The sequence below is a fragment of the Melanerpes formicivorus genome, unplaced genomic scaffold (assembly GCF_026170545.1).
Source record: "Melanerpes formicivorus ecotype bairdi unplaced genomic scaffold, bMelFor1.0.p_v2 SCAF_22, whole genome shotgun sequence".
Taxonomy (NCBI): Eukaryota; Metazoa; Chordata; class Aves; order Piciformes; family Picidae; genus Melanerpes; species Melanerpes formicivorus.
This window is the reverse complement of record NW_027142374.1, coordinates 4861349-4922296: the sequence shown is the minus strand read 5'-3', so window position 1 is coordinate 4922296 and position 60948 is coordinate 4861349. Positions and strand designations below refer to the sequence as shown.

Below are 60948 nucleotides of genomic sequence, written 5' to 3'. Positions count from 1 at the left end.
ATCTAAGGGAACACATTATTCCTGAGAAGCCAGCCTCAGCACCTCCTTGAAGACACCTATGCTAACTCTTCCTGGGGGCAAATGAAAATGATGTATACAAGGTTAAAAGCCTACATCTGTGTTTGTCTCTGAAAGCAAGAGGGTCATGGTGCTCTTGTACTGAAGTGAGTCAAGAGAAGGGCAATGAAGCTGCTAAAGGATCTGGAGAACAAGTCTGGTGAGGAGCAGCTGAGGGAACTGGGGTTGTTCAGCCTGGAGAGAAAAGCTGAGGCAAGACCTTCTGGCTCTCTACAACTCCTTGAAAGGACATTGGAACCAGGTAGGGGTTGGTCCCTTCTCCCAGGAAAGAAGTGATAGGACAAGAGGAAACTGCCTCAAATTGCACCAGGGGAGGTTTAGGTTAGCTTTTGGAAGAAACCACTTCACTGAAAGGGTTCTCAAACACTGTAACAGGCTCCCCAGGGAGGTGGTTGAATCTCTATCCCTGGAAGTGTTTAAAAGATGCAGAGATGTGATGCTGAGGGACATGGTTTGGCACCAGACTTGAGTTAGAGAATGGCTGGATTGGATGATCCTGAAGATCTTTTCCAACCAGAGTGATGATTCTATGTATTGGCACTTTCTTACACTAAGTTGCTGCTGTGAGCAGCGAACCTATTCAGACACAAAAGACCAAGAGTAATGCAAAAGACTTGATTTGGAACTTCAGTCTGTATGATCTAGGGTTTTAGGTTCCAGTGAGGTACTTTGGGAAGTACAGCATGGATCTAACTCTAACTCTTCTCCACTCCAAGTATTACTTCCTCTGTAAGAGACTCCTGTCAAACATCTGGTCAGTCTCCTCTCTGCTCTTCCCACAGATGCATCACTTCTCCTTCAACAGGCCTTTCAGTCTCTCCTGAGCTGTTTGGATGCTCTAATGGAAATACACATGTTTGGACATACATGAGTAGATATTTTAATCTAATATCAGTGGAACCTTGTTGCCTGTTCAGATGTTTTCCCATAAGGTTAGAGCAATTTCTCACTGTTGTAAGGAGAAAGGACTCACAAGGAAATCTGCAACATCTGTGTGCAGTCTGCATACAAAAGATACTTGTCCTGCTCTTCCCAACCAGGCTCTTTACTGGATGTTTCTCCCCAAGATGAAATATGTTTCTCTTCAAGATGAAATTACACCTGCCCTGCAGAGATGCTGCTCTGAGCAAGGACAAGACAGGAAGAAGCAGTTCATCATTTTTTCACCAGAGTTTTTTAGTCCTTTTTTTCCTCCACCTTGAAGCCTAAATGTGGTTTCCTGCTACCAACCAAAGCACAATGGACAGCAGCTGACTACAAATACAAGCCTGTGCTTTTTATCTGTCTGAAACCCAGTGGCCACTTCTACCATGTCATTTGTATGCACACTTCTGCTCTGCCATGGACGCCAGCCAGTCACTTTAAGCAAAGATCAATCCATTTCCTAATTAGAGATGGGAATTAATGGACACTGAAATGACCATTTAAAATGGGGCAGGCCCAGAACAATGACTTCCTGCATGCCCTAGAGCATTTCCTTTGTCATGTTTTGAAGCTCTCCACTCTCATCAATGATTTATGGTGTCTAGGTGCTGCTTGGCAGGACTTTCAACGTCTGTGGTGATAAAGGAAACCTTTATTGTACCTTGAGCTGTCAACAAATGCTTAGAAATTTCATAAGAGTTCTTGCATTTGTCCTTCATATTTCCAGAGCTTATAAAAACCACTTCAGACTACCTGTCTCTTCATACAGAATAATGATGATGAGCATCTGATTAATCAGAGAATCAGAGAAGCGTCTGGGTTGGAAGAGACCTCTCAGATCATGGAGTCCAACCATTAACCCAGCACTGACAGATCACCACAAGACCACATTTCCCAGCACCACATCTCCATGGCTTTGAAACTCCTTCAGGGGTGAGGGCTCCACCACTGCTGTGGGTAGCCCAGACCAGGCTTTGACAACCCTCAAGGGGAAGAAAACATTCCTCATGTCCTTATGTCCAATCTAAACCTCCCCTGGAACCTCCTCTTGTCCTATCACTTGTTATTTGGGAGAAGAGACCAACTCCAACCTCCTTTCAGGGAGTTGTAAAGAGATAGAAGGTCTCTCCTCAGCCTCCTTTTCTCCAGGGTGACCAACCCCAGTTCCTTCAGCCTCTCCTCACCAGAGCTGTTCTCCAGACCCTTTACCAGCTTCATTGCCCTACTTTGGACACACTCCAACCCCTCAATGTCCTTCTTGGAGTCATGGGTCTGAAACTGAACCCAGGATTTGAGGTGTGGCCTCACCAGTGCTGACCAAAGGGGGACAGTCACCAAACAAGTCATATTAACTTTCCCCACCTCCAGAACAAGCTTAATTCCACTGGCCTCACACCCTAATTCTCTGACCTAGTACCCAACCTTGTTGTGACAGCCCAATTAGTTCTGCTGGCAACATTAATGAGATGATCATTATTGGAGAAACACAGTGAGCAAGCCTGAATTCTTATGCAGCCCTCTGGTTAGAAGGGGATATTACAACATTAATAGAAGGAGACATCAAAAAGCATTTAGCCACACAAAGGAATTCAACAACTGTGTTTAAATTTAATCTAACATATGATAAAGAGACAAGCTGCAGCACAGGCCTGTCACTGCTGCTCACACATTATTATTTATGGCTCTACACAGGACCACCTCCACGGCCCTTAGTGGACAGAAATCTTAATGCCTTCTGACACAATTGGGTTGAACCATCTATTATCACCCACAAATGCTTCAAAACCAAATAATGCCTCACATAATGATGCCCTTCAACATATTAACTTCCCAGAAACCAACAAGGAGAACCACAGTGATCAAATGACCTGGCTTGAGGAAGACCAGTGAATCACAGAATGGTAGGGGTTGGAAGGGACCTCTAGAGGTTGAGTCCAACCCCCCAGGCAAGGCAGGTTCACCTAAAGAAGGTCACATAGGAACATGTGCAACTGGGTTTTGAATGTCTCCAGAGATGGAGACTCCACCACCTCCCTGGGCAGCCTGCCCAGGGCTCCATCATCCTTAAACTAAAGAAGTTCCTTCTCATGTTTAAATGGAACATCTTACGTTCAAGTTTGTGTCCCTTACACCTTGTCCTGTCACTGGCCACCACTGCATAAAGCCTGGTCCTATCTTCCTGACACCTACCCTTGAAGTATTGCTCAGATCTCCCCTCAGTCTTCTCATTTCCAGACTAAAAAGCCCCAATTCTCACAGTCTTTCCTCATCAGAGAGATGTTCCAGTCCCCTCACCATCTTTGTAGCCCTTTGCTGTACCTTTTCCAGCAAGTCCCTGTCCTTCTTGAACTGGGAAGCCCAGAACTGGACCCAGTACTCCAGATGTGGCCTCACCAGGACAGAGCAGAGGGGCAGGAGAACTGCCCTCGACCTGCTGGCCAGTCTTTTGATGCACCACAGAATACCATCAGCCTTCTTGGCCACAAGGGCTCATGGTCATCCTGCTCTCCACTAGGAGTCCCAGGTCCTTTTCCCCAGAGCTGCTCTCCAACAGATCAGCCCCCAACCTGTACTGATCCACAGGGCTGTTCTTCCCCAGAAGCAGGACTTCACACTTGCCCTTGTTGAATTTCACTGGATTTCTCCCTGCTCAGCTCTCCAGCCTATCCAGGGCATGCTGGAAGGCAGTTGCATGCGTCCCTATGTGACCTTCTTTAGGTGAACCTGCCTTGGCTGGGGGGTTGGACTCAACCTCTAGAGGTCCCTTCCAACCCCTACCATTCTGTGATTCACTGGTCTTCCTCCCAGAATATCTCTATCCTGGGCTTCAGATCAAAAGCCTTTAATATTAGGATCACACTCTTCACTGAATAAATGTCAGAGGAGTAAACTTGATAGAACAATATATTTTCCATGCTCTAAAATGATGAATATTAAAAAGGACTGAGAACATGAAACTACAAAGTTTTTAACCTCTAGGCAATAAATTCAAATACCAACCAGGTCAGTAACAGTCCAGTGTCAATTGCTAGCATGAAAAAATGGACCATGATAAATAATGAAGTATCAAGCTGCCAGAGAGGTATTTAGTGGGAACTGTGAGGATCTGTTTTATTCTTAGTTATTCTCTGTGCATCTGGATGAGAAATGTTAGAGCTAATGTTTCTCCCAACCCTATTCCACTATTGTTTATAACCCAGAGCAGGAAAACTGTCAGCTTACCTCTTTAGATTCTTCCAGACACTGATCTTACTCAGCTTGGGTGCTTGCCAGCTTGTTTGCAACATTGCTTTCCTGAGAAGGGAAATACAACATGGAGCAATCAATGAAAGGTGAATCTTTGGGCTGGAGAGGCTTAGTGCACAACGCAGATTTTGCTGATCTAAATGGTATCTGCTCTCTTAATTACATTTGCCTCCCTCCTAGTGCTAACAGATTGAGTCTCATTGGTATTCAGCTGACTCCTGCTTCCTGCCATACAGGTAATTGCCCCTTCCACTGGAAATTGCACACCTTTCTGATCACTACCATCATTTGTAAGCATGGGGAATGTAAAAGCAATGCTTTTTCAGGTGTAAACTGTTTTAATTTCTTGTAGCAAGCTAGATGAAAATGAAAAGGGCCAGCACCACTTGCAGAAAGCAGTAAACATCTATATCTCAAAACACTTGAACAATAATATGTAGGGAGACCTGTTCATTCCACTTTGCTTCACACTCTACTGCATCAATGCATTTATTCACTCCCCTGCAACACTGGATCTATCTCATTATCCTGCCCAAACACTCTTTATATTATAGCTGTAGTTGCAGCACACAGAGCTCTCTCTTCCAAAGGAAACAAGATCACTTGAGCTGCTAACATCATGAGCTGCACTTAATCAAACACGAGAGAAGACAAGATCTCTGTCCTAAAGATCTCAACCAAGACAAGACCTTGGCAGGCCAGTCCAAATACAGAACAAAGTGCTTACGAGAATGAAATACTTCAGTGTGACAGACAACACACTATGCATCCCAGAACAGAAGAATAAGCTTTTCAGGACAAATACAATGGCTTTCCTGAATGAAAAAGTGGCATTAGCTAACCTGAAGGAGTAATATTAACCTAAGAACCCAGTGCACAGACAAGCTGTTTCTATCAAGATGCACCTATTGAAATTGGACCCCAGGTTCCTGGTTGATTTCATCTCCTGAAATACAAACTTCTTGCACCTTATTGCCATGACAGCGTGCCATCAAAGGCTGTAGCTACATTAGAATCAGCAGGAATGGGTAAGAACCAGGCTGCCCACAAAGTCCCTGGTACCCCAAGCCAATAGCCTGGCCTTGCCATTACCCATGCCATTACCTGGGGGAGGCTCCAGGGGCACCTGGTAGCCCTTCAGGACTCAGAAAGGGGGGGACAGACTTTTGAGCAGGGCTTGTTGTGACAGGACAAGGGGTGACGGTTTAAACTAAAAGAGGACGATTTAGACCAGAGAGAAGGAAGAAGTGGTTGATTCTGGGGGTGGTGAGAGCCTGCCCTAGGCTGCCCAGAGTGGCAGGAGATGTCCCATCCCTGGCACCACTGCAGGTCAGGTTGTCTGGGGCTCTGAGCAACCTGCTGTAGGTGCAGATGTCTCTGCTGACCGCAGGGGGTTGGACTGGAAGAGCTTTAAAAGTCTCTCTCCCACTCACTCTGCGGCAGCCTTCCTCGGCCGGCAGCTGGAGGCCGCGCTTCCAGTACAAAGGGCACAGCTCTCTGAAAGCAAGAGCTCATGAAAGCAAAGGTTTGCTTCCCCGCCGGCTGCTTCGCAGCCATGGAGCCCAGCCCAGGGACACGGGGCAGGTGGCGGCAAGGCCAGGCACGGGCGGGAGCGCCGTGAGAGGCAATGGCGGCGGTGCCGCTCCCGGCACAGGCCCCGGCCCCGGCCCCGGCCCCAGCCCCTCCCCCGGCCCGCACGGCCCCTCGGCAGCTGGCGCCTCCCGGGGCGGGGCCGCGCTCGGAGGGACGCGGCCTTGCCTTCTCTCCCCGCCCCGGCCCGGGACAGCGCCGGTGCCCGGCTGCGGGTTCCGCACCGGTGTCGGTACGACGGCTCCCTCTGTGCCCCCGGCTCACCTCTCCGCGCCGAAGCGGGGCCGGTGTGGCAGGCGGCCGGCTCTCGGCGTGCTGCTGGGCCCGGTAAGGAGCCCCGCGGCGGCGCTGTGAGGAGAGCTCAGCTGGGCGGGAAGGTGCCGAGCGTCAGGGGGACCTCGGGGAGCGTCCAGGCAGGGGCTTGCGGCCCTTCTCCGTGGCCATTTACCTGTGCTGGGAACAGAGCTGCGGGGCCCAGCTGAGCCAGGCCACGCGTGGGGGGCATCAGGCGTCTGAGGGGCGGGAAGCGTCTGGGCTCGCTCCTGAGTGCCTGATTCACGGCACAGTTTTCTGAAGGGACGTTTTGCCGTGAAATCGAGTTGTTAAATAGTTTGGGAAAAAAAAAACATCCTGTTTTCACCCTGGAAATGAAGGAGCAGCTGAGGGAACTGGCGTTCCTCACTCTGCAGAAGGGGAGCCTGAGGGGAGACCTCACTGTGCTGCCTGAGAGGAGGCTGGAGGGAGGTGGGGTTTGGTCTCTTCTCTCTAGTATCAGGTGATAGAATGAGAGGAAACGGCCTGAAACTGTGCCAGGGGAGGGTTAGGTTGGAGATTAGGAAGAATTTCTTCGCTGCAGGAGTGGTCAGGCACTGGAACAGGCTGCCCAGCGTGGTGGTGGAGTCACCATCCCTGGAGGTGTTGCAGAAACGTGTGGACATGGCACTCTGGGACATGGCTTAGTGGCCATGGTGGTGTTGGGTTGAAGGCTGGACTTGATGATGTTAAAGGTCTCCTCCAACCAAAACAATTCTATGATTCTGAAATTAAAAACAAACAGCCAAACAACCCCCAACAAACCACCACCCCCCCCCAGCTCTGCTGCCTTTGGGCTTTAATTAGTGTGTGGAGAAGTTTCTTGATCAGCTGTTACTGGGTGGAAATGGAGGTCTTGCCAGAGTGTGGTAACTAGCAGTATTGATATTGCCTACTTGAGAGGATGGAGCTTCTATCCCGCAGGTTTTCTTCTGATGTGGGTTTGAGAAAAGAAACATCTTGCCACTGTGTTCCAGTCCTTAAAGGGTGGATACGAAATGGACACTCCCTTTTCACATGGGGTTGCTTGGAAAGAGAAAGTGTGATGGGGAAAAGTTACTCCTGGCAGGATTCCACTTGCACACAAGAGGAAGGGTTTTGTTTTTCAGGACAGGGACAGTCAGCCATGGGAATAATTAAATAATCTTCCCAGGGAGGTGGTGGAGTCCCCAAGGGTTGGACACATCTCGACATGGTGCTGGGCCAGCTTGTATTGACCATGCTTCTGCCAAGAAAGGTTGGAGCAGATAATCCTTGAGGTCCTTTCCAACCTGGGGTTCTGTGATTCTATGAACATGCTTCCCATTTGCAGTGACATTATGTCACAGCAACCTCTTGCAAATGGTGAGTGATGGCCTTGTCACCATGTCTGTAAGACCAAATGATTCATAGAAAAGCAGCTTAGATGCTTCTGTGGCTTCCCTTTTTCAGAACCCTTAGAGAAGCACTAAGCTTGCTTTCTGCCCAGGTGAATCCTTCCTTGCCCTTGTGGGGGATAAAGGCTGTATGACAGCAGATGCAACTTTAAAGTTGTTGCTAAACATGTTATATTTGCTATTTATTGATGGGTTTTCATTTATATATCTGCTGATGTTGGAGAATTTTCTCTCGTGTTGGGAGCATGACTCCTCAGTTGAGTGTGTTGGCTGCCTGATGCTTGTTTGCTTGTTACATTTTATTCTTGATTTTCTAGACCAAATCTTAAACAGAACAAGGAGGTTTTGCATTTGTGGGTGGGTGAGAGGCTTAATCTGAAGGCAAAAACCCTTACAATTTTCTAAATTACTATGATTTTATCCAAGTGCTCCTGTAATTCACTACAGATTTGAAAGGAACACTGCTCAGAATTTGTTGCTCAGTGGTAATTGTTGCTGTCTGCTTACCCAGCAGATCTTGAGGTGTTCCACTTTGTTCAGCAGCAGTGCTTTGCAGGGTGTCAGTGCACTGCTTAAGTAATTGTGTCATAGAATTACAGAATAGAATCCCAGAATCTTTTGCTTGGAAAAGACTTCTAAGATTGTTGAGTCCAACCCTTAATGCAGCACTGCCAGGTCACCACTAAACCATGTCCCTCAGCACCACACCTCCAGGGCTTTGAAACCCCTGCAGGGCTGGGAACTTCACTACTGCCCTAGTCAGCCTGGGCCAGGCCTTGACAACCTTTTGGGGGAAAAAAATGTTTCTTATGTCCAACCTAAACCTCCCCAGGCACAACCTGAGGCCATTTCCTCTTGTCTTATCACTTGTTCCTTGGGAGAAGAAAGTAGTCCTCCATAGGTCCTTCATCATTGTAAGTAATCCAATTGTTCTTCCCATGCAGTAGAACCTGTTCTGCTCTTCTGTTTCCATTTGCAGTACTGCACCATGACACCAGCCTCAGCAGATAGCTCTGATGGCAGTGAAAGGTGGTGCACAGAGTTGAGCCAAAGTTATTGTAGCTCTGGTTTGGACTACTCAGAAGATACCTTTGAGTCCTTCAGTGAAGAGGAAGAAGGCTGCTGGCAGGAAGAGAGTAAACCATCTGAATCATGTTCCACAGAGGATTTAGAGGGGTCTGCTGTGTCAGATACATTGGAAGGACAAGATTGTGCAGGTATGTAGAGCTTGCCAGGCTTGAGACTGTCTTTCACAGCTTTGAATCATTGTGGTGCAGACTTAAATCAGCAGAAGTGGCTCAGTACTCAGACACTGAAGTGCTGGAGTGGGTCCAGAGAAAGGCAACGAAGCTGCTGAAGTCACCTCATTGTCCTTCTTGGAGTGAGGGGCAAAATTGAGCCCAGCAGTGCCAAATAGAGGGGAACAATCAATTCTTTGGTCCTGCTGGCCACACCATTGCTGATTCAAGCCAGGATGCCAGTGGCCTTCATGGCCACCTGAGCACACACTGGCTCATCTCTAGCCACTGTTTTCCAACGCCCCTAGGTTCTGGGCAGTTTTCAGCCACTCTGCCCCAAGCCTGGAACATTCATGGGCTTGTTGTGACCCAAGTGCAGGACCCAGCACAACTGACCATATTTTACTAGTCTGTTTAGCTTTCCTCTCTTTTTCTGCAGCTGTACAGGTACTAAGAGTGTGGATTTCCTCCCCCCCCTTCAAAATCAACACGACTTCAGAAGGCATTTTGTGGAAATTTGTTCCCCTGTTAATCAGTTGTGTTGATTCTTGAATTAGATGTTGGCCATGGTTTAGTTCCTTTCCCAAGCTGAGGGAGGCAGCAGGGCACCGATTTTGGCAAGAACAATGGAGCAGCTTTAACCAACACAAGGCTGTAGTGTCTGGAGGAGGAGGGAAGAGAGGCAGGAAGGATGGTGTTTGCATGTACTGGTTATGCAAGCAACTGTGTGAGCAGATGGTGGGATGCAAGTCCTGCTTAAGTCTTTGTAGAAACTGGGTCAGAGATACTATTTTTAATTGAAGAAAAGAGCAAGAAAGCTGTAGTTGAGCAAAAAATAATGGAAGCAGAGGGGAATCTTCCTCAGTCTGTATGCACATGGGAAGTGAACACACTTTTGTAGGTCACCTGTAAGATTGGTGAGCAAGGGAGATCCTCCTGCTCAGATATGTCATGGTATTGCATTTGCACAGAAGCATCCTCAGACCGTCCATGTATTGTAGGGTGGGAAGACCTGAGATCGTTCTCAGGCTGCTCTTGGTTGTGTAGCCCATTCACAGTGCTGATGAGTCAACATTAGGAGTTCTGACTCATCTTCAGCATTTATCTTTCTATGACTGGTTTTCCAAGGCTGCCATGTAGTCAAGTGAGAAGACACTTAATGTAGATTCTCTCAGCTATAGTAGAGAGGCTCCTCTGAGATGGTCCTCTTAAAATACTTCAGAATCTTATGACCATGTGATTCACAGAGAAATTGAGAAGGAGCTGAGGAGTTCAAGTTCATTGAAGGAATAAGCCACAGTTTAACACTGAGGATGCTTTTCATCTCCACAAAGCTTTCCCTTGAAGGTCACACTTGGGAAGATTCTATCCTCTTAATTTCAGGCAACATTCTACTTTGTTTGTGTTCTTTGGTGGGCAAGGAGAGCCAGTGTGGTCACTCAGCCTTGAGTAGCAAGTTCCATTTCATTAGCTCGTGTTGATGTGTATTGTGATCCATTGTCTTCTCTTGGCCTGTCCTATTGCTTGTCCTCTCAGCAGCAAAGCACTTTCCAAGGCACATGATTATGGTGCTTCTGACCACTGTCAATAAGAAGAGCACAAAATGAGGCTCATGCTTAAGTTTCTTTCATGCAAACAGGTTATCCCCAAATTCATCAGCATCATGGAATCATTAAAGCTGATCCTGGAATCATTAAATCAGATCCTGGGCTTCATCAGGAGAAGTGTGGCTAGCAGGTCAAGGGAGGTGATCCTCCCCCTCTACTCAGCCCTGGTGAGACCCCACCTAGAGTACTGTGTCCAGTTCTGGAGCTCCTATTACAAGAGGGATGTGGAGGTGCTGGAATGTGTCCAGAGAAGGGCCACAAGGATGATCAGAGGGCTGGAGCACCTCTCCTATGAGGACAGACTGAAGGAGTTGGGGCTGTTCAGTCTGCAGAAGAGAAGGCTCCGAGGTGACCTCATTGTGGCCTTCCAGTATCTGAAGGGGGCCTACGGGAAGGCTGGGGAAGGACTTCTCAGGATCTCAGGTAGTGCTAGGACTAGGGGGAATGGAATGAAGCTGGAGGTGGGGAGATTCAGGCTAGATGTGAGGAGGAGGTTCTTCACCATGAGAGTGGTGAGACCCTGGAATGGGTTGTCCAGGGAGGTGGTCGAGGCCCCGTCCCTGGGGGTGTTTAAGCCCAGGCTGGATGAGGCTCTGGGCAGCCTGATCTAGTGTGGGGTGTCCCTGCCCATGGCAGGGGGGTTGGAACTCGATGATCCTTGTGGTCCCTTCCAACCCTGAATGAAACTATGAAAAGATCATTGAGTCCAGCTTTTAACCCAGCACTGCCAGGTCACTAAACTGTGACCCTCAGCACCACATCTACATGTTTTCTGAACACTTCTGGTGGTGGGGATTCTGGCACTGGTGAGGCCACATTTCAAATCCTGGATTTAGCTGTGGGCCCCTCATTCCAAGAAGAACATTGAGGTGCTGGAGCAGGTCCAGAGAAGGGCAACAAAGCTAGGGAAGGGTCTGGAGAACAGGTCTGGTGGGGAGCAGCTGAGGGATCTGGGGTTATTGAGCCTGGAGAAAAGGAGGCTGAGGGGAGAACTCATAGCTCTACAACTCCCTGAAAGGAGGTTGGAGCCAGATGGGGGTTGGTCTCTTCTCCAGACAACAAGTGATAGGAGAAGAGGCAACAGCCTCAAGTTGCGCCAAAGGAAGTTTAGGCTGGGCATTGGAAGAAACTTGTTCTCTGAAAAAGGTTCTCAAACACTGGCTCAGGTTGCCCAGGGCAGTGGTGGAGTCCTCATCGCCGGAAGGGTTTCAAAGCCATGGTGCTGAGGGCCATGGTTAATGGTGACCTGGAAGTCCTGGGTTAAGAGTTAGACTTGATGGCCTGAAATTTCTTTTCCCACCTAAACAAATTCCTGTGAAACTGAGGGTATCCTTCACCATGCTGGAGGACCTTCACTTGCTTTGCATTCCCATCAGTAAGGAACAGGCTGACAGTTTTTCCAGACACTTTGTATCAGTCCTGTATAATCTGCACACCTCTCTCAGATGCCGTCTGCTGCCTGAGCTGTCAGCAGGTTACCCCAAACTGCTGGGCTCAATTGTACAAATGCAATTTAGATAATGAGGAAAATGTTATCTCGAGATGCAGGGTCACAGTCTTTCTGAAGAGGAGTTATCAGTTACTGCCTTTCAGAATTACCTCTCCTTTAGCCATTTGATCTCCTTAACATAGAGTGTGAGCAGAGCATAACAACAGCAAAATGCCTGCTATTTTCCTATTAAGTCAAAGTTAGACATCAAAGGAAAGGGAAACTCAGTAAAGATCATCTTTATTTTGCTCCCTGCGCTCCCAGAGATTTCAAATGTCAGGCTTTGAGATGTAGCTGCGTACAGAAAGCCAAGTCTATGTAGGTCACTTCAGTTCTAACCCACCCAGCGGGGTTTAGAATGTAGACATGGAGTTTAGCTTATCTCCTTTGCTACACACCGAGCGCCTCTGTTATCACAGCAGCTTCTCGGGCGACTTTGTTGTGCTTCACTGTCTAAATACTCCCATGTTTTGTGACCTTACTGCTGTAGGATGCATCCCTCTGACTTGATGTCCATGCTGGCGGTGTCTGGTTTTGCTCCTGTTGTCACCTGCCTCATTCCTCTGCAGGCAGGAGGATGTGGGGATGGATGGAGGACTCTGGGCAGCCAAGCGTCAGCAAAATGTACTCTGGAACAGTAATTGGGGCTGGCAGGGATCCTCTGTGGACAGACGTGCAGTGACATTTCAGTCTGCCACCACAAATGGAGACAGAGCATTGGAGCATGTCTGCTGCAAAGACAGAAAGGAGGGAATACAGGAAAGACATGAGAAACAAAGCCAAGCACCAGAGCAAATGCACAGATCCCCTTGTAGGACTCTCTTCTTTCTGCTGAAGGACAGGAGGACCTTGTGTACCTGGAAGAAAATCTGAGTGTCTAAAGAGTCATTGCATGGTTCCAAGACTCCCTTCTCAGGATTTAACTCTCTGCTGACTGTTCTCATCAGATTTGTCCCTGTTTCAGTGAAATTATAGTCCTTCATCCTTGATAATTTTGATTCTTTCTGAGTTTAGTTACAGAATCACAGGATGGCAGGGGTTGAAAAAGACCTCTGGAGGGCATTGAGTCTAACCCCCTTGCCAAGGCAGGTTCCCCTAGAGAAGGATACACAGGAACACATCCAGGTGGGTTTGGAATCTCTCCAGAGATGAGAGACTCCACCACCTCTCTGGGCTGTGCACCTGCTCCAGTGCTCTGTCATCCTTGAAGAAGTTTCCCCTTGTGTTTAGATGGAACTTTGGATGTTCAAGTTTGTGCCTGTTACCCCTTGCCCTGTCACTGGACACCACATCCCTCCTTATCCTTGCTAAACATGAATTAGTTACTGCTAAACATGAATTAGTTACTATTAAACAGGAATTAATACCAAAATTGGTATCAATATGAATAATATTAAATTGATGCTGTTGTCCACCAGCTTTCCCAGGTCTTTCCCTACAGAACTGCTTTCCAGCAGGTCAACCCCTCACCTGTACTGCTGCAGGGGGTTATTCTTCCCTAGGTGCAGGACTCTACACCTGCTATGGTTGAAAGTCTTGAGGTTCCTCTCCCCCAACTCTCCATCCTGTCACAGAATGCTAGGTTGGACAGGACCCCAAGGATCATCCAACCACATGTCTAGGTCTGTCTGAATGGTGGCATAGCCTGATGATATGTCAGCCAGTCCTAGTTTGGTACCATCAGCAAATTAGCTGAGGGTACACTGTTCCTTCATCCAGATTGGTGATGGAGGATGCTACATGGTGTCATTAGATGGTGATGCTCATGAAATACTGTATTGATTGGCTATGTTTAAGCCTGTGGAAAATCTCTCACCGAGCACTGAATCAAGTTGTAAATCCATCCATACCTGCCCATCTCCCAGCTCAAATTTATTCTTCCATGCCACTGGGAAGGATAAGAGCAGATGAAATAGATAAAGAGATTGTTTGAACAAGGTCATAGAAAGAATTAAGGAAGTGATCAGTGAAGCTTTAGGGGAAAAGATTCTCTAAGGTAATTGCATTGCCTCAAAAAATAGAGTGTCTACCTGTAGGTTGTAGAATGTCTTGAGTCTCCACCTGGAGTATGTGTCCAGCTCTGGAGTCCTCAGCACAGGAAGGACATGGAACTGTTAGAGTGGGTCCAGAGGAGGCCACAGCAATGATGGGAAGTCTGGAATCCCTCTTCTGTGAAACCATGCTGACAGAGTTGAGGTTGTTCAGCCTGGTGAAGAGAAGGCTTCAAGGAGACCTTAGAGCAGCCTTCCAGCATTTGAAGGGGGCTTCAGAAGAACTCAGGAGGGACTTGTTACAAAGCTGTGGAGTGAATGGACAAGAGATGATGGCTTCAAACTGGAAGAAGAGTGATTAGGCATTGGGAAGAAATTCTTCCCCATGAGGATGGTGAGGCACTGGAAGAGGCTGTCCAGAGGAGTTGTAGAGTCTACAAGCCTGGCAGTGTTCAAAGACAGATTGGATGAGGCCTTGAGTAACCTGGTCTAGTAGGAGATGTCCCTGGCCATTACAGATGCTTGGAACTAGATGATCTTTAAGGTGCCTTCCAACCCAAACCATTCTGTCATTCTATGATTAGTTTGGTCTTGGTGTTTTTAAAGGCACCAAGCACTGCTGCCCGGAGCAGTCTCTCCAAAACTAATGAGGTTACCAAGTTTCTCTTCTGGGTGGGAGGAGAAAAAGAAAATGAAGAAGAGAAGAGGATTGGAACTAGGTGGTCTGTAAAGTTCCTTCCAACCCAAACCAATCTGTGTTTTTGATGGTATTTGAGATGTTTTCTAGAGTTAGAAATAGCCACTGCCTCTAATTTCTCAGTGCCTTACGAGTTGTTCCTTCTTCAAGTTGCTAGATGAGCAGCTCCCTTCAAACATTAATTCATTTTATTTCATCTAGGTGGGAAGAAACTAAATCTGTCACTGAAAGTCAGTTTATTTAATTTCAGAGCATTTAAGCAGTTCCTTTTCTAATCTGTTTGTGCTCTGTTGTTGACTACTCTTAATTCTTGGTAGTTTGGAGACTGTTCATAATAGAGACCAGTGACAAGTGGTATCCTTCAGGGGTCAGTGCTGGGACCAGTGCTCTTCAATGCCTTTGTCAGCAGCATTGAGGGCACCCTCAGCAGGTCTGCTGACACCAAGTTGTGTGGCCCAGTTGACATGCTGGAGGGAAGAGATGGCATCCAGAGGGACTTGGACAGGCTTGAGAGGTGAGACCAAGCCAGCCCCATGTATGTCAGTAAGGCCAAGTGCAAGGTTCTGCCTCTGGGCAGGGGCAGTCCCAAGTACAAATCGAGGCTGGGCAAGGAGTGGCTCAGAGCAGCCTTGAGGAGCAGGACTTGGGGTGTCATTTGATGGAAAACTCCCCATGAGCCAGCAGTGGTGGCTGGCAGCCCAGAAAGCAGCTGTGTGCTGAGCTGCATTCAAAGGAGTAAGAGCAGCAGGACAAGGGAGGTGGTTCTGCCCCTCTGCTTTGGTGAGACTCCACCTGGAGCACTGCACCCAGTTACAGTGTCCTCAGCATAAGAGGGACATGGAGCTGCTGAAGCAGGTCCAGAGGAGGGCACAAAGATGATCAGAGGGCTGAAGAACAGGGCAGAGGCTGAGATAGTTTGGGCTGTTTAGCCTGGAGAAGGCTCCAGGGAGACCTTATAGCAGCCTTCCAGCACTTGAAGGGGGCCACAGGGATGTTGGGTAGAGACTTTTTACAAGGGCTTGTAGTGTCAGGGCAAGGGGCATTGGCATTGAGCTGGAAGAATTGAGATTGATACTGGAGCTTAGGAACAAATTCTTTACAGTGAGGGTGGGGAGACATTGCTCAGGGAGGTTGTGGATGTCCCCTCTCTGGAAGTGTTCAACACCAGGTTGAATGAGGCCTTGAGCAACCTGGCCTTGTGGAAAATGTCCCTGCTAATGGTAGGAGGGGTTGGAAATGGATGATCATAGAATCATAGAGTTGTTTTGGTTGGAAAAGACCTCTAAGATCATCAAGTCCAACCATTGAGCTAATGCCACTGTGTCCCAAAGTGCTACGTCCACACATTTCTTCCACACATGCAGAGATGTTGACTCCACCACTTCCTTGGGCACCCTGATCTTTAAGGTCCCTTCCAACCCAACCAATTTTATGAATGTATGAATTTACTGTGTAAGCTCCTGCAGTTGTTATTCAATGTGTATTGAAGTCCTGAGCTGCAACAGCATTCCAGTCATTGCCTCCAGGCTTGACACTGGGTTTTGTTCTTCATTAGATAATACAAGGTCACAGAGATACTTCTCCTCTCTCCATCATGCAGTAATTGATGCTTGTGTGTTGTTGATTTATGCCTGACAGAAATGACTGAGCTATTAGATGGAGAACTGGATGCTCTCAGGGCTTTTTGCACCCTTCAGATAAGCAACATGTGTCGACAACTCATCTCCGAGCAGGCAGAGGGTGGCAAGGCAAGGAGGCTGCAGCATGGATTCACAGCAAAGAAACCCCAGACAAGTGGCTCCAATCTCATCATTCCTGCTCAGCTGATGAACAGACTCCACCTGGAAAATATCCGAGAGACAGTTAAGCAGGTACTCCAGGGAAGGCAAAATGTAGCTTTGGGCTGCACTGTGGGGAGACCTACTGGGGGGAAAAAAAGGCTTCTTGTAAGGATCAGATCAGGCTGGTCTTGCTGATGCCTGAAAGGGGTTTGGGCTTGATAGCTCAAAATGTCCTTTTCCCACTTTTCTGTTAGACACCACTGCAGAACCTGCTGCCAGGAAAAAGAAGTAAATTGTGAAATATCATCTGGTGATAAAATGATGATTTGTGTGACTGAACGAGGCTGGGGTGGTCAGGATAAACCCTGCATCAAGTGAAGGAAAAAGCCTCCTCTTCCGCTTACATTTGTGCCTCTTTGCTGAGGCATTGGAACGGGCAGCCCAGGGAGGTGGTGGAGTCACCATCCCTGGAGGTGTTCAAGGAACAAGAAAAAGGGGAAAACCTTCCTGATTTGCTCTAGATAGCCCAGAGCATGGAAGCTAAATACCCTTGGCCAGGAATACACCTTGCAGTGCCCACAGGCACGTGGCATCTCTTCCTGGGGATGCTGTGGATCCTTCCCCTCTACTGGGGCACCCCAGCCAACCTTCAGGCAGGGAATCAGGATTAAAGTAATTGGTTCATGCTTGCTCAGAGCAGTTTTGAGAAGACTGAGAGGGGATCTCAGCAATGTGTATCAATATCCTGAGGGGTGGGTGTCAAATGAGAGGGCCAAGCTTTTTCAGGTGGTGCACAGTAATAAGACAAGGAACAGCAGGTTGAAGCTTGAACATAGAAGCTTTCACCTCAACATGAGGAGAAACTTCTTCACAGTGAGGGTGATGGAGCACTGGAACAGGCTGCCCAAGGAGGCTGTGGAGTCTCCTTCTCTGGAGACTTTCAAAACCCACCTGGATGCATTCCTGTGCAGACTACCTTAAGTGATCCTGCTCTGGCAGGGGGACTGGACCCAATGATCTCTTGAGGTCCCTTCCAACCTCTAATGTACTGTGATACTGTGAACATGTGGGCACGGCACTTTGGGACATGGTTTAGTGGCCATGGTGGTGTTGGGTTGATGGTTGGACTTGATGATCTGCCAACCTTAATGAGTCCATGATTCTTATTTATAGCAGTATTCTACATGCCTGTGCTTGGAGATCAGTACAGAATGTCTGCAGCTGGGAAGGGATTTCTGATAAAAAATGAGCTTTGAATGGTAATTAGAGTCATTTATTTTGCTTTATCTCCATCGCATTTGCTGGCTTTAATTTATTGCCACAGAGCATTGGAAAAGTGACAGAATATTCCTCTGCAGAGCCTGGGCTAGGTGAGCAGGGACTCAGGCTTTGAAAGTCACTCCTGGTAATTATTTCAGGCTGCCTCTTTGTGAAAATTGTTTTGAATTTGCAGCAATCTGCACTTTTTCGTTGTGTTGATACTCATATTTACTGCCCCTTTGGAGTGTGTCCAGAGAAGGGCAAAGCTGGAGAAGGGTCTGGAGAAGAGGTCTGCTGTGGAGCAGCTGAGGGAACTGGGCTCTTTAGTCTTGAGAAAAGGAGGCTGAGGGGGGACCTCATTGCTCTCTACAGCTCCTACGAGGAGAGGCTGAGTGAGCTGGGATTGTTTAGCCTGGAGAAGAGGAGACTCAGGGGAGACCTCATTGCTCTCTACAACTACCTGAAGGGAGGTTGTAGCCAGGAGGGGGTTGGTCTCTTCTCTCAGGCAGCCAGCACCAGAACAAGAGGACACAGTCTCAAGCTGTGCCAGGGGAAGTTTAGGCTGGAGGTGAGGAGAAAGCTCTTCACTGAGAGAGTTGTTGACCATTGGAATGTGCTGCCCAGGGAGGTGGTGGAGTCCCCATCCCTGGAGGTGTTCAAGAGGGGATTGAATGTGGCCCTTGGTGCCATGGTTTAGTCATGGGGTTTGTGGTGACAGGTTGGACTTGATGATCTTTGAGGTCTTTTCCAACCTTGATGATTCTGGGAAGATTGGGGCCAGGTGGAGTTGGTCTCTTCTCCCGTGGAACAAGCGATAGGGTGAGAGGAAATGGCTTCAAGTTGTCCCCGTGGACGTTTAGAAAAAACTTCTTCACTGAAAGGGTTCTCAAAGACTGGAACAGGCTGCACTGGGAGGTGGTTGAATCCCTACCCCTGGAGGTGTTTAAAAGATGCAGAGAGGGGACATGGGTTAGCACCACACTCTGTAGAGTTAAAGAATGGTTGGAACTCAGTGATCTTAAAGGTCTTCTCCAACCAAAAGGATTCTGTGATTCTTTATTTATGTGGGTAACACGAAGTCATTCCTGTGTCCATTTGTTTCTCTCTTTGCCTCCACTTAGTAACATTTTCATCCAGAGGAAGAAGACAGGTGAGGCTGGAGCTAAGAGTTTCTGGGATTCCTTCCACTGCTTTTTGTATTTCTGTAACTAGGTGGAATCCATGTAAATTGAATCAGAGAAAATTATTGATATTTCAAAACTGCACATATTTGGGGATGTGTGTAATGCTAACAAATACAGTTAAGATATGATGGTGGATGAACTAACAAGGAAGTAATAAGTAGCGCTATTTGTCTTACAAAGAAAACTGTAGAATTTTGTTTGCTTTCTGACTCAGAGCTGCATAAAGATATCTGAGCTGATTCCTTCAGAGCTTGTTTACCTCTTAGAATTTGCAAAGATAACCATAACCTCTGTGGTTGGTATTTAAGGCTAGATGTGTACTGTCAGCAGAGGAACACTGCTGTGAACACAAGCATCAGGGAAGCTTTGCCTATTATAAGAAGTTTATTCTAGATCAGTGCTGTGGTTCTGAGGTGCAAGGAGGTGATTTGAAATGAAACCAAGTTATTACAGAGTCACAGAATGCTTTAGGTTGGAAGGGACCTTTAAAGCTCATCTAGTCCAGCCATATGCAGTCAGCAACATCTGCAACTAGAGCAGGTTGCTCAGAGCTCCAAACAGCCTGACCTGGAATGGTTCCAGGGATGGAGCATCTCCCACCTCTCCAGGCAACCTGGAACAGGGTCTCACCACCCTCAGTGTCAACCATTTCTCCCTTCTCTCCAGTCTGAATCTCCCTCTTTTTGTTTAAACCATCACCTCTTGTCCTGTCACATCAGGCACTGCCCAAAATTCTGTCCCCAGCTTTCTGGTCAGCTCCTTGAAGTCCTAAAAGGGCACCAGAAGGCTTCCCTGGAGTCTTCCCTTCTCCAGGCTGAACAACCCGAGCTCTCTCAGCCTGTCCTGAGAGGGTAATAGCTGGGAAAAAGTAAATGTGTAATGTGCAAACATTCAGCCAGGCTCTTCAAGATTATGGAATCATTGACAACTGCCTACAAAAGTAAATCTTTGGTTTTAGATGGTACTTTTCTATTCTTATTGGTTGTTTCTAATGGAATGCCCATCTTGCTGGGACAGACACTGCTCACTGCATCCAAATCTCATCTTTCAGGTGACAGAAGCTGAAATCCACCGACCTTCAGTGTGCCCAGACTGTCAGAAGAAGGAAGCAGAGCTAGCCAAGGTTGCCTTTCTCAGAAGAAAGAAGGTGCTGATGGAAAGTGCTTTAATCCAGGATAAACTGGAAGAACAGATTTACTCCAGAGTAAGCAAATACTGTTCAAAAAAAAAAAAAGTAGTTTGTCTCATACTTTCTGTAGCTAAAGAATCCATAAGCCACATTTCCCACATCAGACTGACCTGAATGCAGAGCAAGTCAAAATAGAGTTTGGCTCCATATCATTAACAGAATGCCCAGGACTAAGACACTGATCAAGTCATTTGAGCTTCTCTGATTTGTGGAGGCTGAAGGTCTTTCCCAGGGTGCCCTGGAAGTGTTTTGGATCCAGCTTGATTTTTTCCCCCACAGTTTTTCTGGCCAAGACCAAATGGTAACTCCCAAAAGAATGGGATAGTAGGTAACCACCTCCATACTTGTCTTCTTTACTCATCCTTTGAGTAGGAGTTTCAGAATAGGACACTGCAAGGTAGAATCACAGAATTGTCTTGGTTGGAAGAGACCTTCCAGATCACAGAGTCCAGCCATTCACCCAGCACTGCCAGGTCACCACTAATCCATGTCCCTCAGCACCTCATCTCCATGGCTTTGAAACCCCTCCAGGTAAGGGAACACCACCATTGCTCTGGGCAGCCTGGGCCATACCTTGACAACTGTCAAGGGGAAGAAATTGTTCCTCATGTACAACTTAAAACATCCCCTGGGGCAACTTGAGGCCTTTTCCTTATGCTGTGGAGGCTAAGTCCTCTCAGATACACTGAGATTTCTTGGAAGAACTCTTCTTCTCTTTGCTGTCACAAAGATTTGAGCTTTGTTGTTAGGAACTACCTCTGGAACAGATGGTGGCCAATGTAAGCTGAAACTTGGGGAATTCCTTGGGTCTTCTGTGGCTCTTCCTCATCTTCCTGAAGGAAGAATTCTTTTCTCGCTTTTGGAAGGGAGTCCGATTGAAAGTAGGTTGTAGATACCCCATTCCTGGAAACATTCCAGGTCAGCCTGGACAGCACTCTGAGCTGAAGATGTCCCTGCTGGTTACAGTCTCTGATTGGACTAGATGATCTTTAAGAGTCCCTTCCAACCCAAACCACTCTGTGGTGCTGAGCAATTAGTAACTCATGCTGTCTGAAGCCCTGAGATCTACCCTCCTGTGTTTGTGAGCAGGGTGGGAATTTGGCTGTGCCACACACTCCCTTTTCACTTAATGCATGAATCTCCTGCTTTTTGACTCAATACCTCAGATTTGAGAACTTCAAAGTGAGACTTCACTCTCTTCGTGATGGTTATTCTCCTGGCTTCCCTGCAGAGGCTTTTTTTCCTTCTCCTCCTTAGGGAAAAAAACTACCTTGTGGGGCAGATCACTGGCCACACTCTTCAACAAGGATTTTACACAGGATGCTTTAAAAAACTGCCTAGTTGCTTTGAAGCATAGAATCAGAACTCTTTCAGTTGGAAGAGACCTTCAATAGCGTTGGGTCCAAGCTTCCACAGGGAGGGATTGGATATAGCTGCCAATGGTAGACTTGTGATAAAGGAATGAGAAATGCTGGGAATACAAACCCAAGTAATTTCTATGTTTCCTTCTTCTTTCAGGATGTGATTACACTTCTAGGAGAAGCAGTGAGAGACCTTCCCAAGCCTTCAGAGGATCCCAAGAGCTTATGGCAAAGGCTGAAATGTCCGAAGATGTAAGGCCTGAAAGTAGTAAAGATAACTCAAGGACATAAAGAACTGGGAGAGTCTGGTACTGAATGCCAATGATGGTGGTTATAACCTGCTCTGGCAGTGATGAATTGGGTGGTGGTGCAGTGCTCTTGCAGGTGGAACCAGATATGCCCAGACTGCTGGTGTCTGGGATGTGAGTCAACTTCTTCATCCTTCCCAAATGCAAATACTGCAATTGAACCACACACTTCTGTCAAATTACAGGAGCCAACACCTCCTATTATTAATCTGACAAGTAATAAGTATTGTTTTTCCTGGGATGGCTTCTGGGATTTCAGAGCAGCTCACAGCTGCTTCCATCCATAAGGAAATTATTCCATTTTTCAGGCCAGGGAGGTGCAATTACAGGCTTTTAGCTCAATTTTTGCCCACTGTCTCATGTTAAATTGAGAGTGAGAGCCCCAGGTGGAGGAGAAAAAGAAGGTTGCAAAGGAACTCTAGGAAGGAGTAAAATGAAATGGGGTATTTATAGACCTGGAATAATGAGACTATAACAGAAATTAATCAGCAAGGCTGCAGATGCCAACAGGACGTGAAATGATAATAAATTAATCATAGAACCTATGTAGGATAGGTGTCCAGGAGGAGAAAAAACAAGATTAAAAAACAGAGAATAAAATTGGAATAAGATGCTAAATAATATTTTTTGACCTGTTTTTAATCTACTTTGGAATCAGTTGTGGAGTTCTGTGATTTCTTCAAATGGTAAAGTGATTCTCTTTCAAAGAATGGATCTTCACAGCCCAGACCCAGCTGTGTCCTGGGCTGATCCCCAGCAGCCTGGGCAGCAGGTGGAGGGAGGGGATTCTGCTCCTCTCCTCTGCTCAGAGCCCACCTGCAGTGCTGGGGCCAGCTCTGGAGTCCTCAGCGCAGCAGAGACATGGAGCTGTTGGAGCAGGGCCAGAGGAGGCCACAGCAATGATGGGAGGGCTGGAAGCCCTCTGCTATAAGGTCAGGCTGAGAGGGCTGGGATTGTTCAGTGTGGAGAAGGCCCTAGAGAAACCTTCTGGTGGCCTTTCAAAACTCCAAGGGACCAATCAGAAAGCTGTGGACAGTTTTTTGAGCGGGGTCTGTGGTGGCAGGACAAGGGGTGATGGTTTGCACTCAAAAGCAACATTCACACTGGAGAGAAGGGAGAAATGTTTGACACTGAGGGTGGTGATACCCTGTCCCAGCCTGCCCAGAGAGGTGGGAGATGCCCTATGCCCGGAACCATCGCAGGTCAGGCTGTTTGGGGCTCTGAGCAACCTGCTCTAGTTGCAGATGTCCCTGCTGACTGCACAGGGTTGTGCTGGATGAGCTTTAAAGATCCCTTCCTACCCATTCTCTGATTCCCTATCTGGGTGTATGTGTCCAGCTAAAATGTCTCTAAGCTGGACATCTCAGTAGGTTAGATAATGAAATCACCTTCAGTGTAGCCTCAAAAGCTCAGCAGGGCTGTCAAGAGAGAGAAGGGATAGCTGGAATGGAATCCTTTGGAACTGTCATTTTGTTGTTGTTACCTATGAACACAGCTCTCAGCCCTTACAAGAACCACAGGAAGTAAGTCGCAGGACTTTAAATAGAATCATAGAATGCATTGAGAGGGAAGAGATCTTTAGAGATCATCTAGTCCAACCCCATGCAGTGAACCAGGACATCTGCACCTATACCAGCTTGCTCAGAGCCTCAACCAACCTGACCTGCAGTAGTGCCTGGGATGGGGTATTGGCCACCTCTCTGGGCAACCAGGCACAGGCTCTCACCACTCTCAGTGTCAAACATTTCTCCCTTCTCTCTAGTCTGAATCTCCCTCTTTCAGTTCAAGCCACCACCCCTTTTCCCTGTCACCACAGGCCCTGCTCAAAACTCTGTGCCCAGCTTTCTGAAACAGGGATTGATTCTAAGTAGAAGGCAACATTTTGATAGTTGTGCTTTCAGTACAGAGATGCTTTCTGGACACACTCAAGGATTTCTGTGCAACTCTTGTTGCAAACTCTTCTCAAGCCTTTATGTAAATCTATTGAACTCTGAGCTGTTTGGGTTTGGTATCTGACAATATTTGTCTGTAAATCACTTTTCACACTCAGTGGCTGTGCAGTTCGTGTTTGTTTGCATAAACGTTACAGAGACAGTTCCAATCGCTGCTCTGAAAAAATCAAAGCACATTTTGCTGGTGTCTGTTGCTTGTTTTCCTGCTGCTCACCACAGCTCTTTCATTTTTCCATCAAGAATGAGAAAAAGAGATCACTCTGAGATCTGAGTCTTCTGCTTTCTTGTAGCCACTCTTAGGGATACACAATGGGACAAAAGAGCTGTCTCTCTAAATAACCCATTTTATCATCCTGCAGTGTTTGAGTCTGGAGACCCAAAAGATCTGGTGTGGAGGATCATAGAATCATGGGATAGTGGAGGTTTGAGGGGACCTCCAGAGATTGTCAAGTCCACCCCCTGCTCAAGCAGGGGCACCCACAGCAGCTTGCCCAAGATCACAGTGTCCAGATGGGTTTGGAGGAGACTCCACAGCCTCTCTGGGCAGCCTGCTCCAGGGCTCCAGCACCCTCACACCAGAGAATTTTCTCCTCCTGTTCAGATAGAACCTTCTGGGTTCCAGTTTGTGCCCATTGCCCCTTGTCCTGTCACTGGGTACCACTGGGAAGAGTCTGGCCCCATCCACTTGCCCCAAACCCTTTAGCTCTTGCTGAGCATTGATCAGATCCCCTCTCAGTCTGCTCTTCTCCAGGCTCATCAGCCCCAGGTCTCTCAGCCTTCCCTCCTCAGACATCATCCTCAGAGCCTGTGTTGGACATTGTCTGGTACTTCCCTGTCTTTTGACGTGGGGAGCACAGTAGGATGTAAGGATAAAAAAGGTAGCTAATTTCATTTCCTTTTTCCCCTTACAGGAGCATTCCCCCTTTCACTTTCCTCAGCAGCAGCTTTTTCTTTTGATCCAAAGAAATGCTCTAAAACTCTGATCAAGAAATATTTATTCATCTGCTGCCTTGTTTGTGCTCGCTGGGGCATGAAAGGAGCGAGTTGGATCAAGGGTGATTCATATGGTAAGCAGCTGGAGGACTGGAACAAATCAATCTGCCTCTTCAAGTCCTTTGGAGGTTTTGCTCTTAGCTTTCATGCTATAGATGGTTGCAATATTTAATCTTCTGAATGATTGGTGCTGTAGTAGAGTTTAGTGCTCTGAACCTTGGGCAGCAACAGCGGAGGTTGTGGTAGATGCATGGTTTTATTCAGGTGTGTGTGGCTAACCTGTTCCATGATGTTGTGCTTCATAACTCACCCTGTGGAGAAAATGCTGTCTCTCAAATTGTCATTAAAATCAGGTTCCCGTGGACAGCAGCAGTTCATTTCCACCTTCCTTTGCCCTAAACTTCTCCATAAATAAAATGAACCTGGCTTCCAGGCTCAGTCATTCCATAGTCCTCTTTTCTAACCCTCTGTTGGGCCATGGGACTTTGTGTCCTAGAGGAGAAACAAACTTCCTTCTTATTCACAGTAGCCTTCTAGCACTGAAGTTGTAGTGTGATCAACTTGCCTGAATCTGACTGGGAGCAGGAGCTGGTGCGCTTCTGGCTCTGGGCTTTTGAAGCCTTTGGATTACTCTCCCATTCTTCACCTGGTAATTTAAGCACCCTTCAGGATGATTTCTCAGAGGATGGCTTTCTAGCATCTCCATGCCTAAGAGCCAGCCTAGACACTGCCTCCAAAATGTTCTTGCCTGCCATGGAGATGGGATTCTAAATGCCAGTGTGTCTGAGAAATGGGCTGTATTTTTGTGAAGACATCTACTAATGGTAGGAGTACATCTGCCTTGGGTTTGTGCAGCTAGCTGACTCCCCTTTGCCTCCACAACTGGTTCTCATGACCTTATCCACCACTGTGTGTAGCATGATCTGTATGGGGGAAGGTTGGGAGATGAGTGTACAGAATCATAGGATCCTTAAGACTGGAAAAGACTTTCCAAGATCAAGTCCAACCATTAACTGCTAGGTCACCACTAAACCATGTCCCTCATCACCACATCTCCATGGCTCTGAAACCCCTTCAGGGATGGGGAGTCTACCACTGCTCTGAGCAGCCTGGGCCACACCTTGAAAACTCTCAAGGGGAAGAAATTGTTCCTCATGGTGAATCTAAACCTCCCCTGGGGCAGCTTGAGGCTGTTTCCTCTTTTTCTATCACTTGTTCCTTGGGAGAAGAGTGCTGATCTTTGAGGTCTTTTCCAACCTTATTGATTCTATGATTCTAAGAGAGCAACCCCCACCTGGCTCCAGCCTCCTTTCAGTGAGTTGTAGAAAGCCAGAAGGTCTCCCCTCTGCCTCCTTTTCTTCAGGCTGAGCAATCCCAGTTCCCCCAGCTGCTCCTAACAAGTCTTCCAGACCCTTTTCCTTGTGCCCCAGCCGCCCCTCCTCGTTCTCTAGACCCTTCTCCAGACGTTTCTCATTTTCCAGACCCTTCCCTACCTTCATTGCCTTTCTTTGGGGACACAGACCTGTCAACAAGGTGCCAGGGTCCCCTCTTTTTCCAATCAGCTGTGGAACTGATCAGGATCCCTTAAAAAAAGAACACCCAGCAAGCATTTTCCAGTGTCTGCCCATGGCCATCCACTGCTTATTTATTCATGTCTTTATTTTGTAATAAAATAGTACTGTTTGTTCTCACATAGACAAGTGTGTATGAGCCATAAATCCCTCTGCAAAATACTAGCTGGAGCACGTTCACAGAATCCTCTAGAATGTTCTGTGCAAGTTCATCTTCCCCCCCCCCCCCCCTTTTTGTGTGTGTGTGTGTGTTTGTTTTCAAGTTGATAGCACTTTCAGAACATTTACATCCTTCATCTTGACGGTTTTAAACAGAACATCCTTGCCGTTGTTTTGCCTACAGAAGTGAAGTTTACAGCATCATCACAGTATTATAGCTTGTTTAAAAATACATCACAGCATGAATGGTTAGTTGCAGGCAAGCTCTATAGGGCAGCAGGGATTTTGGTTGGGGTTTGGGTTTTTTTTTTGCTTGTTCTCTGCTGGTTTCAAACGACGACATAGATGAAGAGCGCACCCGTCACTCTGGTAGCAACTGTTGCTGCTGGTAGGCTGCATCACAAGAGATCTGCCTGGCTTCCTGTGACATCAGATTACAGGCTATGAAAACAGAAACACACCAGGGCAGGGCTGGGTTAAAAAGTCATCACAAGCCCACTTTAAAAAGTGCAGTCGGGGCCTGCTCTTTCCCTTGGGAAGCTGCGTGTCCTTCATCCACTTGTGCTTGGAATGCTGCCAGCACCTCCCAGCACCGAGCCCTACCTGAAGGAAATACAATCATCAAATGGCTTAGGTTGGAAGGGACCTTGGAGATCATCCTCTACAACCTCTGTGCCATGGGCAGGCACACCTATAAACTAGATTTAGTTGTTTAAGGCCTCATCCAACCTGGCCAGGGGAGGTTTAGGTTGGATGTTAGGAAGAAGTTCTTCACAGAAAGAGTGATTGGCCATTGGAATGTGCTTCCCAGGGAGGTGGTGTAGTCACCATCACTGGAGGTGTTTAGGAAGAGACTGGATGGGGTGCTTGGTGCCATGGTTAAGTTGATTAGATAATGTTGGGTGATAGGTTGGACTTGATGATCTCAAAGGTCTCTTCCAACCTGGTCTGGTTCGGTTCTATTCTATTCTATTCTATTCTATTCTATTCTATTCTATTCTATTCTATTCTATTCTATTCTATTCTAACCTTCAAGAAGGGGGCATCCACAGCCCCTGGGCAACCTGTTCCATTCTTAAAAAACTTCCTAAGATCCAGTCTAAACCTACTGTCCTTCAGCTTAAAATAATTCCTTCTTGTCCTCCTGCTAAACACCCTTATGAAAAATCCCTCTCCAGCCTTCCTGGAGGATCCCTTCAGGTATTAGAAGGCAGCTATAAGGTCTCCCCAGAGTCTTCTCTAGGCTGAACAATGCCAGCTCCCTCAGCCTATCCTCATGGCAGAGGTGTTCTAGCCCTTGGATCAGCTTTGTGGCCCTCCTCTGGACTTGCTCCAACGAATACTAGCTTGCTACCTGTTCACACATTTAGGGCTCAGTCCTGTATGCTTTCTACATGGACACAAAGACTTCTCATGCTACAGGCTTCTACTGTGGGGTATCTGGGGATCTGATTTCCTGAAAACTCCACCTGGATTTCAAAAGCTTCATCCTGATTAGCTGTTCAATGCAAGACAACACAACTGCATGGGTTTTCATCACAAAATCACCCTTTCAGTCTCCAGCATGGGGTTGGAAGTGACCTCTGGAGATCAGCCAATCCAACCCCACTGCTCAAGCAGGGGCACCCACAGCAGCTTGCCCAGGGTCACAATGGCCAGGTAGGTTTGAAAGCTCTCCATAGGAGACTCCACAGCCTCGCTGGGCAGCCTGCTCCAAGGCTCCAGCACCCTCACAACAAAGAATTTTCTCCTCCTGTTCACTTGCAACCTTCCAGGTTCCAGTTTGTGCCCACTGCCCCTTGTCCTGTCCCTGGGCACCACTGAGAAGAGTCAGGCCCCATCCTCTTGCCCCCCACCCTTTAGTTCTTGCTGAGCATTGATCAGATCCCCTCTCAGGCTGCTCTCCTCCAGGCTCAACAACCCCAGGGCTCTCAGTCTACTCTCCTCACATAGATGCTCCAGGCCCCTCAGCATCTTTGGAGCCTCCACTGGACTCTCTCCAGTAGTTCTCTGACTCTCCTCATCTGTTTCTTCTTGCATTAGCCAAAATCTGACCTTTTTCCTTTCCTGGCCCAGTGGATTCTTGAATGAGCACAGCTTTGAGTGCCCTCTTTCAGTAACACAAGAGAGATTGAAAATGCAGGATTGGATCGGGTTTACTTCGCACAAATGAGGCTAAATATAGAAATATATTTATATATATATATATGTCTAATAAAGCTGTAGGAAATTCTCCAAACTGCTAACAACTCTTAGAAATGAGATAAAACAAGGAGGGGGTTGCTTGGAAATGTCATAGTTGCTGTTCTTTTAGCAGGTTCTGCAAGAGCATTTGGTGGTGGATGCCGTTGGGGTTTTCTTTATGAAACAAGTCCAGATGTGCTTTGGAAAATGCTCTTTTCGTGATCTTTCTGATACTCCTCTTGTGCTCTCTGCAGTTTTTTACTTCTCAGTTTCCACTTGTGAAAGCAGTAGGTGAGGAGGGATGTCATTATCAAAGAGAAAATGATAACCAGCACTACTACCAGGGCGATAGTGGAGGAGAGGGACCCCTCCAGCTGCTTCGTTTCAGCGTCTCTCGTTGTGTTCAGTGGGGCAAAGTTCTCATAGTCTGTTGAGGCCAGAAGTGCAGGTACAGGGAGTTCCTTAAACTTGGGCCTCATTGGGATTCAGCAGCTGTTGTCACTCAGAGCCACTGCAGAAGGAAGAGCTGTGATTCCCCCGTACCCTGTGTCATTCATGAGAGAGTGTTCTCCTCGGGTTCTCCAGGCACAGGGGATGCTCAGAGGCTTCGTTGGGTTATGAAGCTAGGGAGTGTAGGAGGAAGCCCCCGTGGCTCACCACAGCGACAGCACAGCTCGTCAATATCCAAAGGTGGGAAGTCAGAAGGTGCTGCTCAGCTGCCTGCCAGTTGGGGAATCTTTGTTTTCTTGAAGGGAGAATTGAAGAAAATCAAATCAATTGTTCCAGCAACATGTTGATGGCAGGGCTTATCCTCAGGCTTCGAAGCAAAACAAGCACTGCAATGACTTTAGTTTATAGCTTAGGAATTAGTTCATCAAGAAGTTGTTTGTGGTTTTTTCCTGCCCCCAGATATTCCCAAAAGTGAAGGAAATCAAAAGCATATTCTTGTACTGAGGGGCAGGATTGGTTTTGCTAACATCACAGGCATTGAGAAAAATCAGCCACAAACCAGAAGCTCTCCTGTTATTAGCCAGGGGGGGTTCTTTCCCCCTCTTCTTTGATATCTGCTCTCAGACTCAGCTTGTCTGGAGAGGATTTTGATTTGGGGTTTTGGTCCTCCTTATGTTGGAGTTTAGGAGATGTCCTCACTGATTGCAAGTCTGGAATCTGGCAAAATGACCTGGGTGAAAAACAGCACAGGATTATTTAAGAGGTTAGCTCCCCTCAAGGCAGCCAGCTGTAATCTAGGATTTAAAACCCTCACTCTTTCATAAGTCTGGTGGAATTTCAAATAAGTCACTTGGCTTTGATACATGGCAAATCCTGTCTCCTACAGGGACAGGCTGAGAGGGTTGGGGCTGTTCAGTCTGGAGAAGAGAAGACTCCAGGGAAACCTTAGAGCAGCCTTTCAGTACCCAAAGGTACTGAGAAGGCATGGAGTGACAGGACAAGGAACAGCAACTTTGAGCTGGAAGAGGGGAGATTTAGACTGGAGGTTAGGAAGAAATTCTTTACAGTGAAATTCTTTACCCTGTTCCAAGACTGATTTTAGAGTTAAATCTGATGAGGAACAGGGCTGTTCTGCTCTTCCTGATTGGCTTCCACTCAGGATAGACATATCTGACCCCAGGATATTTAACTCCAAGGAGCTGCAAGCCCTCTCAGAGCTATTTATTTCCAATAACAGGTTGCTCTAAACTCCCTCTACCCTGCTTGAAGGCCAGAATTAGGCTTTAGAGACCTTGCAGCGTAATTGTTTGGAGATGCTCCACTTGATGGGGTGCAATTGTAACCCACCCTCTTCCTAGGAATCTGTGGTTCATCCTTCTCAGGCTAGCAGAGAACCAAGGGTCCTTCTTGCTAATTAGCAGCAGTTCTTGGTGGTAATAAAGGCTGTTTACTATAGATCAGCATTCTGTTGATGTTCAGAGATGTAAATGAGCAGTGCTTGCCAGTTTGGAACAATATGTTCACATAGTCACAAATAAATGTGGGTTTTAAAGAAAGTTTCAAAGGGAGATTTTGGTGTGCTTTAGGACAGAACAAAGAGGGGTGTGTAAAGCTGACTGAAAATCCCAGCACTTCTTTGATGGATACCTACATGTTGCACTGCTCCCAAGTCATGGAGCAGGAGGTTATCATAGAATCACAGAACCATAGAGTGGTTTGGGTTGGAAAGGACCTTAAAGATCATCTAGTCCCAGCCCCTCTGCCATGGGCAGGGACACCTTCCACCAGACCAGGTTGCTCAAGGCCCCATCCAGCCTGGCCATGAACACCTTCAGCAAGGGGGCATCCACAACCTCTCTGGGAAACCTGTTTCAGTGTCTCACCACCCTCACTGTGAAGAATTTCTTCCTAATCTCCAGTCTCAATCCACTCTCAAATCCAGATCAAATCTTCCAGCTCAAATCCACTGTCCCTAATCCTGTCACTATAAACCCTTGTGAAAAGTATTCCCTCAATCTCTCCTGTAGCTCCCATCAGGCACTGGAAGGCTGCTCTAAGGTCTCCCCAGAGCCTTCTCTAGGATGAACAGCCCTAACCCTTGCAGCCTGTCCCCACAGGGGAGGTTCTCCAGCCCTTTGATCATCTTTATGGCATCCTCTGGACCTGCTTCAACAGTTCCATGTCCTTCTGGTGCTGGGGCCCCCGTGACTGGCTGCAGTGCTCCAGGCAGGGTCTCACTAGAGCAGAGCAGAAGGGCAGAATCCCCTCCTGACCTGCTGCTCTCACTGCTTTGGATGCAGCCCAGCACACAGCTGCTTTCTGGGCTGCCAGCCACCATTGCTGGCTCATGGGGAGCTTTTCATCAACTGACACCCCCAAGTCCTTCTCCTCAAGGCTGCTCTTGAGCCAGTAAGATGACAACAGGATATTTCTGTGCTGCTTGGCCTGCGTTCAACACCTTTCTTAAGCAGCCAAAGGAAAGAAACTGCAATAAAATACCTTAAAAACCTGTGAAATACTTTTCTGATTTATGGCACAACAATGTTTCCATCAACCACCTGAAGTCCAGGAGGGTGGAATGCCTCAGCACTAGTGAAAATCAGATCTTGTCATACTTGCCTGAACCTGTCTCTGGTCTCATCTATATCCACAGCTATCAGATTCCTGTGGGGAACAGAAAAGAAAGCAAACCATTAGCAGCTGGGACTGTGTGGTAGTGTTCCAAGAAGGTGAGTGGATGTTATTTGTGACTCCATTTCTCCATCAGTTCTGGAATGCTCTTAAAAAGCTTTAGTCTGCAAAGTACTGCTGTGCTGCAGCTGCATTTAGAGCTGCATTGGGAGCAGGAATCTGCTTTTATGGATAAATCCCTGCTGCTCAAGCCAGCATCTGAGGATGTTGTGCTGAGGGACATGGTTTAGTGCTTATCTGGCAGTGGTGGGTTAATGGTTGGCTTTGAAGATCTTAGAGAACTTTCCCAACCTTAATAATTCTATGATTCTCTTCATGGCTCTGCTGCAGGCTCTTGAGTATGACTAAACCACTCAGTGTCTGCTGCCACCACATTCTAGGCTGTCTTGCTTTTAAGCTTCTTGAGGGCAAGCCTTAGGAAGGTGATGTAGCAAATTTTGTGGAAACCATTTCCAGACATACTAAGGACAAGAAGGTAGTTGAGTGTAGTCAGCATGGATATATGAGAGAGGAAAATAACTTTGACCAACCTAGTGGCCTTCTACAATGAAATGATTAGCCCAGTGGGTGAAGGAGAGCAGTAGATGTTGTTCATCTTGATTTTGGAGAGGTTCTGGTGGACACCAAGCTCAATATGAGCTAGAATTGTCCTCTTGTAAAGTCCAATGGCATCCTTGCCTGCATTAGAGTGTTGTCTAAAGGTTGAGGGAAGTCAGTATCTAGTATCAGGTGATAGAATGAGAGGAAATGGCCTGAAATTGTGCCAGGGGAGGTTTAGGTTGGAGATTAGGAACAATTTCTTTGCTGCAAGAGTGGTCAGGCACTGGAACAGGCTGCCCAGGGAGGTGGTGGAGTCACCATCCCTGGAGGTGTCCAAGAAATGTGGGCATGGCACTTTGGGACATGGTTTAATGGCTATGGTGGTCATAGTTTGAAGGTTGGGCTTGATGATCTGGGAGGTCTTTTCCAACCAAAGCAGCTCTGTGATTCACTGATCATTCACCTCCACTCAGCACTCGGGAGACCATGTGAGTTAAATACCTTGGCACCAGCTCCTGTGGCAATGTCCTGCTGAGACTGCAGTTGATGAGAAAGAGTTGTACCTCTAGATTTGGAGAACACTACCCATGTTACCTGTAGTCACACAAAACCACCTTTGGAGTCGAGTCAGGCTTCATCTACTGCAGCTTCAATGTTGATGTGCTCTCCTGAGGGAACTTGCCATTAAAAAAACCTCCAAATGTTCTTCATTGTCCATGCTCTAATTTGACTCAACAGCAGAGAATCAAACATTCTTACCTTGTTTTGTTGTTCTTGTGTGAGTCAGGAGCCCTCAATGTGTTTTGTCTGAACATGCCAAGTGGTATCTCAGGACTAGGCACATTAAATTCCCACTAGCACTGAACAAAATGTAGGAGAGAAAGTTCAGGTAGTCACACAAACAGTCTGAGTGCCTCTTTATGGTCTGGAAATGCTGATTTGTTGGGAGGAGCTTCTCAGGGAAGGAAATGATATCTGGAAGCTGGAAATAGTGATAGTTTACTTTGATACATAGGAGAAGCTGTTGATGTGGTACATATCCTTGCCTAGGGATGGACTTTGCTTCCCTGGCTCATGTTTTCATCTCTCTTTGAACAAACCAATGTTTAGAATACAACCTGGGGAGGACAAAACCTGCTTCTTGCTTTGGAACAGGCATTTGGACAGGCATTTAGCCTTTCATTGTCTTCCCTTTTCTTCTTCAACCTTGACCTCTGTGCCTCTGAGGACTCCAACAATGTAGAGGCAGATATCATTTTGAGGCTTGGTGTACTTCGGGGGGGTGGAAAGTATGAGCAGTTTGGATGTAATTTCTGTGAGGGGAATTAAAGAAATTACAGTAACAAAAATCAATGTCTCAAATATTAATTCAGGTTATGGGCATCTCTCAAATGCTGAATTACTGAAAAGAGATAAGAATGTTGATCAACAGTTTGTTGATTCAACTGAGACTCCTCTCTTCTTATAAGGGCAAAACCTGCCTCTGTTTACAAGTGACTTAGTGACAATGATAGTCATGGAATGGTTTGGGTTGGAAAGGACCTTAAAGATCATCCAGTTTCAACCCCCCTGCCATGGGCAGGGACACCTTCCACTAGCCCAGGTTGCTCGAGGCCTCATCCAACCTGGTCTGGAACACCTCCAGGGAGGCAGCATCCACAACCTCTCTGGGCAACCTTTTCCAGAGCCTCACCACCCTTACTGTAAATGTTATACTGGACAGAGTAATGATGATTTGCATTGAATCCTTAAAAAAAAAAAAGAGTCAAAGTGCCAGGTGGAGACCAGGCTTGTATGAAGTTTTAACTGGCTGTTGTTGGAGTTGTTTTATTGCTAGGGTAATTCTGGTTTCTGATTCTGTGCTTCGGTTAACACAGCTTCATGGGAGGAATGAAGGCCAGAAATCATGGGTGAGCTGCTGCAGGCTTATTGTGTTGAAGGGAAGCTGATTGTGCAGAGCTGGCCCTTGGGCTGACTCAAACTTCCTTTGACTTCCTGATGGTATCAATCAAGTCAGAATGCCTGATAAGGACACACAAACCAGCAGCAAGAGATAGTAATGTGTGACACTGCTCTCCAAGGAGCACAAAACCATCTATCCGAAGGGCAGGTGACTGACCTGAAACTATAAGCCTGCTCCTTGTGAACTAATATCAAAACCCTCTTTGATTTCAGTAGGAGGCTCTTTTTCTCCTGTTCTTGTGTGTGTGTGTCATGCATTCATCCATCCCCAAGCTGCATTTTCAAGTGCTGAATTACTTCCAGTGTTCATATCATCTTAAATGGATATTGGCTTTTTAATACAGTTTCAGGCTTGCTTGCTTTCTGCCTTCAGCTTGCTTGAAATTTCCCTGCTGCCTTTCAAATTGTCTCTTCCATTTTTATGGCATTAGGGAGGAATGTGCCTCCTTTCCCCACATTTGCATCTTTTTGATGTAAAAACATTTGTAGGAAAGGCATTCCTGGCGTTGTAAACCTGCGATGTAAACGAGCCTTACCTCCTCCTTCTGAGCCCGTGTGGCGAGACACCTACTGATACACTCCTGCACTAAACTGCTGTGAAAGCCAGGAGGGAGAGCAAAGCAAAGCAGGGACAAGAAGGAGGGAGGGAAAGGAAGAAGGAATAGGAGGAGAGAAGGCAGGGAAGGCTTTAAAAAGCAGGCAGTGTGGTTATTCCTCACTGCATCCTAGAATCATAGAATTGTTTTGGTTGGAAAAGTCTCTAAGATCATTGAGTCCAACCTTCAACCCAACACCACCATGGCCATTAAACCATGTCCCAAAGTGCCATGGCCACATTTCTTGAATACCTCCAGGGATGGTGACTCCACCACCTCCCTGGGCAGCCTGTTCCAATGCCTGACCACTCTTGCAGCGAAGAAATTGTTCCTAATGTCAAAGCTAAACCTCCCCTTGCACTATTTCAGGCCATTTCCTCTTCACAGAATCACAGAATCACCAAGGTTGAAAGAGACCTCAAAGACCATCAAGTCCAGCCTGTCACCACAGACCCCATGACTAAACCATGGCACCAAGTTCCATGTCCAGTCCCCTCTTGGACACCTCCAGGGACGGTGACTCCACCACCTCCCTGGGCAGCCCATTCCAATGGTTAACAACTCTCTCTGTGAAGAACTTTCTCCTCACCTCCAGCCTAATCTTCCCCTGGTGCACTTCATATTAGGGAGAAGAGATCAACCCCCACCTCAACTGCAATATCCTTTCAAGGAGTTGTAGAGAGCAATGAGGTCTTCTCTGAACCGATGAGGAAGACCCAAGGGCCAGGTTTGAGCAGTGTTTTAAATATGCACAGAATCTCACCCATGCCCTCTTGACAACCTGTGTACATACTGGTGCACATCTGGCTTTATCTTTGCCTGCTTAAAATCCTTTTGGATCTCTCAAGGTTTCAAGCCTAAAGTGGTGATCAGCTTCCAGCTGAGAAGCAGCTGGGCTTCCTCTTCCCAGTAGGTTGTGTGTGCTTCAGGGTGTGGGCTTAAATAATAAACACCAGGGTGGTTGTGGCGTCGCTGGGGTCGTAGCTGTGGCACGCCAAGAGATTCATCTCAGGAGCTCAAAAATCAAACAGCCTCTTTTTATGGCTTTATCTTTCAGGCTGTTAATGTCAAAACAAAAGAAAAACAAAACCAAAAAGATGCCTATTTGATTTTCACACATAGTCACCCTTACAAGCTTGGTTTGCATAAACCCCTTGTAATTACATCCAGCGATAGAGCTGGCAACTTAATAAGCAAGTCAATTAATCTTTTAATTAAGTGCATAAAATCCTAGCCCTAGCCTCCAACTGTTTTTATCTTGGTGAGCAAGAAAACTCTGCTTTTAGCAGTTCTGTCTTCACTCCGCTTGAGGTTTGCTTCTCCCTTATGCAAGAGGAGAAAAAAGGCTGGGAGCTCTAACTGGTTCCAGCGCCGCTCAGATCCCTAAGCCAACAGAAAGCTCAGCCTTGCTCCTATAAAAGGATCAAGATCTAAAGGGATCCTGATTCTTCTTAAAGCTGCAGAGGACTTGGATAGCTTTGAGGGACAGCTTGTGTAGGACAAAAGGAAGTTATTTTGGAGCGTAACCTGATGTCATCTTACCCCTGCACTGAGGGATGCTGAGCAAAACAGGTTCTGTTGACTCAGGTGGAAGTTGGAGGCTGTGGGATGGCTCTTGTGCTCCTGAAGAACTCGGATGGGCAGGTATCTGTGCTTAACACACTGTTTTCCTGGGCATTGAGCTTATAGAGAACACATATGGAGCTAACGCAGATTTTTAAGGTTGAAATTACTTAATTAAGTAATGCCTGAAATGTGGAGTGATTGAAGCAACAGACCTGGTGTGTTCTACATTTAGACTCTCTCTGAAATGGATTTTTCATCCCACTGATTTTATTCATCCCACTTACTTATCTCACTGAAATTACTGATGTTCTTCCCACTGATATTCATCCCACAGATTTTTCATCCTGCTGAAGTTATGACTTCTCACAACTGTATAGAATCATAGAGTCAGAATCACAGGATCATCTCTGTTGGAAAAGACCTCTAAGATCACCCAGTCCAGCCATTCTCAAACTCTGCCATGGCCGGGGCTAAACCAGGTCCCTCGGCACCATATCTCTGTGGCTTTTAAACGCCTCCAGGGATGAGGATTCAACCACCTCCCTGGGCAGCCTGTGCCAGTCTTTGAGAGCCCTCAGTCAAGAGGTTTCTTCTAATGTCCAACGTAAACTTCCCCTGGGGCATCTTGAGGCCGTTTACTCTTGTCCTGTTGCTTGTTTCTTGGGAGAAGAGACAAACCCTCACCTGGCTTCAACCTCCTTTCAGGGAATGGTAGAGATCCAGAAGGTCTCCCCTCAGACATATCTTCTCCAGATGAACAGCCCCAGTTCCCTCAGCTGCTCCTCACCAGACCTGTTCTCCAGACCCTTTACCAGCTTCATTGCTCCAGCACCTCAATGTCCTTCTTCGAGTGAGGGGCTCAAAACTGAAGGCAGTATTTCAGTACAGGGAGTGTATTTTAATTTAGTATAACTAAATAGTAATGAAGTATTAATTCCCTGTAAGTGTGATGTGCTAAAGAGCAGCAGCTTTCTAGGTGTGATTACAGCTTTCTTGTAACTGCATGAGTGGGCAAATGCTCTCTTTCGCCTGCATGGAGTCCAAACCCTGGTGGAAGTTGCTGGTTCATAGATTCATAGAATGATTTGGGTTGGAAAGGACCTTGGAGCTCATCTAGTTCCAATCCCCCTGGCCTTGGCAGGGACACCTTCCACTAGAGCAGCTTGCTCAAGGCCTCATGTTAGCAAGGAGCAACCTTCCAAGTGATGTTAGAGACTGAATGCTCGATGAATTCCCTCCTTACACCAGTGCTCCTCCAATGCACCTGTGCTACACGTCTTGCAGCCTTCTTGTCTGTGTGGTGGTGTGAGGGAAGTTTATCACCCTGATCAATGAAATCCTTGTATGACATTTTGAGGGCAGCTGTAAAGCTGTGTCTTAAGTGCTCCCCACAGGCTGGGGCTGAGGCATGCTGTAATAAAACCTGGTAGGAAGGGATGTGGAGGCTCATGCCTTTCACCTGCTTGTGTTTGGGGACAGCTTTGGATTCCCCCTCCCCCCCTTTTAATCTTGGCAAACTGCTGTATCTCTAAACTATTCTGTTCCTTCATGGTACTCACTTCAGCATGAGCTCCACTGCAGCTTAAAAACAGATTGAGATTGTTATTCTCAGAGCAGCACACCCTGCACCAGGGTGGATTTTCCTCATAAGTCATTCTTTATTTTACCTTCTGAAGGAACAGTCTTCTAGCAGCAGCTAAAAAATGTGTCCTCTAAAATGTGGCTTCTTTTATGCTAGGATGGGGGGCAAATGCTTTGAGCTGGAACAGGGGATATTTAGACTAGGGATTAGGAAGAAATTATTTACAGTGAGGGTGCTGAGACACTGGAACAGGCTGCCCAGGGAGGATGTGGATGCTCCCTCCCTGGAGGTGTTCCAAGGCCAGGCTGGATGAAGATTTGAGCCACCTGGTCTAGTGAAAGGGTTCCCTACCCACGGCAGAGGCTTGGAACACCTCTGAGGTTCCGTTCAGCCCCAAACCATTCTAGGACTCTGTGATTCTGTGATTTTTCCCCTTTGAAATTATTCTTCAAGGTTAACTTTTGGGCAATTTAGTTCCTTTTCTTGGCACAACATTCTATGCTGTTCTTTTGACACCCCTTCAAAATCAGGGGCAGTTCCATCCTGTGATTACAGTTGGAGCCTCTAAATATTTCCCTTAGTCTGTATTGATTAAATAGAGTTTATTATCCTCCCAGAGGAGGACACAAAGATGATTTGAGGGCTGGAGCACCTCTCCTGTGAGGACCTCCTCTTCTCTACAGCTTGGAGAAGAGAAGGAGACCTCAGAGCAGCCTTTCAGGATTTGAAAGGGCTGCAGGAGAGCTGCAGAGGGACTTCTGACAAAGGCATGGAGTGACAGGATGAGGGCTGAGGGCTTCAAACTGAAAGAAGGTGGGGTTAGATTAGACATGAGGACGAAATTCTTCCACCTTGAGGGTGGTGAGGCACTGGGACAGCTTGCCCAGAGAAATTGTGGAAGCTCTAATTCTAGAAGTGTTCAAAGACAGGCAACCTGCTCTAGTGGAAGGTGTCTCTGCCCGTGACAGAGGGCTTGGAATTAGGTGATCTCTAAGGTCCCTTCTACCCAAACAATTCTAGGATTCTATGAAAACCCAAATCCTGGAGTGCAAACAATCCCCTGCCCCACGCTAGTGCTTCAGCTTGCTCAACAAAAGAAGATCTGAAGGCAATGGGTGGCCTTTTCATTAACACCTCGGTTTCTTTGCAGGTAGAGGTGGGTTCTGATCCTGGGCTAATTGCCTTTGAAAGGGAGATGAAGAAAGGAGGTCTCCTTTCATACCCCCCTCCCTTTTTTAATCTCTCCCTTCCATTCTTCTCCTTCCCTCCTGCTAGCAACGAAAGTAATTACAGACTGGATGCTTTGCAGGCTTTCTCTTGGATCTAAAATGTGCCAAGATCAAAACTCCCGCAGGGAGAACATGTATTTTTTTTGCCTCACGTGCCAAAGAGCAGAAGCTTGTTTGAACACTCAAAGTATTCACCCAACTCATTTCAAAAGAAAACTCTTCTCCTTCCAGCCAGCCTGGCTGGTCCTGAGGGACAGGCACAGTCTAGGGTTACAAAATACTCAGTGCTCAGGCAGCTTCACCTTTAAAATTGTGGGAGAGAAAGAAGTTAAAGGGTGGGAGGGAGCAGGGGCTGAGAGGGGGTGTGATGACTGTCACTTGAGATGCAGCTCCTGTGGCTCTCTATGGTTCTGCAATAAGATCACGTTTCAGTTCATATCTCCTATTTCCATCCCCCCTGCCATGTGCAGGGACACCGTCCACTAGACCAGGCTGCTCCAAGCCCCATTCAACCTGGCTTTGAACACTTCCAGGGAGGGGGCATCCACCACCTCCCTGGGCAACCTGTTCCAGTATCTCACCACCCTCACTGTAAAGAATTTCTTCCTAATCTCCAGCCCAGATCTCCTCTCTTGCAGTTCAAAGCCATTCCCCCTCGTCCTAGCACTACCAGCCCTTGTATAAAGTCCTTCCCCAGCTCTCCTATAGACCCCTTCAGGTACTGGAAGGCTGCTCTAAGGTATCCCTGGAGCCTTTTTTCCCCCAGGTCCCACAGCACAGACTGGGGACAGCCTCTAGATAGATTGTTCAATGTGTTTTGATGATTGGATTTGATGATCTTGAAGGTCTGTTCCAAATAAAATGATTCTATGATTTTGTGGAATTTAGGAGTGCTGGGTGAGCAGAAAGCACTCTTCCTTCTTTCCTTCCTTCCTTCCTCCCTTCCTTCCTTCCTTGCTCCTCATTACCCTCCCTAAACACCCAGAGAGCTTCTCTGGGGTGGGCAGAACTGGCGTGCACCAAGCTGGTCCCAGCGCTGAGGCCGAAGGAGTGGGCGAGGCAGGAAAAGAAGAGAATAAAGATTTCATGTAATCATTCTGTGCTTGCTGTGCTTTCCTTTTAGCTCCACATCACATTCCAATGGGCAAGAGTGCATCTGAGAGCAGGGAGCTGCGCAGGAGCTCCACATTCCTGGCTTCAGTCGTTGGTGGTTCCAGCTTCCACCTTCTCCCCTCATGAGGTGAGGTCTTCAGCCTTCCTGCAGAGGCAGCAAGGCTGAGCAGGTGCATGGATGGAGGAAGAGAAGGTGGGGAGGCTGCTGGTAACCAGCAAAGCAGACAAGTGACACAGGCAGCTGAGGAGAAGACTTGGGTGCGTGCGGAGAAGTGGCCAAGGGAACTGTGGGATGCGGTTTAATGGCTATGGTGATCTTAGGTTGAATCACAGAACTGTAGAATTGTTTCAGTTGGAGACCACTGAGTCCAACCATTGACCTAACACCACCATGGCCATTAAACCCTGTCCCAAAGTGCCATGGCCACATGTTTCCTAAACACCTCCAGAGATGGTGACTCTGTCACCTCCCTGGGCAGCCTGTTCCAATGCCTGACCACACCTGCAGGAAAGAAATTGTTCCTAATCTCCAACCTAAACCTTGACGGTCTTGGAGGTCTCTTCTAACCCAACAATGCTATGGTTCTATGAATGGGCAAGGGTGAGGGGTCCCTGGTGGAGATGAAGATGATGATGCTGGTTGCATAGGAAGAGGAGGGTGTTTGGAGGTTGTGCTGTGAGGGAGGATGCTGCATGTCTTTGTGAATGGGGGCCGGGGGGGTGTTTGGAGAGCTGCTGGTACTCAGGTGGGCACAGTCACACCTCTGGCTACAGCTAGGTAGCCCCAGTAGGGCAACGAGTGCCCTGGGCCAGTCTGGAGGTGAGAAGTGGGTGCTGTTCTCCTCCATGCTGTGCCAGTCTCACACACTGGTACCACACTGCCCAGGGCACTCTGTCCTGCATGCTGGAACTGTGCTGTGCCAGTCTCACACACTGGTACCGTGCTGTGCCAGCCTGTGTGCTGATACCATGCTGCCCAGGGTGGTGTGTAATGTGCCAGCCTGCATGCTGGTATTGTGCTGTGCAGTGCTGCACTGTGCCAGCCTGTGTGCTGGTACCATGCTGCCCAGGGTGGTGTGTGCTGTGCCAGCCTATGTGCTGGTACTGTGCTGTGCAGTGCTGTGCTGTGCCAGCCTTGCATATTGAGTGCCAGATCCACACACTGGGTATTGCAGTGCCGTCCCATGCCAACCTTACACACTCGTGCCAGTCTCTCACACTGGGTATCACAGTGATGTGCCATCCCAACCCTGCACACCGGGTGCCACCCTCACGTGGTGGGTACTGTGGTGCTGTGCTATCCCAACCCTTCACACTGAGTGCCAGTCTCTCATACTGGGTATTGTGATGCCATGCCATCCCAACCCTGCATACTGGCTGCCAGCCTTACACTCCGGCTATGGCAGAGCTGTGCCGTGCCAGCCCTGCACTGAGTGCCGGCTCTGCACGCCGGCTATGGCAGAACTGTGCCGTGCCAGCCCTGCACTGAGTGCCGGCTCTGCACGCCGGCTATGGCAGAGCTGTGCCATGCCAGCCCTGCACTGAGTGCCGGCTCTGCACGCCGGCTATGGCAGAGCTGTGCCGTGCCAGCCCTGCACTGAGTGCCGGCTCTGCACGCCGGCTGTGGCAGAGCTGTGCCGTGCCAGCCCTGCAGACTGAGTGCCGTCCACGCCGTTCCAGCCCCGCACACAGCTGATGAGACGCCCGATGCCGTACCAGCCCGGTGCCGCGGGGACTGCACTGTGCCGTGCCCCAGGCTGGAAGGCTGGGGGAGGGCTGGAGCAGGAGGCAGGGAGGGCAGCTCTCGGAGCTGTGCCCGGTGAGGTACCCGCCAGTCCAGCCGGACAAACGGCACCTCTGCAGCGGGCACTTCCCCGTGCCCGGACTTTCTCCATGCCAGGCAATGAACTTGGCTGGGAAATCGCCTCGTTAGGGAGGTTCCGTCTGAAAGGGGCACGCGTGCCCTTGGCATAACGGGGCAGAAAAGGTTGGGAGTTGGCTGTCCCCATGGCAAAAACTGCGAGGGCTGCCCCCCTCCCTCCTCCCCTTCCTCAGGAGCCCCCGGTTCCGCACAAAGGATCCCTCCCAGCCATGCAGCACTCACCTTCTCCAGCCACATCTTCTCGGCTCGGAAGGGAGGAGAGATCAGAAGGTGGCACGGCTGGCAGCCCGTGCTGAAGCCTGTCCGTGGAGCTTGCCCAAGCGCTTGCTAAGTGGCCAGTCTGGTCCCGTTTTGGTGTTTGAGAGCGGGAGCAGATAGTGCTGAAGAGGCAGGTTCTGGGTGCTGCGGCTGCAGGGAGGGTGGAACAGCTCCACACACCCCCTCTCTACCCTCAGCAGCGCTCACTGAGCCCAGCCAAATTTGTCAACTTTATTTAGGGGGGAAGAATGGAGATCACATGGGGGAGCTTCACCCAGCTGGGCGGAGCGTGGCGGAGCAGAATCAGGTCACCCACAGCAAAAGCCAGGAGTTAGTCACAGACACCAAGATTGGTGGTGTTAGCACCAGGCAGGCGTTAAAAGCAGGCTGAGACAAAGAGGAGAGCTGCTGGTTTGAATCCAGCACTCCTGTCTGCTGCCCTCAGCTCTGCCGTTACACGGAGGGGAGGGGTGGGGGGTGGTTTCTTGCTTCTTTGGTCAGGTGAGTTTTCCTAATCAGGAAGGGATGGAGTAGAATGTAAAGGGCACATCTGCAGCTTGCAGGTGCTTTGGGAGCACATTCTTCCTGGCTGACAGCCTGGCATTGCCACAGGTTTTTTGTTTTCCCTATGTGCCAGAAATGCTGCCAGGAGCTGTCCTGCCGCATGCTATCGATCCAGCCCCAGAGAAGGAGGTGCCACAGACCCCTGCCACGGCACCCACGCTGCCTCAGACCCCTGCCGCAGCACCCCCACTGCCACTGACCCCTTCCAAAGCACCCATTCTGCCGCAGACCCCTTCCACACCACACACACTGCTTACAGACCTCTTCCAAATCACACATGTGCCCACGTAAAATTGTCTAGGTTGGATAATTCCCTCTGGCTCCAGTCTTTAATTTGCATCCCTTGCTCAGACAAAGGCAGGAAGGCTGCTGGCTGCTCCTTTATCATCCCACTGGTTGAGAAATCCTTGTGGGATTAAGTTTCTACAGCTCCTTTTGGTCATCTCTGCCTTTCATTCCTGAGTAGATGGCCAAAGCTCCCCTGCCAGGAGCACAAGATCCGTCCCCTTCCTGCTGGAGAGCTGGTCCCTGCAGGACCACAGCATGATTCTTAGGGCTTTAAATATCTTTGTTTATTGCATCCACTGCACATTCCCCCAAACCTGCCATGCATTTGGGTTATTTAGAGGCCAGAATTCAAATGTGGATGCCTAAATGTGGGTACCTAAATACATCCATATCTTGTGAAGAAGTGGGCCTGACTTTTGTAGGTGCTAAGCAACTGTTCTTCTGCATTTCCATCTGCGTTTAAGTCACAGCCCACCCTCTGCCACCTTCCTCATGTCCACACTTTTAGAAAGAAATCAGCTTCGAGAAGCAGGCTGTCTTCTTGGAATCACAGAATTGTTTTGGTTGGAAAAGACCTCTAAGATCACTGAGTCCAACCATCAACCTAAAACCCCTATGGCCATTAAACTGTGTCCCCAAGTGCCGTGTCCACACGTTTCTTGAAGACCTCCAGGGATGGTGAGACCTCCACCACCTCCCTGGGCAGCCTGTTCCAATAGGAATGTCCTTGTTTGCAGAAGCTTGAAGAAGCATCCTGCCCAAAAAGAGTTAGACTGATACAGTGGTTTGAGTGGGAAGGGACACTAAGGATCACCTAGTTCCAATCCCCTGTCATGAGCAGGGACACCTCCCACTAGCCCAGGTTGCTCAAGGCCTTATCCATCCTGGCCTTAAACAGCCTCAGGGAGGGGGCAGCCACAACCTCCCTGGGCAATCTGTTCCAGTGTCTCACCACCCTCACTGTAAAGAATTTCTTCCTAATCTCCAGTCTCGATGTCCCCTCTTCCAGCTCAGAGCTATTGCCCCTCATCCTGTCACTGCAAGCCCTTGTAAAATGTCCTTGCCCAGCTCTCCTGTAGCCTCTCCTTCAGGTCCTGGAAGTTCCATTCTAAAATGTGATACTAAATGAGGGGAAATGGGTAACCAGGTAGATTGCCACAAGAAAGCCTGATGTGTCCAGTTGGTAAAAAAGTAGAGTTGGGCTGCTATGCACCCAGGAATTACTCCAGCAGCCAGTGGACAACCTGCACCTGCCCACTGTCCTTGCTTCCTTCAGTCTGCAGAGAAAGGAGCCAACTTTGGCACTTAAAGGCTGACACAATCAAAATGTTGATTCTTGGCAACCTAGAGAAGGTCACACAGGAACGCATCCAGGAGGTTTTGAATGTCTCCAGAGATAGAGACTCCACCACCTCTCTGGGCAGCCTGATCCAGTGCTGCATCACTCTTAAACTAAAGAAGTTCCTCCTGGTGTTTAGGTGGAACTTCTTATGTTCAAGTTTGTACGCCTTACCCCTTGTCCTGTCACTGGGCACCACTGAAAAGAGACTGGTCCCATCCTCCTGACACCTACCCTGATCAGCACTGATGAGATCCCCCCCATAGTCTTCTCTTCTGCAAACTAAAAAGCCCCAATGCTCTCAGTCTTCTCTCCTCACAGAGATGTTCCAGTCCCCTCAGCATCTTTGTCACCCTTTGCTGTGCCCTCTCCGGCAGGTCCCTGCCCTTGAACTGGGGAGCCCAGAACTGGACCCAGTACTCCAGCTGTAGCTTCACCAAGTAGAACAGAGGGGCAGCAGAACCTTCCTCAACCTTCTGGCCACACTCTTCTTTATGCACACGAGGCTGCCGTTGGCTTTCTTGGCCACCAGGGCACATTGTTGGCTCATGCTCATCCTGTTGTCCACGAGGGCTCCCAGGTCCTTTTGAACCTAGCAAGCACGGACAGATGCCATCCATTCCTCTGTACATCTAGTTGAGCATATTTCCAATTTCCTTTAAAACAAAGGAAATTTGGACAAACCCAATTGGATAAACCCAATTTCCTTTGGTTTTACTTTGCAATGATTTCTCTGTACGTCCAGCTAGGGCTGGAAGATAACAAAGCCAAGAAAGGCTCTTGCAGCTCTGGTTAGCCCTTAATTCTATTTATTTTTTGCAGCCCCAAGTTATTTATTTATTTATTTATTTTTAACTGAGTGAACTTTTCTGCCTTACCCATTTCAGGCAGCTTCCTGTTACATTCCTCTTTATGCAGAGCTATAGTCTTATGTCAACGGAGAAAGCTATATATAGGGTGTCTGTATACATCCATATTTATGTAGATGCAAACATGTGCATATGCAGGGACCTGGGAATGCAAATCTCCACCAGTTTATATTTCATGGAATCATTTTGGTCGGGAAAGGCCTCTAGGATCATCAAGGCCAGCCACCAACCCAACACCACCATGGCCACTGAAGCGTGTCCCAAGATGCCACATCCATGCATTTCTTGAATGCCTCCAGGGACAGTGGATTTTTCTCTCAGCTCTATCTCACAGAATGCCAGCATGGTGGGGGTTGGAAGGGACCTCTAGAGATCATCCATTTCAACCCCTCTGCTCAAGCAGGGTCACCCACAGCAGCTTGCCCAGGATCACAATGGCCAGGTGGGCTTGGAATCTCTCCAGAGAAGGAAATTCCACAACCTCTCTGGGCAGCCTGCTCCAGGGCTCCAGCACCCTCACACCAAAGAAGTTTCTCCTCATCTCCAGATGGAACCTCCGGGGTTCCAGTTTGTGTCAGTTGTCCCTTGTCCTGTCCCTGGGCACCACTGAGAAGAGTCAGGCCCTATCCCTCTGGCCACCACCTTTTATCTCTTGCTGAGCATTGCTCAGATCCCCTCTTAGTCTGTTTTTCTCCAGGCTCAACAGCCCCAGGGCTCTCAGCCTTTGCTCCTCACAGAGATGCTCCAGGCCCCTCGGCATCTTTGTAGCCTCCACTGGACTCTCTCCAGTAGTTCCCTGTCTCTCTTAAACTGGGGAATCCAGAACTGGACACAGCACTCCAGATGTGGCCTGTCTAGGGCAGAGTAGAGAGGGAGGACAATCTCCCTAGACCTGCTGGTTTTAATGTATCCCAGGATGCCATGAATGCCCAACTCCCCTTGATTTCTATAGGAGCTAGACCACAGTATCTTCATGCTTGTGATCTCTTGACACTGAATGCTGTCCAAAGTTTGTAATGTCTATGGGAAGGACCATAGTATGTTCTGACAATAATTGAAGGGCTGGAAGAAAAAGGAACATTTCTAACTCCTTGAGAAGTTCTTCATGCTCTGAAAATTGGCCCAAAGCTCCTCTGCCAGTCTGCAGTGAAAGGTTCCTTACTCATTACTGTGAAAATCTCTGATGTCCCAGGCAGGTTGTTGACATTTCCACTGCTGATTCTATCTTAAATGTTACCATTAGTAATGTTTCATGCTTCCAGATTGTCCTTCCTCTTAGAAATTTAAATTACAGCCAGTGACAAATTAATCAGATCAGATACCACTGCAGTGTAGGTTTGTGATACAGGGAGATCACTCCCAGGGTGCTGCTTTCTCCTCTTCTACCTCCAGTGCCTGTGCCGTTGTCAAGGTGCTGCTCTCATTGTAGAATCAGAGAATCCCAGGCTGGTTTTGGTTGGAAGGAGCATTTAAAGGTCAGATAGTCCAACCCCCCTGCAGTCAGCAGGGACCTGCAGCTAGAGCAGGTTGCTCAGAGCCTCAGCCAACTTAGAAGCATAGAATGATAGGACTGTTGAGATTGGAAGAGACCTGTAGGTGAGATCATGAAGCCCAACCACTCACCTGGAGCTCACAATCTTATTACTACTGCTGAGACATTACCACTAACACATGTCCCTCACATATTTTAAACACCACCAGGGATGGTGACTCCACCACCTCCCTTTGCAGCCTGTTCCAGTGCCTTTCTGGGAAGAAATTTTTCCTGGTATCCAACCTGAACCTCCCTTCACACAACTTGAGGCCATTTCCTTTTGTCCTAGCATTTGTTACATGCAAGAGGGAGTTGTAGAGGGAAATGAGGTCTCCTCTCAGTCTGCTCTTCTGAAGTCTAAACAGCCCCAGTTCCCTCAGCCATTTCTCCTAAGGCTTGTGTTCAGGGCCCTTCACCAGCTTCACCAGCTTCACTGCTTGACCTGGAAATGGTTCCAGGGATGGGGCATCTCCCACCTCTCTGGGCAACCTGTTCCAGTCTCTCACCACCAAATCATGTAGAGATAGAACCAAATCCATTATGTGGAACAGGTCACCATTTCACCTTGGCAGGGCAAGGAAAGAATGTGGCTTTCCTTAGTTAGAACTGAGCAGGCATGCATTAACAAAAGCAAACTCATCCTTGAGAGCAAAGTTTCTCATCAAAGCCAGGCCACCAAATTCCACTTCATGTGGGAGCTTCAGAAATGCTGACTGCAGGGGAAGAGCAAAATTTACAGCCAAACATAATGAAATGAAATCACTTTATGCAAAAAAAAAAAGTGTCAGTGCTCCTGTGTTGTTCCTCTTCTCTTCCATCCTAACCAGAAGGTTTGGGTTTATTAGGAGAGATAAAAATCTGCTTAAAAGAATCAGTTAACAGCATATAACAGACAATTGCCTTCAACCTCAGTGCTGCTGCATCGATCAGTATCACTGGTTTTAATTGATCATAAAGCAGGGGATGAGTCTGGAGATTTCCAGGCTTTGTTGGAGGGAATTATCAGCCTTTTCCACTGGTGTTGTGCAGAGAATCATAGAATCATTTTGCTTGGAAAAAACCTCCAAGGTCATCCAGTCCAACCATTCTCTAACTCTACCGAGTCTGGTGCTTAACACCATCTCCCTCACCACCGCGTCTCTGTGGCTTTTAAACCCCTCCGGGGATGGGGATGGTGGTTGAGAACCCTTTCAGTGCAGAAATATCTTCTAATGTCTAAACTAAATGTCCCCTGGGGCAACCTGAGATCGTTTCCTCTTGTCCTGTCACTTGTTACTAGGGAGAAGAGACCAAGCCTCACCTGGTTCCAGCCCCCTTTCAGGCAATTATAGAGAGGAGGAACTTCTTTAATTTAAGGGTGATGGAGCACCAGAGCAGGCTGCCCAGAGAGGTGGTGGAGTCTCCATCTTTGGAGAGATTCCAAACCCACCTGGATGTGTTCCTGTGTGTCCTTCTCTAGGTGAACCTGCCTAGGCAGGGGGGTTGGACTGGACGATCTCCAGAGGTCCTTTCCAACCTCTACCATTCTGTGACTCTGTGATTCTCACCCTGGTAACTGAAGGTCTGAAGGTGCTTCTCCCTCTCTTCCACTTTTCTTTCTGGTCTGATGCTTGAGTCTTTCACCTCTTTCAGCCTGGGTGCCTCTGCAGTGCTGGTGCTGCTGATAACCACCTCACTTGGTCTCAGTGCTAATGCAGCTAACTGCAGCCCCAGCCAACTTGATTCAATTTCTTCCTTTGCTGCAGTGATTCCAATGCTGAGCTGCTGCAAACCAAACCTTATTCTGAAGTGTTCATTAACTGAATGTTTCTCATTTTCTGGATTCTCAGTTTCAGGAGATATCTGATCTGCAGCAGCTCTGTGCACTTCAAGCTGCAGCTGGACCTGACTTTCCAGCATTTAAAGCACCATATAATGCTAAGCACTCCACAGAAAGAAGCCTCTCATCTTCTAAATTAGATATCCTGAATTAATGAATATTTTTACAACTTTATAATCATTTTCCCAGCAACTTCATAATCATTTTTTTTTTCACCAACCACTCAAGATAAAATGGAAATGCTGGGACAGTAAGTTCATAAAACTATATTAGTGATGTGAAGCTGAGAGAAGCCATGAATAAATTGATTGCATGTGCTCAGAGTCTGAGTTGGGTGAAGTAGAATCACAGAATCTTAGAACGGTTGGGGGTGGGGGAAAGAACCTCTAAAGGTGGAAGAATCTTGTTCTGCAGTGCAGCATTCCATCAGGGAGCTGCTCAAATGCTTGAGCCAAGAAGGCCAATGGTATCTTGGGGTGCATGAAGAAGAGTGTGGCCAGCAGGCCCAGGGAGGTTCTCCGCACACCCCTGCTCTGCCCTGGTGAGACCACATCTGGAGTGTTGTGCCCAGTTCTGGGCTCCCTAGTTCAAGAGGGACAGGGATCTACTAGAGAGTGTCCAATGGATACTATGAGGATGATGAAGGGACTGGAACATCTGTCTGATAAGGAAAGGCTGAGAGACCTGGGGCTGTTTAGTCTGGAGAAGACAAGACTGAGAGGGGATCTCATCAATGTTTATAAATACCTGAAGGGTGGGTGTCAAGAAGAAGGTGCTGGTCTCTTTTCAGTGGTGTCCTGTGATAGGACAGGGGGCAATGGTACAAGCTGGAACCCAGCAGATTCCATCTGAACAGGAGAAGCAACTTCTTTAGTGTGAAGGTGCTGGAGCCCTGGAACAGGCTGCCCAGAGAGGTCTCTCTAGAGACTTTCGAGACCCACCTGGATGCATTCCTGTGACCTGCCCTAGGTGACCCTGCTTTGGCAGGGGGGTTGGACTTTATGGTCTCCAGAGGTTCCTTCCAACCCCTACCATTCTGTGATTCTGTGATTCATCAGAAATGGCTGCACACCACAGAGCACAAAGAAAACCAATCACAGAATCAGATATTGTCTCTGAGCTGCTCATTAACTGAGGATCATCTACACTCTGCTCTGCTGCAAGTCAGGCAAGGGTCCTGCAGCTAAACCAGACCGTGAGCCTGTGATGGAAGGTGGCAGGATACAGCAGGGCACAAGAAATTCAAGTTGGGATTGTGCAGGTGGCCTAAATTTTGGAATTTCTTAACTTTTGAATATTTGACTGAAGTGTTTTAATCTTCTTTTCACTTGGAATATTGTGGGCAATATATATAAATGTTGTTTTTAAATAAACCTGGTCTGCCTCCAAGTCATGTCAGCCTCACACAGCCTGCTGTCACCATCGCTGAAGGAGAAGCAGCTGGTGTGCTAAAAGGAGTTATGGACTTTGAAATCCTCCAGGGTTAGGAACTGAGTGGTTAGAGGCAGATATTTACACAAATGTCATCTTTTGGGGCCTGCTAGATTCCTCCCACTGATTTACCCACTCTGCTTTATGGAGCAAAGTGTAAACATTTGCTTTGAGGTGTCCTGTGGCTCTTGTCTGCAAGTGATCCTAACAGGGGCTTGAGGAGGTTCCACGGTTGTGGTTTCTCAGTGGTTTCTCTTGCTGACATTCTCCCTCCATGAATAGAAAGTTCGGGTTCTTCATGCTCAGGTGGCCAAGAAGACAAACAGCATCCTAGCCTGGATCAGCAACAGTGTGTCCAGCAGAAGTAGGGAAGTGATTGTGGCCCTGTACTAGGCACTGGTGAGGCTGCACCTTGAATCCTGAGTTCAGTTTTGGGCCCCTCACTACAGGAAAGACATTGAGTGGCTAGAGTGGGTCTAGAGAGAAGCAACAAAGCTGGTGAAGGGTCTGGAGAAGAGGGCCGGTGAGGGAATTGAGGTTGTTTAGCCTGGAGAAATGGAGGCTGAGGGGAGACCTCATTGCTCTTCACACCTCCCCGAAAGCAGGTTGGAGCCAGGTGGGTGTTGATCTCTTCTCCCTAGGATAAGGTGACAGAATGAAAGGAAATGGCCTGAAATTGCATCAAGGGAGGTTTAGGTTGGGAATTAGGAACAATTTCTTTGCTGCAAGAGTGGTCAGGCACTGGTACAGGCTGCCCAGGGAGGTGGTGGAGTCACCATCCCTGGAGCTGTTCAAGAACAGTGGGGACATGGCACTTGGGGACATGGTTTAATGGCCATGGTGGTGTTGGGTTGATGGTTGGACTCAATGACCTTAGAGGGCTTTTCCAGCTGAAACAATTCTATGATTCTCTGATTGCCAGCTGCAGGCTCAGCATGGGATCTGAGAGTCAAGCCGAGCTCTGCTGCCTTTAAGCCATACCAGCAGGAATGCTGCTGTGATCAGAAGTTGGTTCACTGCTCTGTTCATTGCCTTGGGACCAGGACAGAATCCAGCTCCCACTCCCATAGCTGCAGGGGCTCTGCCATGCCAGATAAAGATAAAAGAGCCCAAAATGGATGAGAATCATTAAAGTGAGCAGGTGCATGTTTGACTACAGATCTAGTAAAGAACTTGTGGGTTGCTCTCATTTCCTTTGCAACAGATGACATTTTAAGGCATCTCTAATTAAGGGAATTGTAATCTTTCAGTAATTCAGTTTGATTTATTCACAGCTACACAGAGTGTGAATGAAAACTGATTAGTGTCTTTTAATCTTTTAATCTTGACACAAAGAAAGGGCAACATCACAGAATGTGAGGGGTTGGAAGGGACCTCTAGAGACCATCAAGCCCAACCCCCCTGCCAAGGCAGGTTCACCTAGAGAAGGTCACACACAAGAACACATCCAGGAAGAGTTTTAGTGTCTCCAGAGATGGAGACTCCTCTGCCTCTCTGGGCAGCCTGCTCCAGAGCTCCATCACCCTAAAATTAAAGAGGCTCCTCCTCATGTTTAGGTGGAACTCCTTATGTTCAACTTTTTGCCCACTACCCCTTGTTCTGTCACTGGGCACCACTGATAAAAGACTGGTCTCATCCTTCTGACACCCACCCTTTAAGTATTGATCAGAATTGTTCAGATGCCCCCTCACTCTGCTCTTTTCCAGACTAAAAAGCCCCAATTCTCTGTGTTTCCTCCTCACAGAGATGTTCCAGTCCCCTCAGCATCTTCATAGCCCTTTGCTGTGCCCTCTCCAGCAAGTCCCTGACCTCCTTCAATTGGGAATCCCAGAACTGGACACAGTACTCCAGATGTGGCCTCACCAGGGCAGAGCAAAGAGGCAGCACAACTTCCCTTGACCTGCTGGCCACACAGTATGTTTAATTCCTTGAGCAAAACCAGTAGATACAATGTTGTAGTACAGCATAAAAATCAGTGGCTGGTGGTTTAGGTTTTTTAATGAATCTCCCATTTCATACTGGGTGATCAGTGGTCCAAGAGTTCAACCAGGGTTGCTCCTGGCAGTGGAATACAGGCTGATCAGGAGCAGGAAAAGCCAGGAGGAATGTTTGGCACAGCAGACAGCACTTTCTAAATGGAAAGTGGGTTTGAACTGGCCAATGGCTTCAGAAGGTATTGTCAGTGAGACGGCTCTAGATGGGGGATGTATGCAAACAAGCACCAAGGAAACAGGACTACACAAATAGAGAATGTTTGGACTAAGCCTGGGGACATGTAAAACTGATGAGAGATCTGAATCCTGCACTTCAGCTTGACCTGTACTCTGAATCTACAAAGCATCATAAGATCATGGAATTATTTGGGTGGGGAGTGACATTTAAGGCATATGCAGTCCAACCCCCTGCAGTCAGCAGGGACATCTACAACTGGAGCAGGCTGCTCAGAGCCACAAACAACATCACCTGGAATGGTTCCAGGAACTGGACATCTCTCCCCTCTCTGGACAACCTGATCCAGGCTCTCACCACCCTCAGGGGCAAACATTTCTTCTTTCTCCCCCGTCTGAATCTCCCTCTTTGAGTTCAAACCATCACCCTTTGTCCTGTCACAACAGGCACTCTCAAAAGTCTGTCCCCAGCTTCCTTCAGGCCCCTTGAAGTCCTTAAAGTCCACCAGAAGGTCTCCCTGGAGCCTTCTCTTCTCCATGCTGAACAACCCCAGCTCTCTCAGCCTGCCCTCATGGCAGAGCTGTTAAATGCTCTTTCTGCTGTGTGACAAATGAACACAAAGTTGGATTTCTGTCAGGTTGCCTGGAGGTTGCCACACGACGTGTGGTGTGTCCCAGCAGCAAATTCCCAGGCTTCCTTCCACAGCAGTGTGTACCATCCTGGGAAACACAGCCAGTGTGACAAAGTTTTGATCCATTTCTGCTTTGTTTGGGTTTCTTTTATTTGTTTTTTTCAATTTTTTTTCCCCTTCAACAATGGATCCAAAACTTCTGTGTTGCTGTTTGGATGTGGAGCTGTGTTGGCTTCTTATTCCCAAGTGCTGGATGTTTTGTACCTCCTGTCTGCAGAAGCCTGGCTGTGTTTGCCTGCCTCTCACTCTGTGTGTTCACAACTCTGGTTCCTCATCTTTTGGGGGAGAAAAAGAGAAAATAATTTCACACCTGTGCTGGTGGTGTGAACTTGTTAAAAATTTTTGTTGGCTCATTTGTGCTTGTAACATTTCACAGACCCCAGCATTTCTCCCCCCTTCCAGTTTTATTTTGTAGAGCTTTGTTCCTGCTGACCCACACACCAGCTGCTCCTGCATTTTCTGGATGCCTGAACCCTCCACTCAAAACCTGTCAGTGCCTTTTGTGTTGCTCTTCCCTGCAGCTAACTTGAAAGGGGGATTTGTGCACCCTGCCATTCTGTGGAGTGGGCTTTTTCTTTTGTTGTTGTTCCTTTTAGTTCTGGTAGAAACTCTTACGCAGTTGTGCTTGTACTGGAGAAAAACAGTGGCTTTATTGGTGTAGGTAGTCAGTAGATTTCTGAGAACTGTGTCACTCAAGAACAGGAAAGAAGTGAAGTGACAGAGGCCACATGTCAGCAAATCCCATCTTTTTCACAGAATCACAGATTGCCTTGGGTTGGAAAGTACCCTCAAAGGTCATCTTGTCCAAGGTCATCTTGTCCAACCTCCCTGCAGTCAGCAGGGACATCTGAGGATCAGCCAGGGCAACCCCACTGCTAAATCAGGGTCACCCACAGCAGCTTACCTAGAATGACAGTGTGCAGGTGGGGTTGGAATCTCTCCATAGAAGACTCCACAGATTCTGTGGGCAGCCTGCTCCAGGGCTCCAGCACCCTTACACCAAAGAAATTTCTCCTCATGTCAGGATGGAATTTCCTGGATTCCAACTTGTGCCCATTGCCCCTTGTTCTGTCTTTGGGCAATACTGGGAAGAGTCTGGCCCTATTCTCCTGACCCCACCCTTTATCTCTTGCTGAGCATTGATCAGATCCCCTCCCAAGCTGCTCTTCTCCAGGCTCAACAGCCCCAGGGCTCTCAGCCTTATCTCCTCACAGAGATGCTCCAGGCCCCTCAGCATCTTTGTAGCCTCCACCGGACTCTCTCCAGTAGTTCCCTGTCTCTCATGAACTGGGGAGCCCAGAACTGGACTCAGTGCTCCAGCTGTGGCCTCACTAGGACAGATCATAGACATACTAATGGAAGTTACAGCTAAGAGTGAGGTGAAATCTTTCCAAGAGCTTTACCTGTCAAACCTCAGGCGAGGCTACCTAGAGTAGATGTCTTGATCCCTACTTTCCCATAGCATTGTTGAAATAAGAAATGACACTGAGAAATCTGATGTAAACCTGCAGAGTTTCAGGATGCAGATTCAGCTCTTTGCAAGGAAAGCTCCAGCAAACAAAAGTCAAGGCTTTCAAAAAAAAAACCCTGTCAAGATGCCACTTCTCAGGAGGCTGTTTGCCCAGCCTTCTGCTGTTGTGGCTTTAAGCTCCATGAGAAGCTAAGCAGCCTTCAGCATGACAGAGCTGCTTGAGCTGGTATTTCACATGCACAGCTCATGCCTCAGCATCTGCTGAGCACCCAAAATAAACGAGCCAGACCTACACCTCCCTGAACCCAAAGCAGCAGGCTTTCTGAGCAAGTCCTTTCTCTTCATGTCACCATCAGCAAGAGGTACAAGCCTTTAAGTGGTTTAAACTGCAGCTTCCTACTGCCCTCCTCAAAATGAAACCATTTGACATAGTAATTGGCATGTCCTGGTTGCCTGGAGCCTTAATACTTCTAATGATGTCCAAACAAATTAACTATTAAACAAGTTGTGAAGCAGCTCAGTGGGAACTGACTTGTGGAAGCAGAGGATCAGAGCACGAAGCTGGAGAATGACTCCTGAAGTGCTAATAACTTCTAATAACTTTTAAAGGGAGAGAATGAAGCTGTGGAAGAAGCAGCTCTGTCAGCTGATTATTTAGAGAGAAGTGTGGTTGGGATGGGTAGCTCTTTGTATTTTGACTGGAGGAAACAAATGGAGGAAGCCTGGCACCAAGTTGGGTGGAAGTGTTGATCTGCTGGAGGGTAGGAGGCCCTACAGAGGGATCTGGCCAGGCTGGATTCATGGGCCAAGGCCAATGGGTTCAGTTTTGGGTTCCTCACTCCAAGGACATTGAGGGGCTGGAGTGGGTCTACAGAAGGGCAGCAAAGCTGGTGAAGGGTCTGGAGAGCAGGGCTGGTGAGGAGCAGCTGAGGGGCCTGGGGTTGTTGGAGAAAAGGAAGCTGAGGGGGAGACATTGTGGCTCTCTACAACTCCCTGAAAGGAGATTGGAGACAGGTGAGGGTTGGTCTCTTCTCCCAAGGATCAAGTTTTGATGATAGGAAATGTTTTATGATGATAGGAGATGTTTTGTGATGATAGGAGATGTTTTGTGATGATAGAAAACGTCTTCAGGCTGTCCCAGGGGAGGTTTGTATTGGACATTAGGAAAAGTGGCCTGGACCATGTTGCCCAGGGCAGGGATGGAGCTTCCATCCCTGGAGGGGTTTCAAAGTTGTGTAGATGTGGTGCTGAGGGACATGGTTTAGTGGTGAGCTGGCAGTGATCAATTAATGGTTGGACTCAATGATCTTGAGGATCTTTTCCAAACTGAAGGCTTCTACGACTCTTGTGAGAAAGCCTTGAAGTAGCCTTTGTGGTTTAAGGAAGTTCAGCGCAAAAATGAACGAGAAGAACTAGCTAGGATGGATCCTTCTGGACATGAGTTGTGTCTGCACTGAGAGACAGCCAGATGTGTTCCAGCTTTCTTCTGTTCCTGCTTGCCCTCGAGGCACAGCACCAGGGGAGTGAGCTGGAGCTCAGCCCTTCCAGAAGAGCAGCTCAACCAAGTCAAAGCTGTCCTCATTAACTGGCTGGTTGTGACAGGACTCAGTTTGCCCTGAGGAACCCGAATCCTTAATATTGAGTGCAAATATTGAGTGCAAAAACAGAAGACACCTGGTCCCTTTCCATTGCACAGGTTTAGAAAGGACCATTCTTGTGTTTCTGTGCTCAGCAATTTGATACAATGCTTAAAGCACAAGAAACACAGAACCTTCCTTTCTCCCCTCCTCTTCAAAGCCAACTTAGAAGCTACTGTGGCTTTTCCTTCCATGCCTTCATCTCTCTTCAGCTGTCTCTTGCTTTTGCTCCCTCTAGTGTTCCTGTCTAAGTGCTGGCTTGATCTCCTGCTCCAGGCAAGGACATGAAACTATTGCATTCATTTCCCTTGCATTTTGCATGACATAAGAATGACATCATCCTACTTGTCATACTTCATCGCTCTCTATAGCTCCCCAAAAGGAGGTTGCAGTGAGGTGGGGGTTGGTCTCTTCTCCCTAGTGTCAGGTGATGGAATGAGAGAAAATGGCCTGAAATGGTGCAAGGAGAGGTTTAGGTTGGAGATTAGGAACAATTTCTTTCCTGCAAAAGTGGTCAGGCATTGAAACAGGCTTTGATCTGCTATAGCTACAAAAGCTTTCTTAGCCATGCAATGTCCTGCTTATCAGTTGAAAATTAGGAAGCATGAAAGGGAGGTGGATGAAAAGCTGGACATGAGGCAGCAAAGTGCACTTGCAGCTCAGAAGCCATCTGTCTCCTGGGCTGCATCCCCATGAATAACCATGAGGAGATGCCGGGCAGATCGGGAGCTGGTTAAGTAGGGACAAGGAGTCTTCTGCTACTGTAGGAACTGTGAAGTGGAAGAGTTTCCTCCACAGATGCCCATTTGCACATTTGGTGGAGGGATGTGAACTCCAAGAGACAAGAATGTCTTCTGCCACTTCCCAGGAATGCGTGAGTGGGTGACTGACAGCTGAGCAGAATCCATGGTGAGCTGCAGATCTGCTACTTGCCGCCTTCCTCGACTCACCCTTCCACCAAGTGACTTCCTGAAATCTGTTTCAGGGGTTTTGTCTTTTCCTTGCTCTGCATGAGGCTGCAGCACAGCTCCTCACCTTCTCTTGCATGTGATGGGGTTGTCTGGAGTCAGACCCAACACAATGGAGACCTGGTTATAGTGAGACTGAGCTCAGCAGGTTTAGAGAATCATAGAATCCCAGACTGGTTTGGCTGGGAAGGGACATTTAAGGCTCATCTAGTCCAGTCCCTTGCAGTCAGCAGGGATGTCTGCAACTAGAGCAGGTTGTTCACAACTCAGAACAACCTGACCTGCAGTGGTGCCAGGCATGGGGCATCTCCCACCTCTCTGGGCAGCCTAGGCCAGGCTCTCACCACCCTCAGTGTCAAACATTTCTCCATTCTCTCCAGTTTGAATCATAGTCCTGTCCCTTGTCCTGTCACAACAGGCCCTGCTCAGAAGTCTGTCCACAACTTTCTTCTGTACCCTTGGAGTCCTGAAAGGCCACCAGAAGGTCTCCCTGGAGCCTTCTCCTTTCCAGGCTGAACAACCTGAACTCTCTCAGCCTGGCCTCACAGGAGAGGGCTTCCAGCCCTCCCATCATTGCTGTGGCTCCCTCTGGCCCTGCTCCAGCAGGTCCATGTCCTTCCTTTGCTGAGGACTCCAGAGCTGGCCCCAGTACTGCAGGTGGGGTCTCAGCAGAGTAGAGCAGAGGGGCAGGATCCCCTCCCTCCACCTGCTGCCCAGGCTGCTGGGGATGAGCCCAGCACAGGGGTGGATCTGGCAGGGAGTGCATGGTGCCAGCTCACATCCAGGTTTTCACCCACCAGCACCTCAAGTCCTGCACAGAGCTGCTCTCCAGCCCTTCATCCCCAGCCTGGATTGACACTGAGGTTTGTCCTGACCTAGGTGTAGGACCTTGCACTTGGTCTTGTTTGCCCTCCTGAGGTTCACACAGGACCGCTTTCAGAGGGATATAGAACAAGTGATACAGCACCCCACCTAGACCAAAATGTTTATTCTCCAGGGATACTTGGACCTGTTGCTTCCATCTCAATGGAGCAGCGTTCCTGGGTGGTAGACACTTCCTCACACACATTAAAAACTAGAAAACCAACGCTTTTTTGGGAAGCCCAAAATACCACTGTAGAGCATATGGCAGCCCAGAGAGGAGCAAGCTTGCCACATCCACTCCTGTCTGTCCTCCTGGGCTGTGTTGAAAGTGTTGCTTGGGGATTTTTAGAAATGGAGTTGCTGCAGGGCAGGAGAAGGGTTTGATGCCCTGTAGTGTGTGAAGATGAAAGCAGATACTCTGTTAACTCCTTAGGGAGAGGATTGCAGGAGTACCCTGAGAGTAAGAGGAGTGATGTAGTGATCCACAGGGACACTTGATTCCTGATTATCTGTGTCAGAAAATGTAGCCCACTCTTGGTGACCCTGGGTTTTGGGAGTGTGTCTGGGGTAAGCTGAAGACCAGAAGGTGCAGGAAACCTTTTCCCATCACATCATAATGAAACCTCACCACTGGTCCACAGCCCTTTCTGCATGCCGGCTCTGGGGAGCTCAGGAAAGAGAGGAGCTGAACACAAGCTGATGTGAATTTCTTCAACATCAGCTAATAGGTAATGAAAAAATCCAGAGCTTCCTTCTCCTTTCACGAGGATTCTCAGACAATGTACATCCAACAGAATTCCTCTGAATGTACACAGCTAAAATAAGCAGAAAACCAAACTTCTCCTGTCTGTTGGGTGCATTTATCTGCCTGTTTACACAGATGTGTAATGACCCCAGGATATTAGTTGAGGGTAGAGGCTGGGCCACCCCCTGAGTGCCAGAGGCTCTCCATGAACCCCTCTGCCTTCCCAAAGGGAAGAGAAAGGCAAGAAGGAAGAGTAATTGATGGGGTGGGAAAGAAACCAAACCAGATGGATTGAAAGAAGAACAATCCCATGAAACAGAGACAAAGAGACACAAACAAGATGGAGCCCAACCCTTAAAGGCAATGATGTCTCTATTAGCACCACTGATGCTGGGGCAGGCACTGGGCAAGTCCCAAACTGGACTCAGCAGCAGATGGGAACCAGAACTCTGCCCATCAGCTTCTCTCTTCAAGAAGCAGACTCTGGCTGTGCAAACCTGCCCTGAACTTCAGAAACTGCCTCACTGAGCAGAGCCTGAGCTGGGAAGTTCCATCCTGACCAGAGTCAGTGCTGGGCTAGCTCACACCAGGACAATATCTGAGATCATTAGCTGCTCTGGGATTCTGAAGCATGTATCAATAGCATGACATTGTTGAAGACATCATTTGCCTTTTCAATGACACTCTTTCAGCAGGAGAGTGGCTGTGGGATATTTTGGGCCTTTTAGAGGCTGTTCTGGAAAAGCACAGCCCAGATTTCAGAGAGGACAATGTCTGTCCCAGCCCTGATTGTGCAGCCTGCGTGGGTTTGCAGTTGAAGGGAAAGAACCATCATTCTGCTGATAACAGTTGGTGACCTCTCTGCTTCCCAACAGCTGCCTCACAAAAAGCAGCACGTGGTGAAATGGCACCTGCTGAAGCCTGGAATGACAGCCCTCAGCCAGGAATGCCTCATTATCTGATCAGCAGTAATACTTATTTTCCCCTCACTGCTGCACTCTGGAAGAGCTTGGCTCAATACGAGGGGCTCCAAGAGTTCAAGAGAACCATTTTGGTGCTGCCAACAACCTGCCATTATTGCAGAGATGATTGCAGGATCCTGGCGCCAGGAAGCAAGGGCAGCAGAAAGTGCTGCTCCTTTTGTTGCACCCAAATGATACCAATCACTGGCCACGTTAATGATACCTTCATTAAAACCTGCCAATGGGAATGCAGCCTTTGTGCAGCCTGCCTGTTCCTGGATCCCTGTTATTGAGGGCACCGCGGGGGGTCACACAAATTGCTGTGCTGCCAGCACAGCTGTCCTGCCTCATTTCATGTTGGGTGAAGTTAAAATTCATGACTTGAACACATACCAAAGCAGGGCTATAAGGAACCCAGGCTACAGAGCTTCTGGCTCCCTAATAAGACTCATCTGTTGTAAACCATACACAGTGCAGCATGGCTTGATGGACAGCTTGATGGCTTGTGGAAAGGACATCTTAATGAGATCAGCTTGCTCCAACAACTGGCTGAGGGCTTTGCAGCTTGGGCATCTTAGGAGATGCTCATCCACCTCAGAAGAGGATGTTATTGGGCAAGGAGTTGGAGTTAGCATTGCAGTGTATCCATATTTGGGCAGAATGGTACTTCTAGGGGGTGCAAAGTGGACATGAGCTGACAACTGTATCCTGGGCTGATCCTTAACAGCATGGGCAGCAGGTGGAGGGAGGGGATCCTGCCCCTCTGCTCCTCTCTGCTGAGACCCCACCTGCAGTGCTGGGGCCAGCTCTGGAGTCCTCAGCACAGCAGAGACATGGAGCTGTTGGAGCAGGGCCAGAGGAGGCCACAGCAATGATGGGAGGGCTGGAAGCCCTCTGCTGTGAGGGCAGGCTGTGAGAGCTGGGATTGTTCAGCCCAGAGAAGAGAAATGGCCTGAAATTGTGCCAGGGGAGGTTTAGGCTGGAGATTAGGAAAAAAATCTTTCCTTCAAGAGTGGCCAGGCATTGGAACAGGCTGCCCAGGGAGCTGGTGGAGTCCCCATCCCTGGAGGTGTTCCAGAAACATGTGGACATGGCACTTCAGGACATGGTTTAGTGGTCATGGTGGTGTTGGGTTGAAGGTTGGACACAATGACCTTAGAGGTCTTTTCCAACTGAAGCAATTCTGTGGTTCTCTGAACTACCAGATCTTCACAGAGAAAGGGAAAACAGGCATTTTT

General features: G+C 48.1%; 1 protein-coding gene and 1 long non-coding RNA gene across 3 annotated transcripts; one reads left to right on the top strand and one right to left on the bottom strand.

Moving 5' to 3' along the window:
• The first annotated feature begins 6029 nt into the window (after positions 1-6029).
• On the top strand, positions 6030-23756 carry CUNH8orf48 (chromosome unknown C8orf48 homolog). 2 transcript variants are annotated; one of them, XM_068151945.1, is made up of 5 exons: positions 6030-6165; positions 8506-8743; positions 16187-16419; positions 19825-19920; positions 21481-23756. In XM_068151945.1, the coding sequence occupies exons 2-5, from the start codon at positions 8515-8517 to the stop codon at positions 21577-21579; spliced, it is 657 nt and encodes a 218-aa protein (XP_068008046.1). In that variant the 5' UTR covers positions 6030-6165; positions 8506-8514; the 3' UTR covers positions 21580-23756. The 2 variants fall into 2 exon arrangements, with proteins under 2 accessions (XP_068008046.1, XP_068008045.1); XM_068151944.1 differs by having other exon boundaries at positions 19825-19977.
• Positions 23757-26168: 2412 nt separating this feature from the next.
• On the bottom strand, positions 26169-42552 carry LOC137447931 (uncharacterized). Its single transcript, XR_010988946.1, has 3 exons — positions 42324-42552; positions 31560-31604; positions 26169-29670 (listed from the first exon to the last, which is right to left on the bottom strand). It is a non-coding gene; the product is annotated as an uncharacterized lncRNA (long non-coding RNA).
• Between the last annotated feature and the right edge of the window lie 18396 nt (positions 42553-60948).

Excerpts from the sequence above, each read along its gene's own strand:
- CUNH8orf48 (XM_068151944.1), top strand. The coding sequence starts at position 8,515 with ATGACACCAGCCTCAGCAGATAGCTCTGATGGCAGTGAAAGGTGGTGC. Across the intron at positions 8,744-16,186 it reads GGAAGGACAAGATTGTGCAG|AAATGACTGAGCTATTAGAT; the intron begins GTATGTAGAGCT and ends TATGCCTGACAG. Across the intron at positions 19,978-21,480 it reads AAGAACAGATTTACTCCAGA|GATGTGATTACACTTCTAGG; the intron begins GTAAGCAAATAC and ends TTCTTCTTTCAG.